General features: G+C 43.9%; 1 protein-coding gene across 1 annotated transcript; it reads right to left on the bottom strand.

The window, feature by feature from the left end:
* Positions 1–23,072: 23,072 nt before the first annotated feature.
* LOC307027486 (uncharacterized protein) lies at positions 23,073–37,662 on the bottom strand. The gene is made up of 4 exons (XM_079695741.1): positions 37,378–37,662; positions 31,349–33,058; positions 25,361–25,426; positions 23,073–25,063 (listed from the first exon to the last, which is right to left on the bottom strand). Exons 1-3 carry the CDS (start codon positions 37,463–37,465, stop codon positions 25,365–25,367), a joined length of 1,860 nt encoding a protein of 619 aa, XP_079551867.1. The 5' UTR covers positions 37,466–37,662; the 3' UTR covers positions 23,073–25,063; positions 25,361–25,364.
* Positions 37,663–72,089: the final 34,427 nt, after the last annotated feature.

Raw genomic sequence — 72,089 nt, forward strand, 5'->3', positions numbered from 1 at the left:
ACAAAAACAAACAAAGACAACACCTTTAAGGTCACCAGGGTCGTGAGGTTCTGGTTCTGGCGGTGTGCATGGAGGGGTTTAGTCCGAGTGAGGAGTGCTCGAGCGTGGGAGGATGTGTAAGGCAGAGGAGGGGAACAAAAAAAAACGAATACAAATAAGTTAAAGTGTGAACCTCCAGCAGGGCAGGTGCTGCTGCTGCTGCTGCTGCTGCTGCTGCTGCTGCTGCTGCTGCTGCTGCTGCTGCTGCTGTGAAGGAGGACGAATATTGATGCTTGTGTTCGGACGGTAAAGCACCGCAAAATCCACCCCCCCTTAAAGGTGACCAGGGGCATGAGATTCTGCAGGGTGTGAACATCTGGGTTTAGTCCGTGGGGGAGTGCTTAAGTCCGGGGGCCCGGGGTCTCACGGTGCACGAGGTTATGGAAGTGCAGCAGGGCAGGTGCTGCTGCTGCTGCTGCTGCTGCTGCTGCTGCTGCTGCTGCTGCTGCTGCTGCTGCTGCTGCTGCTGCTGCCGCTGCTGCTGCTGCTGCTGCTGTGAAGGAGGACGAATATTGATGCTTGTGTTCGGACGGTAAAGCACCGCAAAATCCACCCCCCCTTAAAGGTGACCAGGGGCATGAGATTCTGCAGGGTGTGAACATCTGGGTTTAGTCCGTGGGGGAGTGCTTAAGTCCGGGGGCCCGGGGTCTCACGGTGCACGAGGTTATGGAAGTGCCACTGTTGCCGGAGGTCCTTAGTCCGTCCTTTGGGGCTCTGTCAGGGGCTACAGAGAGGTGGTTTTCCCGGTCCCTCTCCTGGAGGTATGAAATAACCTGAGCTCCATGTGAGGGAGCCGTGCTGGAGCTGCTTAGTCCGTCCTTTGGTGGTCTGTGAGGGGCTAATGAGAGGTGTTTTCCCCGGTCTATTTGATGGAAGTCTGACACGAGCAGAGTGTGCATGCTTTGAAACTAATCCACCCACACTTAGCATGCTATTTTAGGGTATAAATCGTACCTTGTGACCATGCAGGTAGCTGCATTTAAAAAAAGCTTACAGCACCGGGTATTCCCAGGCGGTCTCCCATCCAAGTACTGACACGGCCCGACCCTGCTTAGCTTCCGAGATCGGACGAGATCGGGCGTGATCAGAGTGGTATGGCCGTAAGCAAAGAGTTTGGAGGCATAGTTGCTTCTTGTAGATTGGCTTCAGAGAGGATATGCGGGTGCCAGGGCCGAGTGTGGTTGCTGAAAGGCGGACTGCCCACCTCCAATGTCGATGCCCAGCAGCTGTGGGCTCTGCAGGGGCCCCCAGGCCTGCCTGTGAGCCACATGTCTCCCCCTCTCCAGCCCCTGGGAGCTGCTCCCCGGGGTCCTGGAGAGGCATTTTCAGGCTCCTCTCTGCACTTGCACTTTCCCCCCCTTACACATGGCTTTTAAATGGATCATTTTGGATGCAAATGGTCCATGGTATCCTTACTCTCTGAAACAATCTGGCTCTTACCACACTGTGAGCAGGGTTTAATCCGATTTTCAGCACTCTTTCCCTCGCATAAACTAGTTTAAATCACCGTGGTCACTATGGTGGGGATTTAGGAATGTACCTGTGTGCGGTGCGGAGCTTCCCTGCGCTTTAAATCCATCGATTTGCCCTTTTTTGGGTTGTATTTTTGACTGTGAAAGCACTGTGCTCCCTGGGACGACGCGCCCTCCTGTGGGGACACATGAGAACTGCACTCAAATCACTTTGTGCTTTTTAAACAGTTTAACATATTTTTTTCCACATTTAAAAAACGCTTTCTGCCCTGGAAATCATTTCTAATCATTATTACCGTTATGGAGGGGCTGCAGGAACACTTTCCCTGCCTTGCAAACATTTATTCCTGGTTCAAATAATCAATTTGTTCCGCCTGCTTTGCGTCAGCACCTCTGCGGCTGTCGGATTAACACAGATGAATGCACTTTTAACACTCACGCAGCCAGAATTCCTGCTCTTTTCCTGGGTTACAAAGTGAGGTGACGCAGCCTGTCCTCTGAGTCTCCCCGCCTCTCATAGACTTATTTCTGGGTAAAAAAAGCCATGTGCTCCGCCCCCTGGATCTCTGCATGTGTGTGTGTGCCTGTGAGTCTGTGGCTACTGTCCACATGCCCGCTTTAGGAGGCACTATTTTCGGATACATTTTCTCATTTTCACCACTTTTCATGTTTTTATTATGTATATTGTTATATTATTATTATTATTATTATTGTATATATGTATACTGTGTATACTGTTTTTGTAAAAATCATGTGATTATTAAATAAATAATAAAACATGAATATAACCTTGAAGTTTCCCAGGGGCAAATACAGTGCCAGGTGTCAGACTATTTAAACAATGTTTACCCAGGATTCCGACACCTTCCCTGGCTTGTAAAATGCGGTGATGCGCCCTGGAGGTATCAGACTATTTTAAACAACTTTTCCCCGCCTTTCAAACACTTGTTCCTGGCTTATAGCCTGTCATTTTGCAGGATATAATTTAACATGGAACCTCTCCCAGGGGCAAATACAGTGCCAGGTGTCAGACTATTTAAACAATGTTTACCCAGGATTCCGACACCTTCCCTGGCTTGTAAAATGCGGTGATGCGCCCTGGAGGTATCAGACTATTTTAAACAACTTTTCCCCGCCTTTCAAACACTTGTTCCTGGCTTATAGCCTGTCATTTTGCAGGATATAATTTAACATGGAACCTCTCCCAGGGGCAAATACAGTGCCAGGTGTCAGACTATTTAAACAATGTTTACCCAGGATTCCGACACCTTCCCTGGCTTGTAAAATGCGGTGATGCGCCCTGGAGGTATCAGACTATTTTAAACAACTTTTCCCCGCCTTTCAAACACTTGTTCCTGGCTTATAGCCTGTCATTTTGCAGGATATAATTTAACATGGAACCTCTCCCAGGGGCAAATACAGTGCCAGGTGTCAGACTATTTAAACAATGTTTACCCAGGATTCCGACACCTTCCCTGGCTTGTAAAATGCGGTGATGCGCCCTGGAGGTATCAGACTATTTTAAACAACTTTTCCCCGCCTTTCAAACACTTGTTCCTGGCTTATAGCCTGTCATTTTGCAGGATATAATTTAACATGGAACCTCTCCCAGGGGCAAATACAGTGCCAGGTGTCAGACTATTTAAACAATGTTTACCCAGGATTCCGACACCTTCCCTGGCTTGTAAAATGCGGTGATGCGCCCTGGAGGTATCAGACTATTTTAAACAACTTTTCCCCGCCTTTCAAACACTTGTTCCTGGCTTATAGCCTGTCATTTTGCAGGATATAATTTAACATGGAACCTCTCCCAGGGGCAAATACAGTGCCAGGTGTCAGACTATTTAAACAATGTTTACCCAGGATTCCGACACCTTCCCTGGCTTGTAAAATGCGGTGATGCGCCCTGGAGGTATCAGACTATTTTAAACAACTTTTCCCCGCCTTTCAAACACTTGTTCCTGGCTTATAGCCTGTCATTTTGCAGGATATAATTTAACATGGAACCTCTCCTGGAAATGGACATACTCTGCGCATTTCCAGGAGAGGTTCCATGTTAAATTATATCCTGCAAAATGACAGGCAACAACTCTCTTCCAGACGTTTAAAAACACTTTTCCGACTATTTTAAACAACTTTTCCCCGCCTTTCAAACACTTGTTCCTGGCTTATAGCCTGTCATTTTGCAGGATATAATTTAACATGGAACCTCTCCTGGAAATGGACATATTCTGTGCATTTCCAGGAGAGGTTACATGTTAAATGATATCCTGCAAAATGACAGGCTACAACTCTCTTCCAGACGTTTAAAAACACTTTCCCCGACCATTTAAACATTATTTATGGCTTGTAAAGTGCGGTGATGAGCCCTGACAGTATCAGACTATTTAAAGGGTTACCAGGAGCATGAGAATATCCTCCACAGAAGGGGTGGTGGTGCCGTGAATAAGGCCGAATATGGATACCGATGTGCGGACGGTAAAGCACCGCAAAATCCACCCCCTTTAGGTTAACCAGGGGCATGGAGTTCTGTAGGGTGTGAACATCTGGGTTTAGTCCGTGGGGGAGTGCTTAAGTCCGGGAGTCCGGGGACTCACGGTGTGCAAGGTTATGGAGGTGCCCATGTCAGGGACACATGCTGGAGGTCTGTGGTCCGTCCTTTGGGGGTCTTGGAGGGGCCACAGAGAGGAGATTTCCCCGGTCTCTGTCCTGGATGAGTGAAATAAACAGAGTCTCCATGTCAGGGACACATGCTGGAGGTCTCTCTCCCGAGAGTGGACGTCCATTGCCTGTAAATTGGTCTAACATTAGGTCTGTCACTTTGGCTAACCGCACCACTGTCTGTCGTCTCCCGCAAGTGGACATCCATTGTCACTTTGGCTAACCGCACCACTGTCTGTCGTCTCCCGCAAGTGGACATCCATTGCCCCTAAATAGGGTTAGGTCCGGTCTGACAGCGCTTAGCTCTCTGCTGCAGAGAAGATCACTGCTCTAAACAAAGTCAAAAATGCTACATCCAAACGGAATAAATATAATTAATTGTTATTAATACGTTAAGTCTTGTTAATTGTTTTTCACTTTTATTAAATGTTTGATATTTCCGGCACAGACCCTTTCATACCGGTAATGCGGAACAAGCAACAGAAAGTGCGACCGTTTAAATATGCCAGTGTTAATTTCGTCAACGAAAACTATGACGAAAAATGTTCGTCAACAACCTTTTTCACATGACCAAGACGAGACGATGACGAGCTAAAAATAGATTCTTGATAACGAAAACTATGACGAAATGTATATTTAGTTTTCGTTGACGAGACGGGACTAAGGTGTTAATGGTGGACTATCGGACATTTAAAATGCAGCATATTTTCCCCCAAGTGTCCATCTTGTCTGTCAAAATGCATCTTACATTTCTAAATTGCAATATCATTATTTCCGCTCTCTTCACTCCAGAAGCGCGATCTCCCTGTGTCTCTCTGTGTGCGGAGGGCGGGGCCTAACAGACATGCTGCAGCGGACACAGAGATCTGCCGGGGACGGAGCGTTCAGAGAGTATAGAGACACATTTTGACTAAAGGTTGACTAAAATGTAATTTTTCATAGACTAAAAGTTGACTAAAACGTTTTGAGTTTTTGTCGACTAAAATTAGACTAAAACTACAAAGGATAGGAATGACTCAAATGTGACTAAAACTAATAACCATTTTCGTCTAAAGACTAAGACTAAATCAAAAACAGCTGCCAAAATTAACACTGAAATATGCGAACACAACTGGGGGTTGGGAGATCACAGGAGGGGGGGTGGGGGGGGGAGCTGTGGAATGTGACCATTGAAGTATTATTTGAAATATTTGAAGTATTAAAGTAATGTGTTATGGCAGGAAAGTTCAATCTGGTATATTCATTTTAATTTCACATTATATAGAATGTGTATTAAACTTGTGATTTCTGCATTTAGTGACTTCTGCCTAGCAGATACCAAGAAGAGGCCCCTAGGGTCTCTCTGTTAATTATCAATAGTCCTTGCAATCAACAGGAGAATTCCCGGATACATTTTCAAATATAAGGCACTTAAAGTCTTGTAGAATTAATGTTTATCTCCTACACATCCTGCAGGCCTTGAGACTTGGGTCACCCAGCAGTAAACGAGATAAACGTCCTTTTGAGCTTATCAATAAAATGTATTCATTCCTAGTAAGCTGACTTTGGGGTGAAGGGAAGTTCAGGGAAGCCATTAAGCCACAAGAACAATTAACTTATGTTGGTTGACTGATGCGGTGACTGTCATGGGACGATGGCGATTGGATATTTACAAATATGGCTTTCATAAAGAAAAACAGGTGACTGTTGTGTGATAAGATACATGATATGATGTTTGTGTGTGTTGAAGATGTTTAGGGGGAATGAGTATGTGTCCTGTCAAAGAGTCCTCTGTCATGACTCCGAATCATTGATTCGGGGATCTGCCTAAGGGCAGAGGGACAAACACACACACATACACACACATACACTGTGAAGCAACATATGTAATCAACAAACTGACTTACTACCTGGGGTCCCGCCCAGAAGTGAAACCGACCAATGAAACACTACCAACTCACTGGCTAGCTCGCTCAGAAGTGAACCAGCCAATAAACAAATAGCTAGGAAGGAGCAAGCGACAAAACTCCTCCCCACCTGTGTATAAATGTTGTGATCATTTTGAAGATCGGCGCTCTTGTTTTTGACTTGCCGTTCCTGAGACGTGTCTCACACGGTGGTAGAACCTGAGCCCGGAGTACTCTTCAGAGTGCTTCGTGATTAGGTGATGTATTTGTATGTTTTTGCCATTAAAGCAGATTATTGTTTAACCCTTATCCTGGCTGCTTTGAATTGTTCCTTCTTTTGAGAACCCGCTCAGATAGGAACGGCGCGGAGCAGAGATTCTGCCCCAACACCATCCCCCTTGGGAGACTTACTCCACACATTCCGATGGCCAATTAGTTTTAAACAAAGAGTTTGCAACATGGGGGGTGGGGGCTTCTCAAAAGAGAAAATGCAGATATAATTCACTCTCTCGACTCGCTGATGTCTCGAGCTGAGCGCTCATTGGTGGTTTGTACCCCGTGCTGCTGATGAAGTTTGTTGTTGTTTTGTGTCAGTTTTACGTCGCCAGGATCATCAGCATGTTATGTAACCAGCTCTGTTTTTCTCATCAAATCCTCTGTCTTAGTACAAACTGAGGTCCCTCTTCGTTTCTGTTGGCTGTTGTTTCTACACGGACCACTATTGCGGTAAGCATGTTGTAACTTCCGGTTGTTGTTGTCATCTCCGGGTATCCCGTGTGCCTGTTCTGTTGCTGATAGCTTGTTATCTTAACTTAATCGATCGTTTTAAAACTCTTGATCACGGCAACTGCCTGACGTTGTAATCACACGTTACTACAGCTTAAGCACTCACAAACTCTCCTTCTCTTAGCGACTGTAACTCCACAGTTGCCTACACTCTTTTCGGGTTTGCTAACGGTAGCTACTTTAGCTTGATAGCTAGCCATGGCTCTTTCCCCACCCTCGGGTGCTATTTCCTGCTCTAACTGTCTCATGTTTGGTTACTCCCCTACCTCCTTTACTGGTACCGATACATGTGTTAAATGTAGTATAGTTGTTAGGTTGGAGGCGGGAATCATAGCCATAGAAGCCCGGCTCCGCATCTTAGAAAATAACACAGCTACAGTAAAGCCCATGTTAGCCGGTGCGGACCGGCAAAAGGTAGCTCCTCTTAGCCGTCCCCCGGCAACTCCCGAGCAGCAGGGAGAATGGGTGACTGTTCAGAAGGGGCATAATGCGAAACCCGCAGGTCCCCACCAACCCGTTCACGTATCTAACAGATATTCCCCACTCAGCGAGACACCCGCTGAGAAGCCAACTCTGGTTATTGGTAGCTCTATTATGAGACACGTGAATTTAGAGACCGAAGCGTCCACAGTCACATGCATTCCGGGGGCCAGAGCGGGCGACGTTGAGGCGCATCTTAGACTGCTGGCTAAAAATAAACGTAAATACAGTAGGATTGTTATTCACGTCGGTGGTAATGATGTTCGTTTACGCCAATCAGAATGCACCAAACTTAATGTGGCGTCGGTGTGTAGTTATGCTAAAACAATGTCGGACACCGTAATCTTCTCTGGTCCCCTCCCCAATCTGATCAATGATGACATGTATAGCCGCATGTCATCATTTCAGCGCTGGTTGTCTTGGTGGTGCCCAGCAAACAATGTGGGCTTCGTGAATAATTGGACAGCCTTCTGGGGAAAACCTGGTCTGATTAAGAGAGACGGCATTCATCCTACTTTGGAAGGTGCAAATCTCATTTCGGCAAACATTTCAGGGCTCTGTGGACTTAATCCATGACAAACTGGAGTTGAGACCAGGAGGCAGAGTCGCAGTCTTACACGCTTCTCTGCGCTCTCTCCTAGGCAGTCATCCATAGGAATCCCGACCCCAATAAAATACCCAATATTAACGGTGTGTGTGTCTGCCCAAGGACAATTTAAGGTAAAACCTAATAGAGGTGTCATACATAATAACTTAATAAAAGTAAATGTAACAACTACTACAGTGCAACAAAACAGGAAGATTAAATGTGGTCTCTTAAACATAAGATCTCTAGCATATAAAGCAATACTGGTAAATTATTTAATATCAGATTATAATATTGATATATGCTGTCTCACTGAAACTTGGTTGAGACATGAAGAATATGTCAGCATAAATGAGGCCACTCCACCCAGCCATATCAATACTCATATTGCCCGAGGCACGGGCCGAGGAGGTGGAGTTGCAGCAATCTTTGACTCAAGTTTACTTATCAATACTAAACAAAAATTAAATTATACCTCCTTTGAAAGCCTCATTTTCAGTCTTACGCATCCGACCTGGAAAACTTTGCAGCCAATCTTATTTGTTACAGTGTACCGTGCACCAGGTCCTTATTCAGAATTCTTATCAGAATTATCTGAGTTTTTATCAGCTTTGGTACTTATAACAGATAAAGTAATTATCGTAGGTGACTTTAATATTCATGTTGACGATGATAAAAATAGCCTTACTGTTGCATTTAACTCTATATTAGATTCTGTTGGTTTCTGTCAGAGTGTAAATAAACCAACCCACTGCTATAATCACACTCTTGACCTTGTTCTGACTTATGGTATTGAAATTGAGCAACTATTAGTCGAACCGCATAATCCTGCTTTATCCGACCATTTCTTAGTAACTTTTGAAGTACTGTTACTAGACTACAAAGCATTAGCCAAAAGCTCCTGCAGCAGAAACCTATCTGTTAGTGCTATAGCCAAATTTAAGGAAGAGATTCCACCAATACTTAACTCGATAGCATGTCTGCATGTAGGGGAGGAAACTTATACAAAATGTACACCACCCCAAATTGATCATGTTGTTGATAGTGCTACAGATGCGCTGCGAATAAAATTAGACTCTGTTGCTCCTTTGAAAAAGAAGAAAATAAAACAACATAGATTAGCTCCATGGCATAATGCCGAAACCCGCAAAATAAAGCAAAAGTCGAGACAACTTGAAAGGATATGGCGTTCCACTAAACTTGAAGAATCTCGTTTAATTTGGCATATTACTCTCAATGAATATAAGAAAGCACTGCGTAAAGCGAGAGCAGCATACTACTCTTCATTAATAGATGAGAATAAGAATAATGCAAGATTTCTTTTCAGCACTGTAGCCAGGCTGACAGAGAGCCACAGCTCGACTGAGCCTTCTATTCCCATAGCACTCAGTAGTAATGATTTTATGTGCTTTTTTAACGATAAAATTGTTACTCTTAGAAACAAAATCAATGACCTCTTGCCTTTGACCAGTATAGTGTTATCAACAGCTCCCGGAAACGTAAGTTCTAATAATATTACACTAGATAGTAAACTAGAATGCTTTTCAGCCATAAACCTTGAACAATTAAATTCAATGATTCTCTCTTCTAAACCATCAACGTGTATCTTAGACCCGATTCCAACTAAGCTCTTAAAAGAAGTTTTTCCATTAATTAGCACTTCTTTATTAAATATTATGAATATGTCTTTATTATCAGGCTATGTTCCAAAATCATTCAAAGTAGCAGTGATAAAACCGCTTCTTAAAAAGCACAACCTCGATCCAGAGGTTTTAGCCAACTATAGACCTATTTCTAATCTTCCGTTCCTCTCAAAAATTCTTGAGAAAGCAGTCGCAAAACAGCTGTGTGATTACTTAAAAAACTATGATTTATTTGAAGATTTTCAGTCTGGCTTTAGAACACAACATAGCACAGAGACAGCTCTGGTTAAAGTCACAAATGACATTCTAATAGCCTCTGACAAGGGACTTGTCTCTATTCTTGTCTTGCTCGATCTTAGTGCTGCATTTGATACTATCGACCATGATATCCTATTGCAAAGACTAGAGCACTTAGTTGGCATACAGGGAACTGCTTTAGGCTGGTTTAGGTCTTATCTATCTGAACGCTCTCAGTTTGTACGTGTCAACGATGAATCTTCCATGCAAACCAAAGTTAGCCATGGAGTGCCACAGGGCTCAGTGCTTGGACCTATTTTGTTCACCCTATATATGCTTCCGTTAGGCAATATTATAAGGAATCATTCTGTAAACTTTCATTGTTATGCGGATGATACTCAACTATATTTATCAATCAAGCCTGATGAAATTAATCATCTAAATAAAATTCAAGACTGCCTCAAGGACTTAAAAACGTGGATGACCTTACATTTTTTGATGTTAAACACGACCAAAACTGAAGTTATTGTACTTGGCCCGAAGAATCTACGAAACAAATTATCTAAAGATATATTAACTATGGATGGCATTAATTTGGCCTCCAGTGAGACTGTAAGGAATCTTGGTGTTATATTTGATCAGGATTTATCCTTTAACACCCACATAAAATCCATTTCAAGGACCGCCTACTTCCATCTACGTAACATTGCAAAAATCAGGCATATCTTGCCTCAAAACGATGCAGAGAAACTAGTCCATGCATTTGTTACTTCAAGGCTGGATTATTGTAACTCCTTATTATCAGGGTGTACCAAGAAGTCAGTCAAGTCGCTTCAGCTGATTCAAAATGCTGCAGCTCGTGTACTAACCAGAGTTAGGAAAAGGGACCACATTACTCCTGTTCTGGCTGCCTTACACTGGCTCCCTATAGAACACAGGATAGAATTTAAAATTCTTCTTCTCGCCTACAAAGCCCTTAATGGGCAGGCGCCATCTTACCTTAAAGAACTCATTATACCCTATTGTCCTACTAGGGCATTGCGTTCCAAGAATGCAGGGTTGTTGGTTGTTCCTAGAGTCTCTAAAAGTACAATGGAAGCCAGAGCCTTTTCTTATCAAGCTCCACTTTTGTGGAATCAGCTTCCAGTTTGTGTTCGGACGGCAGACACCTTATCCGTTTTTAAGAGTGCGCTTAAGACCTTCCTTTTTGATAAAGCTTATAGTTAGGGCTGATTAGATTCAGCCCCTAGTTTTGCTGATATAGGCTTAGTTTGTCGGGGGACATCTTACTTCTTCCTTCTCTCTGTCTATACCTGTGTACTCTCATGTTCCGATTAACCCAGCTTCTCCAAATTTCTTTCTTTTTGGTGTCTATATACGCCGGGATCCGGAGTCATGGATGATCCTGCGGTCCTGTGTCATGGATTGCGAGTCCTGGATCTTGAGTCGTGGCTGCGGTCCTGGATCATAAGTCCTGGATGGATATCCTCGTGGATTCATCTTCTTATTATACACACATGCATTTCAAAACATTTGGACTACCTATGTTGCAAATGTATTATCTTTTCAATTTACACACGGCATCTATTGCACGTCTGTCCGTCCTGGGAGAGGGATCCCTCCTCTGTTGCTCTCCCTGAGGTTTCTCCCATTTTTCCCTTTAAACTGTGGGGTTTTCTCTGGAAGTTTTTCCTTGTACGATGTGAGGGTCTAAGGACAGAGGGTGTCGTATTGTCATACTGATATTTCTGTACAAAACTGTGAAGTCCACTGAGGACAAATGTAACATTTGTGATATTGGGCTATATAAAATAAACATTGATTGATTGATTGACTTCCATTCACATTTTTTCATCCTTGTTCCACAATGTTTATCATGAAAATTAATATCCATATATTTTATACTATACTTGCACTGCTTACCGTTTTCATACTTTATACTTAGCATATTCATACACACTGTTAATACTGCTCACAGGCTGCTGTGTATATCTAGTGTATTCATACACCTCACTGTTTATTCATAATTCAATTAATTCTATATTTTATTCTGTAGATTGTGTACATTACTTTTCACTTTACTGCTTGTTGCACCGTTAGAAGCTAAACTGCATTTCGTTGTCTCAGTACCTGTAATCTGTGCAATAACAATAAAGCAGGCATCTTTATTGTAGACTCAAAATCAAGTTCTAAGTAGTGCAATATCAATTAAAAACAACTACACTCTTTTGGCAGTCTTGTGGTGCCGAGAGATGGGAGTCGGAGGCGGGGTATCAAAGGTACAAGCTAGACTTTTATTTGGCATCTGAAAACCATTGTAAACAACTTCATGCCCGGGAAGCGAAGACCGGCGGACACAGGAAGTCCGGTTCACTAAAATGTCCGTGCAGAACAATACCCCAACCCATAGATCCGTGGGTGAAAAATGTCAATCACCACAGTGTACACATTAACAACAACTACACTATTTTGGCAGTGTAACAATTAAACAAGAGCTACACTCTTTTGGCAGTAATAATTAGATAAATAATAAACTGTCAGACTGACACTGAAGACAAACAAACTATTTTCAGCAATCAATCTGTTTAGTTGACTCTGGGTGACATGTGGCGATTTAAAAAAAACGTTTTTTGGCTGTTTAGATGGTGTTGCTCCATCTGGGTCACTGCCGGTGGTCGAGACGGTGGGGTCTTTGGCGACTTCAGGAGATCGGCATTGCTGTTATTCGATGTGGACAATGCTTTCTGTCCTGCACACAGTTTACATTTGTCCGTAATATTTTGTGCGTCCTTTATCCCCACAAATTGAAAATAGAGGTTATATCTCCAAGTTGTAAATGCGCTGCTGCTCTCGCTGATACTTGCATCTGCCATTGTGTATGTGTGTGCTGGTGGTGGGCGTTGCTGTGTATGTGTGTGTGTTAGCCTTAGCAAGTGTTTGTGTGTCTGTGTATTTTCCCCATAAGGCCAAGACCCGCCCAACTCTGTCTCTGATTGGCTTACCCTGAAATGTTACCCCTCGTTAACCAATCATCACTCCTCTCTGGTCACTTTCACTTTTCCATGGTACTGTGAGAGGACATCGCTGTATTCGCCTGTAAATTACATCCGCAGGGAGATTCGGTTCAGTTGGATCACATAATGTAACGCAGTAACGCACCCATTTAAATCACAGTAACTATAACGGCGTTACTGAGTGGGAATAGTTAACTAGTAACGTTATTAGTTACCGCAAAATGTAGTTGTGTTACAGTAACGCGTTAGTTTGTAACGCGTTAGTCCCAACACTGGTAAACACTCACCTGATCACCTGAGAGCTGTTGTTTCATTCAGACTGTTTTAAAAAAAAAAAATGGTCTGATTTTAACAACTCAATGTGTGATTGTTATAGCAGTAATATTAGACACTAATAATACAGTAAACTATTAAAACTGTACATATTATTGTTTGCCCGTGGGATTAGGATTATCGGTAGTGAGAGCCGTGCTGCATTTTCCTCCGGTCGGATGTGATATAAAAACAAAGCGATTATTTTTGTTGTTGTAAACTCACGTGGATTAAACTATATGTATTAGTGCATTCATTTCAATTCGCGAACATATGATACATTAAATGATCGTTTGTTTAAGCCGGGCTGCATTTCCTGATGAAAAAACATAGCGATGGTTTTGTACTTAGGCTACGCCAACGTGAATTAAACAACATTATTTTGTTACATAAAAACATGGAGATGTTTTGTAAATGATTACATGTCTGTTATTTAGCACAGAATATGATCCTATCCGTGACATATGGATCTTAACAAATATCCGCTATATCAGATACCTGTAGATCTATCAGCTGTTTATTTCACATGAGTTTGAGTGTGGCAGCTTTTCACGGCTCCCCCTGGTGGATCCATGATCCATTGCAGCTGGTTTCATTAAAATTACATTTATTTATCATGGGGGCGTATCAAGTCCTGCGGGGGGGGTTTCCTTTTCAGCAGGGGCCCACCCCGTGCAGATCACGGACCCGCACGGGTAGGCGTCTGAAATGAAGCGCTACATCTGTATGTGATGACTTTCAAAGAGAAAAGCAAGAACATTCAGAATGAAGTATTATTTTATTCTTTTTAAATGTTTTTTACGATTTCATATCATATAAACACCAAATTCCAGCATGCATTGCGGCTAAAACATCCAATCAGTGAGCTTAAACCATAGCTGAGGATCTTGGGTAATCGCTCGAAATGCCTACGTCTGTTTCCCGTTATTTTTATTTTGAAATTCAGTTCCTGACGGATGCCAAAAAAGCCAGAGATTATGGAATTAAACAAATAAATAAAAGCAAGGATACTTTTGTGTTATTGGTGAGTAAATAACAGTGTGTTATTTTGAAAAGAATAACAAATTAGAAGGAAAAAAAGATTTTAAAAATACAGATTTCAGCATTCTGAGGCTCTGAGCCCCATTTACTGTATTTTCCTCACAGACAGCAACAAAATTCCGAAATTATACGATTTAAAAGAAAAGCAATAATTGTGGCTTGATATTGAGTGAGAACATGTTTTTATGAACGACACAGCTTCCGGTCTTCCACGACCCGACCGGAGAAAAAGACGCGCTGCAGGCACGAAACACATTACCAGTAGAAATACATTGCTTTTAAAATCGTTCTGTGTGACACGAAAAAAAGGGGATAATCGTGTTGGTGAACACGAATCAATAGATTACATTTCGTGACTATAACACGAAATGCCATGAGACTGCTCGTGTTGTTCCTTGCAAGGAGATTTTGGTGATTCCCCCGGGCCTCCCTCTGCCGCGCAGAGCTTTGTCGATTTCGTCTTCATCATGGTTGAAAAGATCGAATGAATAGTTCCCGAAAGATGATATGATCATTAAATAAATAAATCTGTGGTATAGTATTGAGCTGGTCGGATTTAAGTGTTTTAAGCTGCAGAGCTCGTTCAGAGTGCTACCACTAGTCCCTCATCGCGCGCCGGGCCGGCTAAAATGATTGGTCGTGGTCTTTACAGTACCACGGCTTCCACAGATGACATTTTATGGATTTTTTGTCAAAGCACTTAACCTGTTAAGCCCGAGAGACCCCGGTACCAGGGTGCTGCCGCAAAATCTTGCAGCAAACAGTGTCTGAGTGTATGCTCATTTAATAAACTATGAATGTTTTATATCCATGTAACGGGAAGAAACTCATCTAACTGATCATTTGAATTTTTTTTTCCAAAAAAAACCCACAATGCTAACGCTGAGCCTCTGAATTAGCAACGAGCGAAAAATGCTAACAGATGACTGCACCGAAATTCACTCACAAAACCTTATTATTTATCTTTGGTGCACATCCAACACATTGTTTCACATTGTAAGGTGACACAGAATCAAAGGGTACCCTCATTATCAATCAATTATGAGAACTCGCGGAGGTAATAACAAGAACAGACATCAAAACATATGGCGCTAGGTAGCTAAAAACGCTAACATGGCTCACCTGTGTCGTAGTCTGGTCAAAAGTGGTCTTCAATGGCATTAAAACGATAAAAGTGAATGAAGTTAATCCATAGGTTAATCCAATGTGTCTGTGTCCCTTTGAAATGATTTCTGATAATCCATGAGCAATAAACCTGCTTTTCAGTTTCCAGATGTCAGAGCTAGAGCTATAGGTCGAAAGCTTCACTCTCATGCAAAACTGCGTCCGCGAAGCCCCCACCTTTTTGTTTTACCATGTGTGTGAGTGGGGAAATACCCCTTCGATTATATTGGCTCTAACGGTCAGAAAGAGATGTCAATCACCAAAATCGACCAATGGGTTCCAGAGAAACGGTAAAACCCCCATTTCCACCCAAATAACCTCAGAGATGGATTTTGTTTTTGCTAAACCTCTTTAAAAAGGTCAAATTTCACTTGTTTTGCATCAATCTTGATACAGGGTACTTTTCATATTTTGTACTTTGGATTCCTAAAGCTTTTAGTCTACCTTACCATCATCCAAGGGTAGTTTTCACTATAAGTAAAAAAGTGTTTTGGACGGACACTATAATTAACACTTTTTTACTATGTTCAAACTTAATTTTCTTTAAAATAAAAAAAACATCTATATTGATTCTGACTCTTCTACATCCAACTCACAGGTTTATCATTACTTTGAGAATTTTTTTTTATTAATTTAACCCTTTTAGAAGGGAAGATATGGTTATTTGTTCTGGGAATGTCATTTTCGAGCCTGAGACCTGAAAAACAGGCTTAGGTCTAAACTGGTTAAGATATTCAATGCTATTGGGATGTTAAGAGCATTCCATGAAATATAACAAAAAGTGTATCTTGAGCCGGTTTCTCAAACTTACCTTCCCCACCTTTAAAGATGAATGCAATTACATTTGTAAATGTTTTAAACAGAGCTGTTACAGATGCAGATGCTTGGTCCAAATTCCATAAAACATACCAACCAGTAGCGCCACACTCAGGCGAAAATGTACAAAGCCTATTCTTCCACTATTTGCATTCCCACATTATTGACCAAGCCAGCCAATGCTTTAATATAGATATTATGGATATTGTTATAATTCCTGCTGTCTTTTGTGAACTTCTAATTATTTGTAATTGTTCTGTTCCACAGATGCTGTAGTAAACCACCATTCAGGGACCAAGACATCAGATATAAAAAAAATCCATTAACATAAGCATTTTTGAGTTAAGGCACCAGGTGAAGCGAAAAAACAAGATGGACGATGAAATAGGGTACAAGACTGTTTTTTTGGCCCTGTTCTGGACCTTGTTTTAATGAGTGATCAGCTCATGTTTAAAGTTGTCACCAGGTGAAACAAAAAACAAGATTGCTAAATAGGATAACAGACTGCTCTTTTTGGCCCTGTATGAAATAACAATGCATCATTTATTAATATACCTATACAAAATGGAATACATTGTCCCTTCATTATGTAATAACAACTCCTTTTGTTATAATTTGCCCATTATGTAGTAAACAAGTTCAATGCAAATATGTAATACATGTCGCCAAATTTTGAAATATATTATTACATATTGCAGTGGTTATTACAAAATGAGTTGCAAACAATAACATTACAACTGTTTATGTATTTATTCAACCATGAATCATCCTTACTCATAATTAATTTAAAGATATTTAAGTAGAATATCTTTCATTGGCCAAAACTAGATCAAGTGTTATCATATTCATTAGCCAACATGTACATCAACATCAGTTTTGGGATATATTTACAGTTTGGTTTTGGTTACATTCATTTTAAAAAACTATAATATTCATTATATTACAATATTTTAAAAGGGCAACTCACGCATTTTGTAATAACCATTGCAAAATGTAATAAGTTATTACAAAATGCAGGGGAATGTATTTTTTTATTGCGTTCAGGCTGTTGATTACAGAATGCAGCAGATGACAAAATGTGGGTTTTATTACATAATTACGTGAAAATTGTCTTGAGTCATTACATAATGTGTTGTTTATAGGCCTTTTCTTTTATTCTTTCCTTGTCCTTCTTTTAATGAGTATTTTGATAACATTTACACATTGATAGAACAAAACGAATTAAAGACTTTTTTAACAGAACATGCATTTCTCCTCATTGTGAAGATATATTGCACTCATGTTCGGAATATATGGTACGTAAAAGGTCTTTTATACATTTGAATATATAGTGCATACATGTCCCCATATAATTGTGAATATATAGTACATGCATGTCCCCATATAATTGTGAATATATAGTACATACATGTCCCCATGTAATTGTGAATTTATAGTACATGCATGTCCCCATATAATTGTGAATATATAATACATACATGTCCCCATATAAATGTTAATATATAGTAAATGTATGTTCACATACAGATGTAGCGATTCATTTCAGACAGTTTGAAACGCGAGGGCCGTGATTGGTACGTGATCTGCCCTCGCTCAAGGGAAAACCTCAAGCTTGACTTGAGACCGCCCCCGTGATAGATAAATGTAATTATAATGAAGCCAGCTGCAATGGATCATTGATCCACCAGGGGGTGCAGTGGGGTTCCACACTGGAGCTCATGTGAAATAAAGTCAGATACAGTACGCTGGATGTACAGCGGAACTTTGTTAAGATCCATATGTCACGGATATCATACTCTGTGCTAAATAAGAGACATGTAATCATCTACAAAACATCACCATGTTGTTATTTAACAAAATAATGTTGTTTAGTCGAAAAAAACGAACAGGAGGAAATGCAGCCCGGCTCTCGATTTTTAATCCTAATTTAATCATCATCTTCACCACGATAATTTATTTTTATGTTCAGCGAATTGACATGAAAATAGTCCGTTGTTACCGTTTTTTAAACAGTCTGAATGAAACGGCAGCTCTCAGCTGTGTATTTACACAACTAATGGACCATCAACCACAGCTCTCCCACCCCCCCCTGATCTTTCTTCTCCAGCAGCTAAATTAACTGTAGGTTACTCTGAGTAACAAGCTTACAGTTAGACACAACACTGTCATTGCAAGTGACCCTCAGTTAGTTGACTTTTATGTTCAACTGCTAAATCCGTTACTGATCAAAAATGGCTTCTACTGTACCTAATTACCTTAACACTAGAACCACCAGAGGTTTTTGTATAGGCCTACCTAAAACCGTCAAATCCCGCTATTAGAATGCAATTTTTTAACAACATAGGGTGCTACATAACACACTTTCAGGAAAAGTTACGGACTGGGAGACTTTAATATTTTATTGAAAAAAAGTTACATTGCACACACACAACACACATCACACAAATTGACCCAATTGGCGGTTCTAGTGTTAAATAAACTCACTAATTAATAAACCAGTTCAATACGCATTATCCTTATTCTTATCATTCTTTATGAGCGCAGAAATAGTCTTAAAATTAGATCTGTTTTTTAAATGAAATCTGACGGCAGGCAGTTAGCTCTGATCACCTATGATAAATGCGCCACACCTAATCGCTGGCCATTCAGCCACAGAGTGGTTCCCTCTATACAAATCAAACTGTAGACGGTGTGAAAGCACCTATTGTTTTAAATAATGGTCGGAATGTGACCTGTGAGCCTTCTGAATTACCGTGGGACAGCACATTCTAAACTAAAATGTTCAATCTATAAAGTAACATCTTATCTTAATAATATCTTCATATTAATAATAATAATAAATCATACAGTATGTGTCCGAAAGGGAGCAGGAGGAAGCAAACACAAACATATACAACAAATATACTGCATATTAAAGCAAACGATTGTAAAGGTAAAAGTATGAGCATAACAAATAAAGAAGTGTAATGTAAACAGCGAGCCGTTATTAAAGCTCCGGGACCACTATAGTTATGTGGCTGAAGGTGTATCTCTGCTCTGCAGCAACCCGCACTTGGACCACGCCGCTCCGGAGAGGGAACTGTAAACAGTGGGGAGGGGGAAACAACCCGAATCTCCTTGTAACACGCTGCCCGTCTTGTTGACCATGCTTTGAGGGTGAGGGTGTGTGATTTATGCTGGGTTAAAATCGTTTAAATACACCTTGTTTATTTATTTATTTCCTTTGTGTTTACAGGTTTGCTGTTTCCACTGAAGGTCATAATTTATGCTGGTTCGGTAAGTTCCAAAATTAACTGCAAGTAGTTTTCATGTACGTCTAAAAAGGATTGAAAAACCCAAAATGGAGACTTACGGCCCGACCACACGGGTGCGTGCGTTGAAGCCAGGGGTTCTGAGCTCCCACGGATGCAGTGAAATCATACATCTGTGTGGGTCGCTAATACATTACCAACAACCATTATTTTAATAAAAAATTATGCATGTGTTAATGTAATGAGTATTATTTACGCTAACGAGGTAAATGGGCTAATAGAAAAACATGTTTTCCAAAAGAACTACGCATCTCTTGAATGACAATATACCTGCACTGCACTTCCAAGGTTGCACAATCTATGCCTGTGAGCATGGCCGTATCTACCATTGAGGTCACCGAGGTCCGGACCTCGGTAATATTTTCGAGCTGTGTATACAAAACTTGTGAAATAATTGCACTGTTGAAATTGAATGGGGTTCTTTGTAGTACTGCCGATGGGGGCGCTGCATAACTGCGTAGTCTCAATTAAAGCAAACAGAAGAAGACGACATGTATCAAAAACAAACCACCGCAGCCGAGCAGCCCAGACTTGTACCGGAGCAGCGAAGGAGTGATGAAGTATCTAGAGATCTGAGTCCAGCGGGCTGCTTGTGTTTCTGTTCATCAGGACATCATATGACCAGCAGATCCTGTGTGAACGCTCTACGTTAGTCAGTGGACGTCCGACAACATAAACACTAACTTATATTGCAATTTGCAGCTATACTTTGATTTAAATTGCGTGAATAAACTAGCTAGAGAGCTAAAGTGAATTACATTCATCCAATGTCAGAAGGATTACCTTTTAACAAACGTTTTAATGTTTTTCTTTCATTTCAATTTGAGTAAAACAATGTATTGTTTGCTTTTCACACTGACTCAGATATAATGAGTAGACTACGTCAGTCGAAGCTCAGCTTTGGTAAGGAAGAGACAGGACAGGCAGAGAGAAAGAGAGAGAGAGAGAGAGAGAGAGAGAAAGTGATGGAAGTCAGGGAGGAACTGCAGGTATAGTCACACAAAAATAATGTAGGCTTAATAGCCCCATCTATCTATATATATATATATACAGTATATATATATAACAATAGTCTTAATTTGCAATAGGCATAATTGTAAAACAACATAGGCCTACATCTATTGTATTTATGATGTCATAATAACATACAATTGTATAAAACACAATTTGCTTACATCTTTGTTCTCTTTTGATAATCAAACAAAACAGATTTAAATGACAAAAAGAATGCAAACAAACAAGTGAAATGAACTAAATTGCTGAATTGCTTTTGATTCACTGGCAGGAGCGACAAGTGAGGAGGAGCAAAAAGTGAACAACAAGGGAGAGATTGAACAAAGAGAAAGAGTAGAGGACAGAGAGAGTAATGAACAGGAGGAAGACAGAGAGACTCAAGAAGATGGAAGAGAGGGTGCAGGTTATGGAAAAGAGAGAGACGTGGAAAATGAATGTTGACAATGTGTTGTGATCATTTTAGCCTCTTCTGCATGTGCTAATCATTAATAGTAACAATCAACTGATTCTTATGCATTACACTTTCAAAGATAATTGATGCTGCAGCCCACTGACATGGTTTGAAATCAATATACTATGCAATTTTTGAACCCCCACAGGACTTAAAAAGCACCTAACTAGATCATGAAAATCCGAAAAAATCTCGGGGGGTGTCCCCCGAACCCCCCTAACATATTTGAACCTCAGTATTTAGGAAATCCTGGATACGGCCCTGCCTCTGAGCGTGCTGCACGAGCAGAGATGATGTGTGTGCGTAGTTGAACCTTTTCATATTTAAATTTCTAGCAAGTGCTGCTGGTGTGTGTGTGTGTGTATGTGTGTGTGTGTGTGTGTGTGTGTGTGTGTGTGTGTGCGTGCGTGCGTGCGTGCGTGCGTGCGTGCGTGCGTGCGTGCGTGCGTGCGTGCGTGCGCGCGTGTGTGTGCGCAACGCAGCTTCCATTCACTTTGAATGGGGTGACGTCACACTTTGCCGAACTGCATTGTGCTTCCGTCGCTTCACTTTGCCTCCGTTGCTCGCTTCAAAAGTTGAGAAAAGTTCAACTTTTCAAGCTTCGACGGAAGCGTCAGCCAATCAAATCATATGCCAGTACAAGCTCTAGCCAATCAAACCGCGTGCTTGTGTGTCCGGGCGGGGGATTGATGTGATTTAATTTTGGTCGAGCTTCAGACACGCCCGCCGGCAATCTTCAATGCACGCTGCCGTGTGAACGCTGCGTTACTCTACTCTAATCTCAAGTGATAATATATCTAGTTAGGTACCCAAATGTTAAGTAAGGTAATTTAAAATATTAAAGTTAAATGAGAAAAAGTATGTATTGTACAAGTAAATTATCTATCAATAGATTAAATGTTCTGACTATAACGGCCCGTCCACACTACAGCTTCAAAAAAAGCTTGCCGGCGGGCGTGTCTGAAGCTCGACCAACAACCAATCACATGAATCTCCCACCCCTGACACACAAGCAGCGGTTTGATTGGCTAGAGCTTGTACTGGCATATGATTTGATTGGCTGACGCTTCCACCGAAAGCTTCAGAAGCTTCAAAAGTTGAACATTGCTCAACTTTTGCAGCCTGAAACGCCAGGAAAGCTCCGCTCTGCTACCCACAATTGAGTTTGGCGAAAAGCGAAGCAACGTGATGTCACCCCATTCAAAGTGAATGGGCAGACGCGTTGGAAACCGTTTTTGAAGCTGTCGAAGCTGTAGTGTGGACGGGCCATAACACGAAAGCCATGAGACTGGGTTGCATATTAAGACCTAAACTCATGTACAACAAATTCCTTACTTGCAATAAATAAGCACTAATTAGAGGGTTATTGAGGAAACACTCTCAACTAATGGCTTACTTGTAGAATATGATCATGTAGAATAAGGCATTAATAAGTGTTTTATAATGACCAATAAAGAGCCAATACACTCCTAATATGCATGTTAATTAACAACCAGATGATGGTTAATTTGTGTACCTTAAGTGTTAACCAAAGTAATAAATGTTGTGCGGTCTTCAGAATTAAACATCTTATTACTTTGTGTAAATGTAAATATATATCTTAAACGGTAGCAATATGTTTTACTTGACTCAAATACATTTTTTTAGGTAAATTTGGAATAAACTAAAAAAATTAGCTGTAAAAAATTAGCTGTAAAAAATTAGCGATTTTTTTTTTAAGTTGATCCAAAGTATCAATTGTTTCAGTGCATCACTCCTGGACCCCTACAACACCCACCTCACCCGCAAAGCACTCAGCATTGTGGGTGACATATTATATAGTGACCCAACCCCCACAATATAATATGTCACCCACAATGCTGAGTGCTTTGCGGGTGAGGTGGGTGTTGTTAGAGGGATTGAATTAATCCCAAATGTTGTGCAACCTGGATTGTCTTCTGTACTGTGTTGTACATTGAAGATGTTGCAATAAAAAATGTATGATAAAAAAAGTTATACAGAAAAAAAGAAAATAAACTCTTATAAATAGGTCAGTCCCATACCTGTGAATAACATTGCCTTCTGTCATTACTGTATTTATTATTATTTTTTAAAACCTGTATTGTATGAAAAACATGGTGGTTGCTATACACAAAAATGGTCCCATTTCATTGCACATGTTTTAGTGAGTAAAACTTTATTCTGTACTATAGGTTAGCAGAATCATAGACAAAGCTCAGAAAAAAAAATATATGTTACAGAGGAAAAAACTGATTAAAAAGGTTATCAGACACAGAAACATATTTTGTTCCCAATACACCCATCACATCTTTCACAACTAAAATAATTTTCTTGAAACTGTACACTTTTGTATAAAACAGCATGTATAACTAATGATGCAAAAATCATATCCACTAGTCGATCAATACGGAAGCCAAAAACTGCTAGTTTTTAATATTTGTTATTCTTAAGATCACAAAGTAATTATTTCATATCGACCAGAAAACAGGCTTTGATATGTAAGAGGTGTTCTTTTTTTCAATAATATCCACCTCGCTGGACATATACCACTTTTTACCCGGCCACATACTCAATAAACTCAAACCTTGACATTAATTGAAATTATTTTATTGACTTTTATTGAATTATCGTATTGCTGCCGCCAAGAGAGCAAATCTCCGTTCCACAGCGGACCAATGGCTGAACTGTGACAACAACAATGTGGCTTAAAATTAACGGCGGAACTGATCGAGGTTCACTGTAACTGTCAAAGTCTGTTCACAGTTTCTGATCCGATAATGACGTCTTTAGACAATGCAGACCCCATAGCGTGTCCCTGCTAGTATTGACTTCCTGTTTGTCTTCTTCTGTTGATTTATCTGACTTCCAACGCTGTCTTTTAACCTATTTGCTTCTTTCCCTTGATCCTCCTTAGCAACAGTGATGTTATGCTTAGCAACGGGTTAATGAGTATTAATAACCTCTGGAATTTCTTAACTGACCAATCAGAATCGAGTATTCAACTAAGCCGTGTAATAACTTGAGATAATCAAGATCAGGAGTGCCATAGATGGCGTCTTGACAACCATAGCAACTGATTTAACTGAACATGTCCAGTCAAGGAGAATAGTACATTATTTTTACATCAAGGTCTAACATAGGCAGATCGTCTTTTGTTTTCCGGTGTTATATCAATAAAACAAGCTTTGTTTTCTTAAAACGTCAATAATTAACTTGTTATCTCAATATGGCATTTACATAAGGATTGCAAGCAGCTTCAAAATAAATCTTACTTAGCCAAATATGTAATTAATGCACTTAAATCAAAACCAATGCGCGTTTTACATCATCGTGAGAGGCCTTATGAGGCCTTTGAATTTATAGTTTGAAATGCCTTTACTTTTAGGGGGGAATTTTATGAATATCTGCCCACTACAGTGCAGCTGCACTAAATGGCTTCATGGAACAGCAAGGTGATATCTCAGCACTGGGGCCCTAAGCATCCTCAACCTGGCAGTGATTCATTATATACTTACTAATATTTTGTGCATCTAATAATGTGCATTTCCTTTTCCAAGAAAAACACGATAAATGTTAGAAAGGAAGTTTAAGGAAAAAATTATAGGTTCACAGTAATGTCAACATCTGGATTAATAATAACATATATGAAAATCAGTTTTATTTTGGTGCTACAATTAAGCTTTTGTTTTGTGTTTCTGTCACTTCAAACTCTTTGCATAATCTAATTTACAGTTGTGTTTGGCTTGTATTCCTCTGAAGCAGCTATTTTAAATAGTGAAGGCTTTACATAGAAAGATTCCTTCCCAAATTCATCACACAAGAGTTCACAGATTTCACAGATTATTGCACCCTCTAGTCTCATCTCGCCTGTCCTGTAAGGGCTTGTTTGACCTGCATATCAAGTATGTGGCTTAAGGGCACATATGGTGTCAGTAAAATACCTTTCAAAAAGTTTATATATACACATTAAGGAAATATCCTGATATTTCATAATGACATGTTATTAGGGCACCATACACCATAGCATCTGATGTACAGTTTGGCAAGCGCTGATGACAATACGGAAAATGTAGCATTTAATGCTTTGTCTCCTTCCAGTTTTCTTCCAATGGTAGCTTTGGGTTTACGTTTTTTGGTGCACCTCTTATCTCTAAAAACAAAAGATAAAGAAAATAATGAGATATTCCTTATACAAGTGATGTACACTTCCACTATTCAGTGTTTTGATTACATTACCTTTGTCAGGGAAAGCAAACATCACGTCACCAATATTTAACTATCAATATCAAAAACCCCTTCTCTACTACATTTATCCCGTTTTCACCCAGTTTAAAGGTTGTTTATGTGCACCCTTCACTGAACATATATATAATAATACTCAGTATAATGGATACAGAGTTGATCCTAATGTGTTTGTATTGAGTTTGGTTTGTGGTTGTGCTCTTACCAACTCAATCCTCCTTTTTGGCTTTCATGCTCTCTTTATCCTGAGAGGCTTCAGTTGCAGAAGTCACTGCGCACACATTGAGAGGAAATCAATACATGATACAATACAATCAACATTGCAGACTTCATACAGAGGAAACTTTCACTCATTTAACATATCGCTTCACCATCACCAAAACTAAAGAGACAACTAGTGCAATAATGCACAACAGGAGAGCATCCCTTCTTTGTCACATCCAGGTCTGCTGAACTGGTTACTAGTTATTCACCTGGTTTCTAAGCTTACACTCACAATACTGTATGGTGAATGGTCTGGTATGCACACTGCATAGATTCCAGAGAAAAGGTTTTGTAGATGTTATGCAATTTGTCTTCACCAGACCAGTTTTCTACACATTCTGCCTGGAGAGGCATCTCTGCCCTAAAAGTACAGCATGTTCTCGGACAGTCAAGGGTGGAGTGCAGGAGGAAATGAAATCACTGCTTCTTGAAGGAAAACGTCACCACCAAAAGTATTGTCTGTAAACTTTGTTTATATTGCTTTCACACTGCATAAAACAACAAAATAAAAAAACAGAATTGTTTTTGATTCATTTGACTGGGGAAGGGGCCCCTTTTGACCCTATTAAGCTTTTTTAGGTTTTTGTGCATGTAAATAGGCGCTTTTACACCGAATACTTTTCCCAGGAATAGTTCCCGGAACTTAGTTCCCCGGAAATCTTTAGTTCCGGAACAATCTAGTAAATCGCGTTCACACCAGCATAAGTCCCTGAGGGAGCCGCTAACATCTCTTCTTCTTCTTCTTCTTCTTCTTCTTCTTCTTCTTCTTCTTCTTCTGACTGGCTTCAGTAGGAGCTGATGGCTTCCCAGCAGCTTCCGAGTAAATCGCCTGAAGCGCCGACACCTCCTCATCACTCCACCGCTCCCATGTTTTCTTTTGTGTTGCCATAAGTTAGTCTCTCTCCGTTGGTGCGCTGGGCTAATGCTAATGCTAATAATGCTAATGCGAACAAATAAAATGGTGGCTTCACAAAACTTTTCAGAGTTTTACGGGGCGTTGTTTGCAATTCGCCCAGCCAATCAGAAATTGGAACCTTTTCTCCCGACTAAAAAGGGGTGAAAAGTTTTGCAACAAAAAGTTCTAGTTCGAGATATTTTTGGTGTGAACGCAAAATCCCAGGAAATATCGGAACTATTCCTGGGAAAAGTACTTGGTGTGAAAGCGCCTAATGGCCTCAAAGGCTTAAAGGTCCCCTATTATGCATAAATGCATTTTTTCACGTGTTTTATACATAAATATGTGCCACCTGTGTGATAAGACATTCGGAAACTTTCAGGGAAAAGGATACTCTCCCTTTTTCTTCTGATCCACCTATTCAAAAACCTGTCTGGAAATTAGCTAATCAGATTTGGCCACTTTGCGACGTCACAACTGTTTTTTTGGGTTGGGCAACGATTAGCCACAAACCTACCAAGGTAACCCCCCTTATTACATTACATCTAATTTGTTAGACGCTTTTATACATACATTGAGTACTGTGGACAATCCCCACAGGAGCAATTTGGGGTTAACCCCCTGATCCCACCGGGAGCGTCTGTGCTGCGGCTGCTGCGTTTTTAGCGATCGCGGCCACTCTAGTCAACGGGTGCTATTCCACCAGACCCGCTGCGCAGCGCTGCGCCGCGGCTCGAAGCGTCCCAGAAGCTCCTCGCAGCAAGGAATTTCTAAAATATAGGATGAATTCTATTTTTGACGCAGCGCAGCGCAGGCAGGCAGGAAGTGGAACGTTCATCCGAAAATATTGGTGATGTCGTTGGCTGCCCAGCCACGAGGTGATGAAAATCACCTTGTTGTCTCCTTTGCTGGTTGAGGGGGTGCACCCAAAACCGGCTCATTCTCCTCCCCCCACCCCCCCATAGTCTTTCAAGTAGGAGAATACATGCCAACGTTCTCCTCCGGTTTAAAGGCACTGTAATTATATATATATAGAATAATTATGATGATGAATGCATATTTTTTTACCACTAAAATACAGCAACACATCTTTGATTCATTTCGTTTATAACTGGAATATTACAATTATTATTAACTGTGTCTGTAGTCAACAACACAACAAAATAGGAAATAACAACAATAAACACGATTTAAACAGACACAAACATAAACCATTTAACTACGTAGCCTAGAAGTACAAATGTCCAGGAAATACTCCAAAATCAACAACAACTGCGAGGCTGCACACACGACAATCCGCTTCCGCAACGTTTTGAAACGCGCCTGGTGGGTTATGACGCAGGAGGAGGTCGCGGCGCGGCACAGCCGTAGCACAGCGCAGACGCTACCGGTGGGATCAGGGGGTTAAGTGTCTCCTCGAGCACCTTGGCACAACAATTTCCTTCAGGATAAATAAAGTCTTATATTAGCTTATCTTATTATGTTTTTGAAACCAAGCATGTTGCAGGTGGGCGTGGCCAGCAGCAGCTCATTTGCATTTAAAGCTACAGACACAGAATCAGCACTTTTGAAACCGCCTGAAACATACCTCATTCACACCAACGCAACTCCGGTTCAAGCTCCGTGCTAGAGCTTTTCAGGTTCAGAACCAGTTCTTCGGTTTATCTCTGGCTCTTTTCACACTGCTCAGAGTCCGACTAGTGCTGCGTCATTGCGTCATCGTTTGCGTCATGAAGTAACCGTTTGCGTGCCTGCTTCATAAAGCCAAACCGCGCGGAAACCCCTCACAGCTGACACCGAACAACAACAACAATGGCCGATTGTGCTCCAGCTTCCTCTATACCTCTTCGGAAGACCAGATTCCCAGTAGGTAGCTGGTCTCTTCAGTGGACCACTGCTGCTTGTTAAGTTTCTCAATCGTTGTGGCTTTTTGTTGTTGTTCAGGAGTTGATCTTGCCCCTGCCCCTGCCCCCGCCTCAACGTAAGCGTGACGTATGTGGTGCTTTTGCTCTGGCCGGACAATCTTTTGGTGCTCGAAATGAACCGGATTCCGGTGCTAAGAGGCTGCTCCGCTGCGCTGTGAACAGGAAAACCCGGTGATTTTCAAGCTCCAGCTCCGAACCGGCCCTGGAACACCGTTGGTGTGAATGAGGTAACAGAGGGGTTTGTGGGATGCTACAATTATCTGTTTGGTATTAGGAGACAAACTCTTCAGAGACGTTTTGTGTATATATCTGATACCTGTAATATATTTTTTAAATAAATCCCTGTGTTCCCTCCAGAGGGAGTTTCTCAGCCTGGAAAACACATAAGAGAAACGTTGTAATCAATAATTCAAGGTTACATGGGGAGTGAGATATTTATAAATAAATTGTCATTTTGTGGGGAAAGTATTCCTTTATAAATTACCACCAGATGTCCTGTGCATTTACTTAGTGCTAACTTACATTCCAATTAAGTCAAATATTGTTTATGTTACATTTATATTGACTTGTATGTAATTTGAAGCCACACGGTATGATAGAAGACAGTTCACAATAGAGTACAATGAGTGACAGTTGCGTGACTGAATCTATTGTACTGTTAGCATGCTCTTGGTAAAATGGACACACTCAAGAAAAGCGTTAATTTCTCACTCCCGGAGTGTGTGACTGCTTTTTATTTGTTCACACTCTGTTATCTGTTCAGCACCACGGCCCAACAATATCCTGTTCACCTTGTCAGCTCAGACCAATCACAGGACAGGCAGGGACGGGCCCGGCGCCATGAGGGGGCAAAAGGGGGCATTGCCCCCTCAGTTGTATTGTATTTTAGTGGCTGTACCCGTAGAATAGAAAAGGGGGGAAGTGACGTGTCAGAGGTCGCGCGGCTGTGGAGAAGAATGTGTTGCCCACATTCTGTTACTGAGTTTAGGCTAGTTAGCTAGCAGGTTTATTGTTTTGGGTGCAGTCACTTTTTCCTCCACTTGCTGTTCAAATAAATGTTGAATGAAAAAAGTAAATCTGTTTACAGTTCTGTTTCATATGGGTGTTGAGAGATGTATCCATATATTTAGTCCCTAATTTTGCTCTCAAAGTGCACCAGATTGATGCATTTAACTTCAACATTTAAAAAAAAAAATCTTCCCGGGGGAGCATGTCCCCGGACCCCCCTAGAGGAGGTGAGGTCCACCACCTGCCCACACCCCCTGTTAAATTGTCTCACCCACATTGAGGATGCTTCCTACGCCATGTTTTATTCCATGCGTCAAGTCAGGCAAATTGGGTCCAAATGTTATTGCATCAATGTCAATAACATTAAAATCAATAAATATATGCTGTAACTATTTTGCTCTAGGCAACAAAAGGGCTCAGGTAATGTGATTACTATATGAATAATGGTCCAAAATAGCATTACATGAATAGGGTTTTTTGTTAAGTAACATACTTTCGTCGCCGGCCGGCCGATACATGCCGCGCATTAAGTGGGCCTATCTGTCAATTAATCCCCGGGCCATTTTTTCCTCCCAGTCCGCCCCTGGCAGGCAGTGAAGCAACGTGTAAAAACGTCTCAACCCCAAGTGAGCTTGTAGTCTTAATTCATGTTAGCGTGTGTGCTTAGCTGTAGACACAGTCGGATGGGTGACCAAAACGTCCCTGTTTTCCCGGCAAAGTCCCCGTTTTCGGTGGCCGGTACCCCGTTGAAACACTGCGGTCAAGCCAGCATCCAAAGCCAGCCTCCACTCGGGAAAACCTAGTCAAGCCAGCCCGCACGTGATATTGCGGTGCGCGAACATCCTATGCATTACGGTAGAGTCCTGGAAAAACTGCCTTAAAAATAAAAGTACTTACTCTGTCAATAACTTATACACCAAAATAGCATACCAAACATGTTAAATTAAGAAATATGTACGATATAATGTGATCAATAATTATTTAAAACAAATGACGTATAACTACCACATTATAAATGAGTGAATGTAAAACTTAAGGAGTTTCAAAATAAAAGACCATCTAGTCACTTAGAAAAAATCAGAACATTCTGATGTAGGGTTTCAAAATAAAATACCTTTGAATTGTCATATATATGAGCTATCATCCCTCTGTGTTTAGATGAGAATAAAACAAAGACTGTCCAGTATCAAAGACTCATCTCACTCCAGGGTGATAGCAGGACACCCCATCTAGCCACTCAGAAGAAATCAGGACATTCTGATGTACAGTTTCAAAATAAAAGACCTCAACACGCTCACTATTTGGCAAGATATCTTAGCCTTATATTGGCTTCTAGCTTAATGTGTCTTCTTCATCAGCCAGCATCCTTGGTATCTGTTGTTCACTGAGTTGATTTCCCCCCTTCCATCTTGATGTTTCTTGGCATATCTTTATGACCATTTATTTATGAGTTACTAACATTTATAACTGCCAAAGGGAGCCTTATTGTAAAGTGTAAAACACATTCCCATTTATTAATCAGTTACTACCATTTATAATAGAAAATAATAATTAAAACACTGACATATTTCTTCATTTTCTATCCCCTTTCTGCATGTTTACACATCTAATTGGCAAGCATGTTTGCATAGATTTACCAGCTATTTTAGCTAGTTGCAATGCTGTACTGTTTGACCTCCACCCAAAAACTCAGCCATCCGACCAGTAAGTGGACGGTGACTATCAAGCAGTTTAAAACATGGTTTTACGCTAATGTCACTTTTTTATGTCAATATAGAAAACTGAATCGGAATATGCTTTGAATAGTTTCTTTTGTTTCTGCATTACAGGTTTGTCAGGAAACACTTCAGGTTTTAATCATGTAGAATCACTGAGCAGTAAACTCCCTCAAGAAATGCAGAACGGTGTTAAAAAAAAAGGCATATACTGTATCTCCCACTAGGATTGTCACATAAAGAAAAATAAATCTGCTTTGTTAAATTCTCTGTTGTTGGAACAGATTACTAAAAACAATGATGAAGGATTTTATTTATTTTTATAATTGACTATTAAAGAAAACAGGGTAAACTTACTTACAATGATCTGTGTTAGAGTGTCATACCTTTAGGTGAGGGATCTGCCTTGGTTTGAGCAACTGCAGTGAATGGTGATAATGGATGCAACAGTGGAATAGTTGCTGCAGCAATCTTTATATCTATAAGAGTGTGTACTGCCTTGTCCGATGCTGATACTTCACTTGGTTCTGAAGCCTTGTCTGTTACTACTGCTGGTGATGGGGCTTTAGCTTCAGTTGGTGCTGTGGCTGTTGCTTCAGTTGGGGCTGTGGCTGTTGTTTCAGTTAGTGCTGCGGCTTCAGTTTGTGCTGCGACTTCAGTTGGTGCTGCGACTTCAGTTGGTGCTGCAACTTCAGTTGGTGCTGCAACTTCAGTTGGTGCTGTGGCTCTGACTTCAGTTGGTGCTGTGGCTTCAGTTGGTGCTGCGACTTCAGTTGATGCCGTGGCTGTTGCTTCGGTTGGTGTTGCGGCTTCAGTTGGTGCTGCGGCTGTTGCTTCAGGTGCTGCGGCTTCAGTGTATGCTGGGGCTGGTGCTGGGATTGCAGCTACAGCTGGAGCTGGGGCTTCAGATGGTGCTGCAGCTGGTTCTGGGGCTTCATTTGTTGGTGCAGCTGGTTCTGGGACTTCAGTTGGTGCTGGGGCTGGTGCTGGGACTGCAGCTACAGCTGGTGCTGGGGCTTCAGATGGTGCTGCAGCTGGTTCTGGGGCTTCAGGTGTTGGTGCAGCTGTTTCTGGGGCTTCAGTTGGTGCTGGTGCTGGGACTGCCGCTACAGCTGGTGCTGGGGCTTCAGATGGTCCTGCAGCTGGTTCTGGGGCTTCAGTTGGGGCTGGTGCTGGGACTGCAACTACAGCTGGTGCTGGGTCTTCAGATAGTCCTGCAGCTGGTTCTGGGACTTCAGTTGTTGGTGCAGCTGGTTCTGGGGCTTCATTTGGAGCTGGGGCTGGTGCTGGGACTGCAGCTACAGCTGGTGCTGGGGCTTCAGTTGTTGGTGCAGCTGGTTCTGGGGCTTCAGATGGTCCTGCAGCTGGTTCTAGGTCTTCAGTTGTTGGTGCATTTGGTGCTGTGGCTGGTGCTAGGACTGCAGCTGCAGCTGCAGCTACAGCTGGTGCTGGGGCAGCAGATTCAAATGGTTCTGGGTATACACATTTTTCTGTTGAGGTAGCAGCAGATGCATAATTGTCAGTTGTAGCCTCTCCCTCCACATGAGCAGCCACTACAGCAGGGGCCTCAACAGCTAGAGCTGCTGCCTCTTCTACAACAACAGGGGCCTCTGTCTGCACAGCTACAACAGCAGGGTCCTCTGCCTGCACAGCTACATCAGCAGCGTCCTCTGCCTGCACAGCTACATCAGCAGGGGCCTCTGCCTTTACAGCTAGATCAGCAGTTGCCTCCTCAACCAGGGCTTCGACCACAGGAGTGGCCTCAGACAGTAAAGTTTCTACAGGGACGGCTTTCTCTAAATGGGGTAGTGCCTCCAACACCTCTACAGCCGCCGCAGGCTCAGTGTAGGCTTCAGTTGGAGCAGCAGTTTCTGGAACTGGCTCTGAAGGGCTGATATATTCTAGCTGTGGCTCAGGAGCAGACAGGAGGTCCTCCCCAGACCCAAGATCCTCATGGGCCTCCAGGGCTACCAACACAACATCAGCTTCTTCATCGGCTCCTGGTTGAAAATTGTCCGGTAAGGCAGTCTGCACAGGCAACTGTATCTGGTCCTCGATGGTTTGTGCATCTTCTGCAATGAAGCCATTTCTGAGTGCTGTAAAAACAGGGTGGACAACACACATTTTTTTATATTTAGATATACGACTTGCAAGCATATTATCAATCTACATCGCCTCTTTGTGATGCCATGTTAATCTGTAACAGTAACTACCTGACAATGCTAAGCAACACAAATAATAAAGAGAACATTCCTAATTTAATTAAATTGAACATTATTTGGGGGTTGGTGAGCCAATAGGCTTCAATAACAACATTTATAATGGCCAAATTCAAATGCATCCTAAGGGGACATTCAACAAAGTATAGACTTCGATATTGCAGGGTGTTGAATTATTCCTGTATTTGATTGTCTTAATCTGCATATCAGCATGTTTTTGCATATCATTTTGCTGTTCTTGTAAGAGGCCAAAGACAAATGTCTGAATATGAATAATACAAATCCAAACAACAGCTTAACTCATGGAATGTAGGAGATGGAAAATAAAGGCAACAAGGTACATACTTTGCAACTGCATTGCTCGAGAAAACATTATTTATTTTCCCTGGTTAAACATTTGATTTATTGAAGCCAGTCTTTGTCTAAAGCCCGGAGGGCAAGTCACTCTCTGAGGAAATGAAATACACATGACAATGCATTTGCTGCATTTTGAGAGAGACCCTTCCTTCATTCTCCTTCTTAATGCTGCTGTTATATTATATGGGAGGCTGTGGGTCAGTGGCAAGTGTGCTGGACTTCGAATCAGGGGATAGCAAGTTCGAGTCCCACTCCATTCAGCATGTCGTTGTGTCCTTGGGCAAGACACTTCACCCCAAGTTGCTCCTGTGGGGATTGTCCACAGTACTGAATGTATGTAACTCACTTTGGATAAAAGCGTCTAACAAATGACATGTAATGTAATATTTGAACAAGTAACAAGCCCTCAGGGGAAAAACATTAATTTAGTATCAATGGCAGACTAGGACATTTTAACTGACAGTCTCTCTCTAGATAAGTTTTGCAGCTAATTTATTTACAAAAACACCAGCTAAGACAGAGCAGAATGGTTCAGAAAGCTGAATGGGTGGATGGTTCAGAAGCCACATCTTCCGGAATGTATTTGTCTGTCAGAAGTGCTAAAAAGAGCTGAGAGTGATGGGTGGAAAGGAATGTGACAGGCTGGCAACTCAAACAAAAATAAATCATTGGAAGAAAAGCAAAAGAGAAAAAAAGTGGGTAAGCTATGCAAGTGAAATATTTCTAATAATATCAAGTTTCAACTAAGAGTTCAGAACTGCAGACTTATAAGTGTTTTTAAAAATGTGTAATTGTTATTATGGTATTACTCCCCTTAATTGAATTTAAACATGTTTCCATTAGTGTCCAATTTATGGCTCACATACCATCTAACAGAGTATTCCACACTGTTGTGCAGCTTGAACTGGTGTTAAAAACTGTTTTGGTGGATGACCAGAATTTCAACATAATTTAGCAGCCAAAGATGATCCCAGTCAAAAGAAGCGCCATGGTTGGCTTAGAACACAGAGTAGAGGGAGGTATGGGATGTAAAGTATAGGAGGCCCGGTCAGGGGATGCGACCAGTGGTGGATCATACAGTGACTGTGTGATTTAAAACTCCACCCATTCATTTGGAGAAGCCTTCCTGAAAAGTGGTTTTCTTGTGGGAATGATGTAAGAGTCTGGAAAGCTTTTTTTTTTGTAGCTGGCAGGCTGAAGAGACAATGCTATGGTACAAACATCATACACCGATGACACGCATGAATAAACAATCACGGCACCAAACGACAAACACAACAAGAACTACAGAGTATGACTGCAAGTTCAGATGTAACATGTATATTCAGAAATTCCAGGATAGCCTGAAAAGCATTTGAGCTTTTTGGAAAAGCCATCAATCTCCTAGACCCTCTCCTTTGAAATCCAGCATCCATTGTTTTGTGCGAGCGCTAAATTCCTGGAGCAGTGTCAAACACTCCTTATCATACATAAACACAGGGCCGGCTCGTAACACTGGCGTTATAGATGTTCGCCGAGGGCGCCAGATCTGGGGAGGGGCTGCTCTGGTAGAAAAAATGTTTTGACCGTTGGTGCTCATCCTAATTTTTGGCCTTGATGTAACAATATTCATAATTAAGTCAATGTAACACCCTTTTCACCCCGGTTAGACTTTTCATTTGCCCTGTATGATGGGCGCTGTAACGGTACGTTCACACAGCTGCTTTGAAAAAATCTTGAAAATCTTGGAGCAGTCTGAGAGCTAGAGGATTTTTTGCTAGCAACGCGACCAACAACCAATGACATGAATCTCCCGCCCCCGACATACAAAGCAAAAAACCCCAGGGATTTTATGCGAGCAATATATATATATATATATAAACTCCCCAAACAGGCGAAAACCTACCAGTTTCACCCACTGTCTCTGCCACCTCCCTCCATGCCTGGTTCCTCCGGTTTGTATCCCGGTAAATAGTTCTGGTCGTAAAGAACCGGGTGATTTGCTACCGTAATTTCTCGTTTGGAATATGAGGAAATGAGCTGTGGTCTGGCTCTCCCAGCTTGCACGCGGTTTGATTGGCTAGCGCTTGTACTGTCAGATTTGCATAAACGGGATTTGATTGGCTGACGCTTCCAGCTCAGCTTCAAAAGTTGAACATTGCTCAACTTTTGAATCCTGAAAATCCTGGAAATTTTCGCTTCGCTTCCCCACAATGCAGTTTGGCGAAAAGCGAGGCAAAGTGACGTCACCCCCATTCAAAGTCAATGGGCAGAGTAGCGTTGGAAGCGTTGGAAGTTTTTTTTAAAGCTGCTGTGTGGACGTACCGTTAGTGATGAAAATGGGGGATGTTGGCTTATCTGGCGCCCGCAGCTCACAGCCAAAGTGCGAATGAGCGTGGGAGCGTGCGAGGGAGAGAGAGAAGGGTGCACCGGTATCGGCGCTGTTGTTATTAGAATCTGGTGTTAGCTGCTCTAACGGATATAAGAAGAACATGTTTCTACAATAATGTGGAGGGAGAGTCCTCTCCAGTCAGACTGAGAGGCTGATAACTACAGCTCAGTGAGGTAAAGGAGTGTTTAGATAGTTCACTTTAGTCTAAGTTACCTCAGTGGGTCTCAAACGGTTTGATCCCAATTTATGTAAACAAATATTTCCAAGGCACTCCTTTATAATCATTGGGATGAACAGGTTTGAAATCATTCCAATGTATACTATAGGACAGTAAACCAAAAATATCGTTTTAAACTGGAGAGATTAAAAAAAATGCGAAAATAAATAAATGTTAACTAGTAAAATAAGATATGAAAGAACAACCCAAATAAAATAAGTTACATTTATTTGTTATTGGCTATGGTAGGTTATTGGTTATGTTCACATACTTATTTGATTATTACAATGTGAACCGATCTTTTTCATATGGGTGTTTAGAGTTTTACCCCTATATCTAGTAGTAATTATTTTCAAAGTGCACCAGATTGAAGCATTTTACTTTAAAATGTTCAAAGAATTCTTCCCGGACCCCCCTAGAGCATGTGACGTCCACCCCCCATTCTATTGTGTTTTCCTTGGATACTCTATTGATCTTTATCTTTTCTATTCTACGATTCTCTGACTGGGGCGCCAGCTAAAATCTCGCCTAGGGCTGCAAATTGTCTAGAGCCAGCCCTGCATAAACAGATGGTAATCTAAGCAACTCACTTTTGAGGAAAACTTTGTATTCAGACTTTGGAGACACAAAAAGCATGCACACCAAGTAGGGAAATATAATTTAATTCACAAATCAGACTACTGTAGATTGGCAGAAAAACGGTGTGGTCACAACTCTTTCCTCAGGCTGCAGATGCACTGCTGAACAATCCCAGCTGGCTTTCACACTGTCAGAGTTTTATGAAGTACTCACTATATTTTACAAAGCTAGCTTCATGTACATGTAAATACCCAATTGGCTTTGGTAAGGAGAGGAGTCGAGAATTAAACACAAACACACAATATAGCTCTCATTTGATAAAAAGCCAGACATTCAGTTTCTGGCAGCATATTTTGAATGGATAGCAAGCTAGAAATGGCTTATTAAAAATAAATGCTGACCACTTCTGGGGAGCAATGAGAAAATGGTTAAACATGAATAATTCTCTACATGGGCTGCTGTAGAATGCTTCAAAGCAGAAGAGAGTGAGAAAGCACACGGTGTTCCAGAGCAGAGTCACACACCCCTCAGCAAGCCTTGACTGAATAAGAGTGACTTACTCTACATATGTACATGTAGAGTAAGTGTATAAATCATATGGTATGCTTATTCATTAAACATACACTAATCTAGACATGTTTAGACATGTAAACATAGATTGTCCAAACTTACCCACTGTATCTCCATTGGCCTCCTCTGGCTTCGTACCTGGTCTTTTCTCCTGATCAACAGTCTGTGCACTGGATGAGGAGCACCCCATGTTTGTCAAAAATAGTTGAAATTGTTTAAAAAATAATCAATTTTGTTAACAAACCCAAGTTACACTGCTCTATATTAGCAAAGACAGAAACTGCACCATTTTCTCCACCAGTCTCTGATTCAATGCATGACCCGCTGTCTTCTTGCCCCAGATCTGTTGTAAGAATGCAGCCAGGCAGGGAAGGCACTACTACTGCTGAATGTTCCTGACTGCCTCATGCACAGGCACACTTTTCATGCAAGAGGGGGAGGCAACCATGTGTGAATGGAGTGTGTGTCCTCCCCTCTATAGGCGTGTCCCCTATGGAAGAGATCCACCACCTGGTGGTTATGGGTAATACATGTTCAAAAAATGCATTTCTTTAAAAGGGTTTAGTCGATAAAGTTATGCATTTACTGTCTTTGACTTGCATAATAGCTTTTATTATTATTGTGAGAAAAATTAAGTACTCTAGAATAGATAACTTATCTTCTGAATTGATTATAAACCTGATGACAAAACATACAATGAAATGTGAAGTCTAAAATGTGTATTTATCTGCATAAGAGTTTTTGGCATACAATTATAAAGATGTACAGAGAAAAATACATTGTGTGAGTAGAAAGCATTGCATTTGCATATGTTTCAGTGTAACTTGTAGAGCAGGGTGATTAGAGGGATCCTGTGATACCACCCCAGATAGCAAAAAGTCATTGAATCTACATTGAGATATGTTCACGCTGAAGATTGCAATCAACATTGATGTCAGACATTGAAAATAACAGTGAAAGTGCTCGCTATGATCAGCATTGAAAGAACATTGCATTTTCAATCAATCCCAACAATTAATCAACTTTGCATTGCATTCAATTACGATATGATCAACATTGAAATAATGTAGAATTGCAACAACATTGATTCAACTAAATTATCCGTTGCATTACACATTTAAACAATGTTATTATTAGATAGTAAAAAGTCGTTGAATTAACATTGAGATATTGTCACACTGAAGATTTCAATCAACATTGATGTCAGACATTGAAAATGAACTAAAATGAACAAACAAAAAAAGAGACATTATTTATTCAGTTAATTATTACGATTGAATTCAATTATATTACATTACATTAAATTGCATTTAGCTGACGCTTTTATCCAAAGCGACTTACAATAACTGCGTTCAACCAACAAAATACAAACTTGAAGAAAACAGAATCATATAAGTACATCAGGTTTCATAGAGCTAAAATATTTCAACTGCTACTCAACTGGCTTTAGATAAGCCAGTCCTTTCTTAGTATATAAGTGCTTTGTTAATAATTCTATCGCTCGAAGTGGATTCGAAAGAGATGAGTTTTCAGTCTGCGCCGGAAGATGTGTAAGCTTTCTGCTGTCCTGATGTCAATTGGGAGCTCATTTCACCATTTTGTAGCCAGGATAGCAAACCGATGTGTTTTTGCTGATGGGAACTTGGGTCCCCCTCGCAGTGCGGGTGCAACGAGCTGTTTGGCTGATGCAGAGCGGATTGCACGTGCCGGGGTGTACGGTTTAACCATGTCCTGGATGTAGGAAGGGCCAGATCCATATGCAGCATGGTACGCAAGTACCATTGTCTGGAAGTGGATTCTAGCAGTTACCGGAAGCCAGTGAAGGGAGCGGAGGAGCAGCGTGGTGTGGGAGAATTTAGTAAGGTTGAAGACCAGACGAGCAGCTGCATTCTGGATGAGCTGCAGAGTTCGGATGGCACATGCAGGTAGACCAGCCAGGAGGGAGTTGCAGTAGTCTGCAAATATGAACATGTTGTACATCTTTTGTCCACTTTAGCACACAAAACTCTCTTTTAAAGGTCTCATCGTATGCTTTTCTGGTTATTACCTGTCCCCTTGTGTGTTATGTAGTTTTTTATGCATGTAAACGGTCTGTAAAGTCACAAACCCTCCAAGTAGACCCTGTAGCTGTCATGGTTTTGGATTTTTGTTTTCATTTTCCACCTTTTTGTTTTGAAATGTTTTCCTACTTGTGTCTTGTCTGATCCTACTCCCTGTGTTTGATTTCCTGTCGTTAGTTTCCCTCCTGTGTCTGATTGTGCTTCATTGTGTTCACCTGTTGCCCTTGTGTTTCTGCCTGCCCTGCCAGCTGTGTTTTGTCCTTTGATTACCCTTCTGTGTATTTAGTCTTGCCTTCCCCTGTGCTCCATGTCTGTTCGTCATAATTTCATGTCCCTGTGATATACCTATGCTTGTTGGTATCTCCTGCCTGTTCCCTTCGTAAGTTTGTTCCTGTCTGTCGTGCTCCCTGGTTGTGTTTCTGTTAATTAGTTTCTTGTTTTTTCCTGCCTTCGCCTTTTGTTAATAAAGCTCGCTTTTTGTTACCTTACCTTTTTTAGTCCTTTTTTAAACTGCACTTGGGTCCCATTTTCCACACAACCTGACAGTACGAACAGACCAGTATGGACCCGGCAGTTTTTTCATTTAGTCAAGAGCTTTATGGGCTTAAATGCAATCTGGAGTGTATTTTCAATGACTGGAGGAGGGCCTCATCCAGAGAGGCCAAAGAGGCTGCCCTTAACGGGGCACGCAGGGAGGTTGACAGCAGGCCATGGCTTAGGAGCTTGTTGCCTGAGAAGCTAAGCATTTTTACTAGCAGCCCTGAGTGCCAGTCTCAAGCCTCAAACCCCTTCTTGGGATCCCGCCTTGCCTTAGGAGGTCCACGGAGCCTCCAAAAGGTCTCTAGGAGACGCAAGGCCAGGATTTCAGCCGTGGCCCCAGCAGCCATGGTTCCAGCCCCATTTCTGGCCCCAGCAGCCATGGTTCCGGCCCCAGTTCTGGCCCCAGCAGCCATGGTTTCAGCCTCAGTCCTGGCCCTAGCAGCCATGGTTCCGGCTCCAGTGCCGGCCCCAGCAGCCATGGTCCCAGCTCCAGAACCGGCCCATACAGCCATGGTTCCGGCTCAAGTACCGGGCCCAGCAGCCATGGTCCCGACTCCGGCTCCTCGTCACCTTTGGACTCTTCGGCCGAAGCCAGCTCCCCGTGTCCTGTCGGCATACCGGCCGACTCCAGCACCGCGTCTCCTGTTGGCTCTCCGGCCGACGCCAGCTCCCTGTGTCCTGTCGGCGTACCGACCGACTCAAGTCTCCTCTTGAGTCCCCTCTCAAGTCTCCTCTCGAGTTCCCTCTCAAGTCTCCTCTCTAGTCCCCTCTCAAGTCTCTTCTCAAGTCACCTCTCAAGTCACCTCTCGAGTTCCCTCTCAAGTCCCCTCTCGAGTCCCCTTTCGAGTGACTTCTCAAGTCCCCTCTCAAATCATCGCTCAAGTCCCCTCTCAAGTCACCTCTCGAGTCTCCTGTCGAGTTCCCTCTCGAGTTCCCTCTCAAGTCTCCTCTCGAGTTCCCTCTCAAGCCTCCTTTCAAGTCACCTCTCGAGTCCCCTCTCAAGTCACCTCTCGAGTTTGCCCTTAAGCCTCCTTTCAAGTCACCTCTCGAGTCCCCTCTCAAGTCACCTCTCGAGTTTCCTCTCAAGCCTCCTCTCGTGTTCCCTCTCGAGTTCCCTCTCCAGTCTCCTTTCGAGTGACCTCTCGAGTTCCCTCTCTAGTCCCCTCTTGAGTCACCTCTCGAGTTCCCTCTCAAGTCCCCGCTCAAGTCCCCACTCAAGTCACCTCTCGAGTTGCCTCTCAAGTCACCTCTCGAGTCCCCTCTCCAGTCCCCTCTTGAGTTCCCTCTCTAGTCCCTACTCAAGTCTCTACTCAAGTGCCATTAGAGGTTCCGCCGGGGGTCCTGCCAACCCTATGTCCTCTGCCGTTGGAGGCCCTGCCGACCACTCTTCTGCCGGGGTTCCTGCCGACCCTATGTCCTGTGCCGTTGGAGGCCCCGCCGACTACTCTTCTGCCGGGGGTCCTGCTAACCCTATGTTCTGTCCCGTTGGGGGTCCCGCCAACTACTCTTCTGCCGGGGGTCCTGCCAAACCTATGTCCTGTGCCGTTGGAGGTCCCGCCGACTACTCTTCTGCCGGGGGTCCTGCCAACCCTATGTCCTGTCCCGTTGGGGGTACCGCCGACTACTCTCCTGCCGGGGGTCCTGCCAACCCTATGTCCTGTGCCGTTGGAGGTCCCGCCGACTACTCTCCTGCCGGGGGTCCTGCCAACCCTTTGTCCTGTCCCGTTGGGGGTCCCGCCGACTACTCTTCTGCTGGGAGTCCTGCCAACCCCATGTCCTGTTCCGTTGGAGGCCCCGCCGTCACCTGTCTTGCCGGGGGTCCTGCCAACTCCTTGTCCTCTTCCGCCGGGGGTCCTGCCTACCCCTTTCCCTGTTGCGTCGGTGGTCCAATCGACACCAGCCCTTGCTCCATCCGGGATCCCATTGACACCAGCCCAGGTCATGTCCAGGATCCCTTCTACGCCTGTCCCACCGGCTCCGGTTCCTGTCCGGCTGACACCGGGTCCTGCCCGGCCTCCAGAGCTGTGCTGTCTTCGCCCTCGAGCCCGGCCCCCTGAGTGCCGCGGCCTTCGCCCTCAGGCCTCCTGAGTTCCCCAGCCTTGGTCTTCGCTCTCGAGCCCGGCCCCCTAACTTCTTGTACTCTGCCTTGCCCCCGGGCCGTCCGCCCGAGACCTCCTCCTCAAACTCTGCCTTGCCCCCGGGCCGTCCGCCCGAGACTCCCTCCATGGACTCTGCCTTGCCCCCGGGCCGTCCGCCCGAGACCCCCTCCTCGAACTCTGCCTTGCCCCCGGGCCGTCCGCCCGATATCCCTTCCATGGATTCTGCTTTGCCCCGGGATGTCCGCCACAGAAAAGACCTGTCTATGCTGCCCCAGAACGTCTCGTTGGACATTGTTCTTTGTAACGAATTTACACACACACACACACACACACACACACACACACACACACACACACACACACACACACACACACACACACACACACACACACACACACACACACACACACACACACACACACACACACACACACACACACACACACACACACACAGGTCTTTCGGTGGCGTTGGGATATATATATTTTTTAAATCCTCTGGAGCAGAGAGAGGAGCTGTGGATTATTGTTATTGATTATTGCATCAGTGTTTCTTAGGGTCAAAAACACTAAAATAAACTATAATACTAAACTCACAACTTAAAATGAAAATGTTTAGTTTATTTAATAAAAAAGAACATGTTCAATGTGGAAAGTGACAGTAGATATAGATTAGTTGCAATTTGGTGCTATATTTATATTAAAAATATATAAAAATGTGTTTAAACACCTTGAATTTCAGGGGGGGCGCGGGGCTCCGTTGGCGGGGCTCCGTTGGCGGGGCTCCGTTGGCGGGGCGCAGCGCCCCTCCAAGACAATGGTAGGGGAAAAACTGGTAAGGATGGCCACAGACACACCTCTGAGCAATCCTTATTCATGGTCAGTGTCCTGAGGAAAAGTGAAATATGCATGAATGAGTGCAATGGAAAACTAAACAACAAAATACATATCCACTGATTCTAACTTTATCACCAAGCTACTGAGTCTTACCATTCAGCTTGTGGAAGTTATAATTGCAACTCAACAGCATGGCTGCTATCACCCACCGACCTTGTTGTGCCGAGTTCTATAAAGAAGTATTTTCTGACAAAGAACACCAGACAACAATGGCCAGCAGTATCGGGTTGGCTGTTGCTCCAACAGCGCTGATATTTATTTGTATGCGCTCATGAGGTGAAAACATCTCTGGGCTCAAAATTAAATCTTACACAAAGTGTATTATGCATAAAATATTTAAGTTACATTAAGCAATATTAGTTGTATTGTGTACGTTTATTTCCTACATACTAACTGTGTGTAAATGGGCAGGCCTCTCAGTGCTGCTGTCTTTCGTTGAGACAGAAGAAACTTGGTTGTGTCATTTCAGACAAAAATGGGCAGGCCTCTCAGTGCTGCTGTTTTTCGTTGAGACACAATGTCGGTTGTCTAAGGAGTTCCCAGTGGAAACAATCAAACATATCAATTAGTTTAGTGCCGTAGTGAATTTATGCAAAATCTGACTTTCTGTATAGTAATGAGGAGGATAAAGAACAATACAGATCCCAGTAACATGCTTCAATAAAAGACTGGCAAAAGAAAAAAAAGAAAAGCGCTGCAATCCTGCGGACAATTGTAATTTCTACTTTTACAAATTATAAATACTGTTATAGTTCTCAAATTACACCAACTAAGAACACCAAGCAATGACTTTTAACATCCATTTTTACAGAAGCCTTTCCATCAAAGCTTTTCCACTCCTAGAAATGTTAGGCGAAGGAGCATTTTATATTTTCAAACAGGGGAAAAGGGCTTTGGTGGACCCGGCTCTGCCATTTTCCCCTCAACTTTTGCATGCTCTTAGACTGAGGCACTTCACTCACTTGTTCATCAAGTTTTTCCAAGAGGTCTTCCATCTTCTGTCTAAAAGCTCTCTTCCTAGCCCGGTACAGTTTCAGCAGGCAAGGCACATGTTTGTCAAAGGCTGCACCGAACGTCCCCAGGAGGTCTTTGCTGGTGATCCGATGAAATTCTTCAGATATCTGAAAAATGTCATTTGATTGTAACCACAATGTCATGTTTTTTCTGTACAGCAAATTTCTGGGTAGCTGTCTTGTTCAAAGTCTGTACCATCTTAAGGGAATAGTTTGGATGTTTTGAATAAAAAAAAAAAAAATGGTATTACAATTTTGGTGACTGATGGGAAAGTGGGGCGTAGTGTGTTGGAGGGGCCTGCAGGGCAGGGTATAGTATCGTGTTCCAATTGACTGACATACACAGTCAGTGTGAATACAGGGCCAGTTCGCACCTTTTTGTGTGACAAAGGCGACAATGTTTTAGAAGAGTCTCTTGATTGGGGCTTGAAAATCTGCAAAATCTGCACTGCATGTGATTCTCCCCTGAAACACAAGACAAAACATAATAGGACATTCAGTTCAGTCAGCACTTGCAGAGATATCATTTTTGAAACTTTTAATTTGTTAGTTTTCATCCTTATATACTTAGTAGGACTTAAAAAAAAAACTCAGTTAATGGGGTTAATTTTTAAATTGCTTCAGTTTATCATCATAACAGATCAAAACGTTCGAGTTCATTTTACAATAAATCAATAAATGGTATTCTTCTACAAACAAAAAACAAAACAATTAATACATTTAAATAAACCACTTATAGTATAATAACTACTTAATTCAAAATTAACATTCACTTTAGATAATAACATTGGCATAATAAACGGAGCGCTCTCTTTTCCTCTCTCTCCCTCTCCTGACAGCCCGTCAGTATCTCATGCAGCTCGCTAATCCAGTAATGAGTGACCCGACAGTGAAGAATAAACATGTATAACTAGTTTATCTAGTTCCAGAGGTAGATAAAATAGCTAAGTGTGTTTGGTCTAACTTGAAACATGTGTTTTGCTCCGCTCACCGGTTTGTTACAGCGGCTGAGTTTCAGGTGATCAAGGAGCTGCATGACCTAAACAATAAGTGTTGCTTGGCAACGGTGTCACGATCTTAGTGTTATGTCACGGTTTTAGTGTTGTCTGTCTGGTAATGGGTTTTGTTTTGCTGTTCTGTTCTCCCTGTCTCTTGTTTTCCTCCTGTCTGATTGTCTCATTGTGTTCACCAGTTGCCCTTGTGGTTCTGGTGATGTATATTCCTTATTCCTTCACGGGCAGCAAATAACACTAAAGGAACACCGTCATCCCAATCTTTATGAGATTCGTGGCAATGTTTTCTTAACATGCATTTCATAGTCTGGTGAAACCTCTCTAATGCCCCCTGACTTTCAGGATGATATGGGCTGGATGTCACATGCTTGATATCTAAGGTGTCAAGTACCCGGGCAAACACTTTAGACATGAAGTTAGTACCTTGGTCTGTTTGAACTACCTTTGGTAGACCAAACATGGAGAAAAACTTCAGAAGTGCCTTGGTGAAGAGCGGGGCATTACTTTTCCGCAGTGGGATGGCTTCTGGGAACCTAGTGGAAGCACACATGACAGTCAAGAGAAACTGGTTTCCAGTTTTAGTTTTTGGCAAAGGTCCCACACAATCTACTATCACCCTTTCAAATGGCTCTCCCATTACTGGAATGGGGATGAGAGGAGCAGGGTGAATCACCTGATTCGGTTTACCGGCAACTTGGCACACATGACATGTTCGACAATAAAGAACTACGTCAGACTTGATTCCTGGCCAAAATAAGTGTTTTAAAACTCTTTCATACGTTTTTGTTACCCCCATGTGACCTGACCACGGATGATCATGAGCCAAGGACATCACCTGAGGACGATAGGCTGTTGGCACGACAACCTGATAAATTGCAAAGGAGTCTGACTTCTCACAGGCATCACTAATCCAGCGACGCATCAATAGTCCATCTTCCATAATGTAGGCAATCTTCTTTGACTTGGCCTCTTCCTGACTGATAACAGAAGAGAGACATTTAGAAAGTGTTTAATCACTTAACTGGGCTGCCATGAATTCTTCCCGAGTGGCAGGCAGTTGTACAAGCTCTGAGCTGTTACTGGGTGATCCAACACCAGCAGACCGGACCTCCTCTGGCAGTCGGTCCGACGCAGTCATGTCTTCAAGAAACTGCCCTGTAGCAAGAACATAATCAGACAAGTTCTCTCCATATTATTTTGTCTGGGCCCTTGTAACCACACAAGCAGGAAAGATTTTGGGAGGTACTTCAGCTGATTTCCCTGCTTCTAAACTTAGATCCGGAAAATCAATGACCTCAGGTACTGGCTTAACTTTGCCCCCAGCCAAGTCATTACTGAGGATGAAATAAAACCTTTGATGGGCAAAGCAGGGAGGACAGCTACTTTAAAGAATCCTTTGACAAGGGATGACTGAATATAAACATTGTGCAAAGGAGCCGCAACTAGTGTCATGCCTACCCCTTGAACAACAGCACTTGATCCACATGATGACCTGGAGGTTAAAGGTAAGATGCCTTCTCTAATAATAGACTGAGAACCTCCTGTGTCCCTAAGTACCTGAACTAGCAGCTGGTCTTAAGGATCCCCTGTTAAAGAAACAAAGCCCTTTGGAATAAAGGGTTTGAAGCAGGGATCAGGTACATCATCTTCCTGGGACATTTATATGTCTGATAGGCAAACTCCTTTAATGAGTCCCATGCCTTTTGGCGTTTGAAAGCGTTGCGAAAATTGTTGTTTACGCTTTAAGAAATGACACCCTGAAATAAGGTGTCCTGTTTTATGGCAGTAGTTACACTCACGGGGCCCCCGTGGAGGTGATGGTGGTCCTCTAGACCTTTCAAAAGTTGTTGGGCCAAGATCAGGTCTTCCGGTTTGCAACTCTGTAGCTTTATCTGGGCGCAATGGTGAAGAAAACACAGTCTTGTGAGTGAGCATAAATTCATCCGCTAAAACAGCTGCCTTAGCCAGTGAAGTGACCTTCTGTTCATTTAAGAATATCGCCATCCTTTCAGGAAAATAATTCTTAAAATCTTCCAAGAGAAGTAACTGACGAAGACTCTCAAAATGATCCTTCACTTCATTAGCCGCACACCATTTATCAAAGAGAATGCCCTTCTCTCGCGCAAACTCAACAAATGTCTGAGTAGCAGACTTTTTATGGTGTCTGAACTTTTGTCTGTAGGCCTCCGGCACAAGCTCATAAGCATGCAAGATCGACTCTTTAGATACCACTTCCTGAGCCTTACCTACTTACCTTTAGGCCAGACTAGTGCGGTAGCAATTCTCTCGAAAGCACAAAAATATGAGTCAACCTCTGACTCTCTAAAAGTTGGCACCAAAGCAATATTTTTACTAACATCAAAACGTTTTGTATGAGGGACTGTATGCGAAGGTATTGACCTCTCAAATGTCTGCTCTGAAGAGATTCTCAGGGCATCAACTTCAAGCCGCTTTAACGTGATTTTTTTCTCAGCTTCTATCTCTAACTTGCAAATCTGCAGTTTCTAATCATATTCCGCTCTACGCACCATTTCCTTCTCCTGGACCTCCAGCTGAAGACGGGCATCACTTCACTTCAGTTTGGCATCACTACTTGCAACAACGCTACCCGGAGAGAAAGCCTCAAACCTAGGAAGCGTTGCAGGAGGAGTCTCATGATTAATATTGTCAATTCTAAGTGTATCTAATACACTTTCCCTATCATCTTCAATCGACACATCAGCCCTAGGCTGAGTTGACATGCTCGGGATTTCAAGAATCTTTAACTCCTCTAGTTTTTGCAGGATTTTCTCTCTTATCTCTTTTTTTTACTTTATACTTGTCTACTGAAATGTTAAAGTGAGCTGCAATACATAACATCTCATCTTTGTGACAGGAATACAACTTATCAACACTTGGATTTTCAATAAAGTCCTGTAAGTTAAAACCCATTTTTCAGCCAATGTACAACACCGACAATGACTTCTCAATTATTGGTTGTTTTTTTAGCTCAGGAAAATAGATATCCCGGACGAGTCCCCATTTGTTACGTCCCCACTAAGGTCTAGGGGACCTGGAGACAATAACATACAACCAATAAAAACGAGGGAGTCAGCCTAACAGTTGACAAAAGGTTTATTATGTGTAAACCCAGATCCAAACAGACATATAATTGAAACACTCTGTTGGTGAGGAGGAGTCAAAGGATTGTGCCAAACAAAAGAAACAAGCATAACAAAACCAGGCCTATATCTACGTCTACCCTTTGAAACAAAAACTCAAACAAAGCAACCCTCACTAACTAAACTACAAAAAATTTAACAAAACAATATACAGGGGTGGCAACAATCCGCTAACCTAGTGTGTCTAAACATTAGTTAGCTAGGTGGTGAGAAATGTACAGGGTACCCCAGACTTACCTAACTCCTCCACCTCTCAACACACACTTTCAAAAAGGTCAGACAATACAAAGAGAATGAGTTGATAAACACTGCAGGCTCCTTCATCAGCAACAGGCCCAGAGTGAGAGAGAGAGAGAAGACTTCCTGGGTGCCTCCTTTATGGTCGGCCCTGGCTGCTGATAGGCCAGCTGAGGGTGAGAGGATCCAATCAGCCATCAGACTCAGGTGCACAGGCAGATACCGATCAGCTGCTGATTAGCTGTGCAGAAGACAGGGAGAAGAGAGAAACACAGGAGGGAAAGAAAAAACACACAAGTACAGCCTGCCTGGCACGTAACACTACCAACACCAGATCCTGTCCTGTTGGGGGTCCAACCGACACCTGCTCCGCCGGGTTTCCTGCCAACACCATGTCCTGTCCTGTTGGGGGTCCCACCGACACCTGCTCCGCAGGATTTCCTGCCAACACCAAATCCTGTCCTGTTGGGGGTCCAACCGACACCTGCTCCGCCGGGTTTCCATATCCTGTCCTGATGGGGGTCCCGCCGACACGTGCTCCGCCGGCTTTCCTGCCAACACCTTATCCTGTCCTGTTGGGGGCTCCGCCGACACGTGCTACGCCAAGGGTCCTGCCGACACCAGCCCTTGTTTCTTCAGGAACACCTGTCCCGGCAACACCAGTGACTATCCCGTCCACACCTGTCCGGCCAGGGGTTCAACCTGCTCCTGCTCTCCATCCCAGTGTTCCGGCGATCCAGCTGACACTGGAGGGGTCCCATTGCGGTGTACGTCGTCCTCCGTCCTGCCAGTCCTCCTTCCTGCCAGTCCTCCGGAGCTATCCCGTCGTCGCCTTCATGCCCGGCCTCCTGAGTTCGCCCGCTGTGGTCTTCGCCCCTCCATGAACTCTGCTTCTCCCCCGGGCTGTCCGCCTGAGACCCCCACCATGAACTCTGCCATGCCCCTGGGTCGTCCGCCCGACAACCCAACCATAAACTCTGCCTTGCCCCCGGGCCGTCCGCCCGAGACCCCAACCATGAACTCTGCCTTGCCCCTAGGCCATCCGCCCGAGACCACCTCCTGTTCCTCTGTCTTGCCTCTAGGCTGTCAACCCAGACACTCCGGACCCCCTCCACCCACCCTTTTGGAAATGTTGGACTTTGTTTTGGACGTCTGGAATCCGTCCCTTGAGGGGGGGTTCTGTCACGATCTTGTGGTTATGTCACGGTTTTAGTGTTGTCCTTCTGGTAATGGGTAATTTGCTGTTCTGTTCTCCCTGTCTCTTGTTTTCCTCCTGTGTCTGATTGTCTCATTGTGTTCACCTGTTGCCCTTGTGTTTCTGCCTCCCTTACCCAGCTGACTCTCGTCCCGTGACTACCCCTCTCTGTATTTAGTCTTGTCTTTCCCTGTGTTCCCCTGTCGGTTCATTGTTCGTTTTTCCTGTCTCCCTCCATGTCAGTCACGGTCAGTTTTTTGGTGATGTATATTCCTTGTGGTATGATATCCATGCCATGTTTTTTGATCATCAGCTTTAAAAATAAAGCTTGGCTTTTGTTTATAGACCTCTTACATGCATTAGGAGCTGCGTGTAGTAATATGTACACATTGTACACATGCCATGACAATTGGGGTCCCTAGACCATTCCCTCACAGAGAAAAAAAACTTTACATTTTTGGGATTGTAGCGCAATTCACAAAGATTCCTCCAGATGGAGGCATAGTAAAATAAAATGACTTTATAAGGCGGGAAAAGTGTTCAAAACATGGGTAATGTTACTGTTTAAAGTCGGGGGAACTGTTTGAATTCAGTACAAAGACAACCAGGGTACACACACAAATGTTTTACCTGACAATAGTGTTCAAAACATGGGTAACTTAATGTTTAAAGTCGGGAGGAGCTGTTTTAATTCAGGAAAAATACAACCAGGGTGCAAAAACACCATTGTTATCCGGAGAAAGTGTTCTAAACATGGGTAAATTAATGTTTAAAGTGGGGGGGAGCTGTTTTAATTCAGGGAAAATACAATAAGGGTGCAAACACAGTATTGTTACCCGGAGAATGTGTTCTAAACATGGGTATATTATGGTTTAAAGGTTGAGGGGGGGACTGTTAAGGAGGCAGAGTGCAACCAGAGAGCATCATGCAGAACCTGGTTCTTACACCCAGGAATCAGTGTTTGAAACGTGGGGAAAGTGTTGTAAATAGAGGCAGAGTGTACCCAGAGAGCACACACTGTTTTAATTCAGGACACAGACATCCATGGTGAGAATATAACATTTCTACCCGGAAATAGGGTGCTAAACATGGGTATATTAGTGTCAAAGGAAGGGGGGAATGTTTTAATTCAGTTTTCAATGAAAACTGGTAATTCAGAATGTGCTATTTCAGAAGAAATAGCAGAATCTGAACATGTGCGAAACAGACTTTCTGTAGTGTCCCGTCAATTATGTTAAGTTGTGTCATGTTTGTGATTGTCATGTTCATGTTAGTTTAGTTTATGTTGCACTTCCTGTTTTATTTTGTACTCACCTTGTCTCATTACAGATCCCTTTACTTCCTGCCTTGGTTCTTTTTCCCGCCATCGTCAGTGTCTGCCCCGCCCCTGATTGTTTCTACCTATGCCCACTTACCTCATGTATATATTATCCTGTCTCCCCTTGTTAGTTGTCGGTTCGTCTTGTTCGTTGTCCCAAGAAGCCAGATCCAAGCCATCGCTTAAGAGATTCAGTGTTTTGCCTTTTTCCCTCGATGTGAGCACTTTACGTTTGTCATTTTGTTATTTCCTCTAAAAGAGTGATTTTGTTTTTGGAAGTAAAGATTATTTTATATCATCCTACATCATCCATCAGCACCAGGAGCAGCTAAAAATCGTTAGTCATGGAATAAAAGACCTTTCAGAACGCCAGGAGGATTTCCAAACCTCTGTCACGTCACAGGTGAACTATCTGGCAAAACAGCTCCACAGAGTCCTCACTCATCTAGAGGCAACTTCTACAGCTTTGATTCCTGCTACGCCACCTGATGCCAATCCTGCTGCTAATCAGGCCGAGGTCAGTTTCTGTCCTGTCCCACTGCGGTTGGCATCGCCAGATAAATATTCAGGTGAATCTGGCAACAGCCACGTTTGTGTCAGATGAGGCTAAAATAGCATTTATGGTCTCCCATTTCCCAACCGTCAGAGCTGCAGCATGGGCCACTGCGGAGTGATCAAGAGACTCCAGTATATGTAGATCTTTCACAGCATTCAAAGACACTATGAGCATGATTTTTTATCTTACCTCACCTGCCGATGACGCCACCCGTGTACTCGTGCAGCTCAAACAGCACCCGCTGCCAGTATTAGATTATGCCAGAGTTCCATACCATAGCCATAGACAGTGGCTGGAACACCCCGGCATTAATAGACGCGTTCCGGAATGGACTCTCTGAAACCATCAAAGACCACCTGGCTCCACTAGAACTACCACAAGACCTTGAATCTCTGATTTCCATGTCTATCTGAGTTGATAACCGCCTCAGAGAAAGAGAGAGAGGACAGCGCCAAACTGCAACAAGACATCCCAGCCACCAGGGGCGCTCTCTGGGTAGGCAGCCTTCATGGGATCCCTTGTTTCAATCTTCATCAGGCCCAGCAGGAACAGCGCCATCACAGGCACCGGAGGAGCCAATGCAGCTCGGGGGAACAAGAATTTCTCCAGAGGAAAGACGGCGCCGCCTGCAGGAGGGATGCTGCTTTTACTGTGGCCAATCGGGTCACCAGCAGGCGACATGCCCGGGAAAAGGGCATGCTCACCAACCATGAGGAGGGCGCTGGTGAGCAAGATTTCCTCTGACTATCCTCCCACAGACACTCAGAGACCCACACACCCAGACACCCATAGACCCAAGGCACATCACCCCCCCCCCTCTATTACCCAGGGAATAGGGCTCTGATGTGGGCTAAAGTATTGTTAGAAACAGTTCCAGTTAGAACGTGGCTTTTTTACCCAGGAATAAGTGTTTGAAACGTGGGGAAAAGTGGTGTGAATAGAGACAGAGTGTACACAGAGAGCACCATGCAGCACATGGATTTTTTACCCAGGAATAAGTGTTTGAAACGTGGGGAAAGGTGGTGTGAATAGACACATAGTGTACCCAGAGAGCAGGAGGCAGAACATAGCTTTTCTACCCAGGAATAATTGTTTGAAACGTGAGGAAATTGTTCATGTAGCCCCTTATAACTGTAATCATGATTAAAAATAATTTCTAGGGCAGAAAGTGTTTTAAAAGTGTTGGGAAAAGTGATGTGAATAGAGGTAGAGTGGACCCGGGGAGCAGGAGGCAGAACATGGCTTTTCTAATCAGGAATAAGTGGTTGAAACGCGGGGAGAACTGCTTGAAACGTCGGCAAAAGGGGAGGAGATAGCGCACCCAGAGAGCAGGAGGCAGAACATGGCTTTTCTACCCAGGAATAAGTGGTTGAAACGTGAGGAAAACTGCTTGAAACGTCGGCAAAAGGGGAGGAGATTGCGCACCCAGAGAGCAGGAGGCAGAACATGGCTTTTATACCCTGGAATAACTGTTTGAAACGCGGGGAAAAGTGGTGTGAATAGAGGGAGAGTTCACCCAGAGAGCAGGAGGCAGAACATGGCTTTTCTACCCAGGAACAAGTGGTTGAAACGCGGGGAGAACTGCTTGAAACGTCGGCAAAAGGGGAGGAGATAGCGCACCCAGAGAGCAGGAGGCAGAACATGGCTTTTCTACCCAGGAATAAGTGGTTGAAACGTGAGGAAAACTGCTTGAAACGTCGGCAAAAGGGGAGGAGATTGCGCACCCAGAGAGCAGGAGGCAGAACATGGCTTTTATACCCTGGAATAACTGTTTGAAACGCGGGGAAAAGTGGTGTGAATAGAGGGAGAGTTCACCCAGAGAGCAGGAGGCAGAACATGGCTTTTCTACCCAGGAACAAGTGGTTGAAACGCAGGGAAAACTGCTTGAAATGTCGGCATGAATAGAGGGAGAGTGCACCCAGAGAGCAGGAGGCAGAACACGGCTTTTATACCCGGAAATAACAGTTTCAAACGTGAGCAGAAGTGGTGTGAATAGAGGGAGAGACACCCAGGGTGCACACACACCAATGTTACCCGGAGAAAGTGTTCTAAACATGGGTGCATTAATGTTAAAATTCAGGGAAACTGTTTTAATTCAGGACAGACACATCCAGGGGGAGAAGATACATTGTTTACCCCCAAATAGTGTTGGAAACATGGGTAAATTAATGTCAAAAGTCGGGCAAAATGTTTAATTAAAATATTTACAGACATCACAGGTCCATCAAACTTGGTATGCAGTATGTGCACTATGTATCCTTTGGAACACACCCAAAAGGTTTGGGGGTCGTGCGCCCTTGTTTAACATATTAACCTATTTATCAGCCATAATAACATTGTTTCAGACTTAAAAACAGTTTTATACATTTTCAAAAATGAGGTCGGAGCTCCATCTATTGGAATTTGAAAGTATTACACTTGTGTCCATACAACATTATTTGTTTGCCGCAATGGGTGCACTAAACTGATAGGCAAATGGAGTATCATTCCGATTCAGATGCATTAAGCCATTCCGTCATCAGTTTCATGTTAATTTTGTACAGTTAATGCACTTTTCCCTTAGTGCCTCTTGATGACACGTCCAGTGTGTATGAGCTCTCAGGTCTAGGACTCCGTAGTTGCTGTGTGGAGATCCGTAAATCTCCAGATACACACTCTCCCTCCATCTAATTCAAATCATAAACGTCCCTTCTCCATGCTGAAACCTAAAATGGACGCTCAGATGCTTATCCTCATCTCTGCTGAAAAGCCAAACATCACGCACACTTAAAGGTAAACGTGTATTGTTAATAAAATAAGTACATTACACAACAATTTGGAGCAAATATTTATTGGGATTAAAGGTTAAACAACTGGATTAGAAAATAGATGGATACTCACCTACCTACGGGACATACGGAAACACGGTGGCTTTACGCACAAGCTGCGCCCACACCTCTATAAAAGAGACTGCAGATGACCCCTTCTGGCTCACTCTGGCCTGCTAGCTTGTCCTCCTGCATGCTGAAGCTTACTAGCACCGCTGCATATTTTTACGAAACACACTGCTTGAAAGGATCCCTTGAGCAGGGTTAGGGAATGTTCCGGTATTTGGACAAAATTAACATGGGATCACTCCGGTCAATGTACGTACTTCGTCTCACTGGAATATTAATGGCCAGATTGAATACAACATCTACCCAAATTCTCCGGTCAATGACAGGAGAGTTTTGAAAGTGACAAAACACTGTTCCACACATTTAAAAACACTTAATCAATGTTTACCCAGGATCCATGCACCTTTCCTGGCTTGTAAAATGTGGTGATGCGCCCTGGAGGTAGCGGGCATGCTCTGTGCGTGGTGCTGAACCCCAGCCTGTCTATGTGGAATACAAAAACAAACAAAGACAAACACCTTTAAGGTCACCAGGGTCGTGAGGTTCTTGTTCTGGCGGTGTGCATGGAGGGGTTTGACCTGGCTCCCTGGCACAATGTACATAGTCTGGAGCTCGCTGGGGTCCCGCATATGCTTTAATCACACTTTGGTCCATTTGCCTATCAGTTTGTTAATGAAGTGGACAGAGGCTGTTTTTTCCCCCTAAAAGTGACTTTTAATGGGGGTTTTTGCATTTAAATGATGGGTCTTATCATTCACGGGGGTCCCCGACACAATGCACATAGTCTGGAGCTCGCGGGGGTCCCGCATATGCTTTAATCACACTTTTGTCCATTTGCCTATCAGTTTGTTAACGAAGTGGACAGAGGCTGTTTTTTGCCCCTAAAAGTGACTTTTAACGGTGGTTTTTGCATTTAAATGATGGGTCTTATCATTGTGGAGGGTCCCCCACACAATGCACATAGTCTGGAGCTCGCTGGGGTCCCGCATATGCTTTAATTAGGCGTTTTAACACTTTTCCCCACGAAAATGATTTTTAATCATTTTTTGGGGGCTATCTAAATCAAATTCCGGTTAATGCAGAGCACAATCGTACCTTTTACTATTTTAATGTATTTGCATTATATATCTTTGGGCTATAAAAGCGACATATTTGGATGACTTTGTCAGTTTATGGAGCTTATCCCACAAATCCCGGAGGATCCGGGCCAAATTTGGGGGCTCATAGGCAGCCTGCCATAGGCCCCCACCCGTGGAAAGAAAACGAAATGAAAGAAAACGGTCAATTATATGTTAAAATAATCAAAAAATGAACTTTTAAAATTACAACAGAGAAGGGGCTCAGAGAAGGGGAGAAGGGGCTCAAGTGTTCGGCGCTTTGGGACGAAGCCCCGAATACTTTTCCCCTCCCCCGTTGCAAGGTACAACGGAGAGGGGAATCCAGACTTCCCCTCCTCCGTTGTAAAAAAACGTTCATGTTTTACAAGCTACCATCTGCACGAAATCGGAAACCCGGTTTTTGAGAGGACTCAGAAAAAAAACGGCTGTCCAACTTCATGGAGGAATTCATCCGCTGTATGTGCACTCTGGCTCGGATACATTTTGTTGCCCGGAGACCCCCCAGCATGGTTCTTCCCAAACTTTAAGTTTTTGAACTGAGCTCCGGAGGAAGGCAAGGGGAGTTGACAGGGGACTCAATCCGCCTCATGAGGCACTATTTTCGGATACATTTCAACACTTTTAGCCCTTTTTGATGGTTCTCCAAAAAATAACTCTGACTTTTTCAGAGTGTGGAGGAATGCAAGGGGAGTTGACAGGGGACTCAATCAGCCTCATGAGGCACTATTCTCGGATACATTTCAACACTTTTAGCCATTTTTGATGGTTCTCCAAAAGATAACTCTGACTTTTTCAGAGTGTGGAGCAATGCAAGGGGAGTTGACAGGGGACTCAATCCGCCTCATGAGGCACTATTATCGGATACATTTCAACACTTTTAGCCATTTTTGATGGTTCTCCAAAAAATAACTCTGACTTTTTCAGAGTGTGGAGGAATGCAAGGGGAGTTGACAGGGGACTCAATCCGCCTCATGAGGCACTATTCTCGTATACATTTCAACACTTTTAGCCAGTTTTGATGGTTCTCCAAAAAATAACTCTGACTTTTTCAGAGTGTGGAGGAATGCGAGGGGAGTTGACAGGGGACTTTACCCGCCTTATGGGGCACTATTCTCGGATACATTTCAACACTTTTAGCCATTTTTGATGGTTCTCCAAAAAATAACTCTGACTTTTTCAGAGTGTGGAGGAATGCAAGGGGAGTTGACAGGGGACTCAATCCGCCTCATGAGGCACTATTCGCGGATACATTTCAACACTTTTAGCCATTTTTGATGGTTCTCCAAAAAATAACTCTGACTTTTTCAGAGTGTGGAGGAATGCGAGGGGAGTTGACAGGGGACTCAATCCGCCTTATGGGGCACTATTCTCGTATACATTTTTTCATTTTCACCCATTTTTTATGGAACTCCAAAAAGACAAGTTATTCTTTTTTTTCCCTTCCTCTTCTGATTTCTCACTGATTGAATGGCAAACGCGACCCGCCATCGGAGGGCCTCCGCCGGCCCGGCCTCGTGCCGGTGCTCTGGCGGTCGGTTCCTCCGAACCGTGGGTTTGACTCTGATGGCCGGGAGGGACGAGGGAAACGTTGGGGGGGTCTGCTGGAGGCTCCTGCTGGAGTCTTGCGTTCACTGGGACCTGGCTCGAAAAACTCGAAACCCTGACTCCAGTGCGGTGTTGCGGCCATGCGCCTCCGGGTACCAGACTCCCCTGCCTCCTCCGTGTTGCGTGGGCTGCGTGGGGGTAACCCTGCGTGTCCGTTACCTTGCGTGTCTCTTACCTCCCAGGCCGACCGATATGAAGCGTTTCCAAGACGAACGGTCTGACTCAGGGGTCCCACCACAGGTTCCGTAGCGGGGTGGAAGTTCCACCTCCCCACTTCGCCGCGGAATGCAAGAGAAACACCTGTTTCTCTCATCCTCCACTGTGGCATAGCGGCCTTAGTCGGCTGCGGCATTCAGCAATTGGCCTTGCTCCGGGCACAGGACCCTACTTCATCAAACTACCTGTTTGATCCTGCGTAACAACCACATATATGCTTGTCTGCAAAGACATTGATCGAATGGCAAACGTGACCCGCCATCGGAAGGACTCCGCCGGCCCGGCTTCGTGCCGGTGCTCTGGCGGACGGTTCATCCAAACTGTGGGTTTGACTCTGCTCCTGGGAGCGCATATACGCTTGTCTGCAAAGAGGGACATGCTTGGTCCCGCCCAGGTGTTCTTCTACGGCTAGTGTCCAGCCAGCTGCGGTATCATCAAATTTGACCCGCCATCGGAGGGCCTCCTCCCCGGGTCCAGCTTCCAGTGCTTGGCGGTCGGTTCATCCAAACTGCGGGTTTGACTCTGCTCCTGGGAGCGCATATATGCTTGTCTGCAAAGAGGGACATGCCTGGTCCCGCCCAGGTGTTCTTCTAAGGCTAGTGTCCAGCCAGCTGCGGTATCATCAAATTTGACCCGCCATCGGAGGGCCTCCTCCCCGGGTCCAGCTTCCGGTGCTTGGCGGTCGGTTCATCCAAACTACGGGTAATCCTGGAGCGGACAAAGATATATGTATTTGCCTGAAGGATGGAAATAAACAAAGAATGATATTTTACAGGACATGATGGATATGTGTTTTTTCCAGGCTTTTTGGAAATAAACCAAATGTGATTTTGCAGTGCATTATATAGCTCATTTTACCCATGTGATGTTGTGCAGTACATTACTGAGCTCATTTAACGATATGGTCTACCAGGCGAAGTGGGATGCTGCCATTTCCCAACTGGTCTCCGGAGGAATATAAGGAGAGTTGACAGGGGACTCTGCCCAGTGCTCATGAACCAAATGAGGGGTGTGTTAGAGGGGAAGGCTCTGGCTGTTTCTGCAGCCTCTGCATCTACCTTCTCTCCCCACCCCGATACCAGCGCGTGCCTGCTGTAAAAGGCAGGTGCACGGGCTCTCACTGCCACTAACTCTGAGCCTGGCTCCCGAGAAGCACGTTCTCCCCGGCTGTCCGCCAGCAGATGAAAAACACCCACCTCTCCGCCTCTTCCGAGGGACGAGGGAACCGCGCTGGGGGGTCTGCTGGAGGTTCCTGCCGGGTGCTCCGTACTGCGTTTCACCGGGACCTGGCTCAAAAAACTCGGAACTCTGACTCCAGTGCGGTGTGGCGGTCTCGCCCTGGCCGTCCACCGTGCGCCTCCGGGTACCTGACTCTCCTGCCTCCTCTGGGGGCAGGTGCGAGGGGTTCAATGCCTCCTCCCCCCGCTGCGGCGAAAGCCGGAGCGGGACGGAGCGCCCGGAGGTACTGTTATCCCCACGTTTTTGTACCCAAAACTTACTTGTGAGCTCGTGGCAGAACCATGAAACAAAAAACAATCAATGTATCGGACCCATCACCAGCCCCGCGTTGGTGCGGAGGTGGGACCATTTTAACCAGGTGGTAACCCAAGTCCTCCCCTTGGTCCGTGTTCCCTGCATTGAAGCATCGGACCCATGGTTGCAATCACCAGTTGGCTAACGCATATAAACGGAGAAACAGAAAACCATTTAAATATAATTCATTGTGTGTGTTTTTGGAAGGATGTTGACCGAATGCCCGGTGTGCAGTCTCTGCTATCTGGCTTTGAATAAGCACCTTAAGCACAAACATGCAGTGCGGAACCTGGAGGAAAGAGGCATCATTCTTAAAATGGCCAGTGGTAGAATAAATGTTCGGACCAAACCCTGTCCCATCACAGGGTGTTCGTATGCTGGGAAGAAACTACACCGTCATGTAACTCGTGACCACCCTGAGTTCTCCCGAGATGAGGCACATCAGGTCATGGCAAGGCTGAAGCATAGTGTGGCCATGCAGTTGCTCCATGACCTCCGAGAGACTAATCCCATCATTGGAATGGCTGCATTATTGGATATAGACAATGAGGAGGAATACCCGGTGCACCCTCCACCCTTCTCCCCACATACCGAGTGTGACGAAGAGGACTGTATGCAGGTGAGGCTGGACAATGTGGCATTGAGTGCTCAGAAGGATGCCCTCATTGATGAGGTGAAGACCCTGCGCTCCAGGCTAAAACAGGGTCTAAAACCCAGGAAGCAGAATGCCACTGCTGCTCTGCTTGAGGAAGACGAAGAATGTATACGATTTAAGGGCGTAGCAATCCCAAGTACCCCCGACATGAACTCAGTAGCCTCCGGCAGCAATACCCCTCTCAAGAACCCGGTGAAGACTGTCATGCGGTCCATAGAAGCCTCTGCGAGTGAGACCCCTCTCAAGTCTGTGATGCGGTCCCCAGAAGCCTCCGGAAGCAAGACCCCGGTGAAGACTGTCATGCGGTCCGACAAAGCCTCCGGTAGTGAGACCCCGGTGAAGACTGTCATGCGGTCCCCAGAAGCCTCCGGAAGCAAGACCCCGGTGAAGACTGTCATGCGGTCCGACAAAGCCTCCGGAAGCAAGACCCCGGTGAAGACTGTCATGCGGTCCCCAGAAGCCTCCAGAAGCAAGACCCCGGTGAAGACTGTCATGCGGTCCCCAGAAGCCTCCGGAAGCAAGACCCCGGTGAAGACTGTCATGCGGTCCCCAGAAGCCTCCGGAAGCAAGACCCCGGTGAAGACTGTCATGCAGTCCATAGAAGCCTCTGCGAGTGAGACCCCTCTCAAGTTGGTGATGCGGTCCCCAGAAGCCTCCGGAAGCAAGACCCCGATGAAGACTGTCATGCGGTCCGTAGAAGCCTCCTGTAGTGAGACCCCTGTATGCCAGAAGACCCGTGCGTCTGTCTCCAATAAGCTGAAAGCTAATCTGGCTAAGGACTGGCCCTCTCCCCAAAATCAATGGTCCACTGGGAAGGGACGGGGGAATACCATGCGTGAAATCACGTTGCCTAAAAGCATGGAGACGTACATTCAGACATACAGAGGTCATTGTGAGGGTCTCGCACCGACAGTAAAACGGAAAGAGAATTGTATGTCCAATGTCAGCCGGATAAAGAACTGCATAGTATTCATGGCCCATGGTGTTGACCGGCTGTCAGACTGGCTGTTTCTAAAAGACACAAAGAGGGTCCGTGGCTGGAGCAAGTATATTTCAGAGTCGGGCCGGACAGTCACAACATTGCTGTTGTTCCTGAAGACTGTGAACCATTTCCTGAGGTACTTGTCTGCATCAAAGCTCCGGTGGTGCAGGCTCACCCAGTCTGTTATGACCCACATCATCAGAGAGGTGAAAGCCAACATTAACGATTTGAAAAAGTCTGTCACTCTCCACCAGTTTAAGGTGAAGAGGGACAAGCTGGATCATCTGCCGAGCCAGGCGGAGCTTCTCGCCGCCATGGCGGCCGCTGAGAAGCGCATCCCTGATCTCCTTGACCTGATGGCTAGCAATCCGACCTCAATCACCCAGTACCTGCTATATGGCTATCTAACCCTCCATTGGAGCCTCCTGTATGGCCACCGTCCGGGTGTGTATGCAAACATGACCAACACGGAGGTCTTTGAGGCGGACAGAAGGGGCACTGCTGAGGGCTACATCATCCACGTGCAGGATCACAAGACTGCCAAGACATTTGGTGAAGCACAGCTGGTGCTTACAATAAAGGAGTTTCGCTGGGTCATGCGGTGGATGGGGATAAAAGAGGGCTTGTCGGGTCCTCAGAGTGAATTCTTCCTTTTCACATCGGGGAAGCAGGCTTCCAAGAACCTGAACGCTCACTTGAAGAGGGCTTGGGCTGATGCTGGGCTAGAAACAGCCGTCACCTTCACCATCTTGCGCACTGCCCTGGCTGACAATATCAAGCATCACCAAGATCCAGAAAGCAGGTCGATTCTGGCTAGGTTTATGTTTCACGACGTAAGCACTGCTGACCGGTTCTACGCGAATACGCCTGGAATAAAGGAGGCATTGAAGATCCGCTCCATGTTCAGGGCGGCGGCAGCAGCTGCAGCAGCATCATCATCATCATCAGAAGGAGGTCTACCACCGTCAGCTACCTCCGAAGAGGACTCATGGGCGGAGAGCAGCGATACCTCTTCTTCAGGACCGATTGATACTCCTGATGAGGGGAAAGGGGCCGTGGACTCAACCTTTTTTCCCCGGTGCACTGTACAAGTTAGACGGCTAATATGGCCCCCAGGCCCCTGTTAATCATGTTGTAATCATGTTGTAATCATGTTTATTTTGTATACTGTTTTTGTAAAAATGGTGTGATAATTAAATAAAAAAAATAAAAAAACATTTGTATAACCTTGAAGGTTCCCAGGGGCAAATACATTGCCAGGTATCAGACTATTTAAACAATGTGTACCAATGATTAAGACACCTTCCCTGGCTTGTAAAATGCGGTGATGCGCCCTGGACGTATCAGACTATTTTAAACAACTTTCCCCTGCCTTTCAAACACTTGTTCCTGGGTTATAGCCTGTCATTTTGCAGGATATCATTTAACATGTAACCTCTCCTGGAAATGGACATATTCTGTGCATTTCCAGGAGAGGTTCCATGTTAAATTATATCCTGCAAAATGACAGGCTACAACTCTCTTCCATACGTTTAAAAACACTTTTCCGACTATTTTAAACAACTTTTCCCCGCCTTTCAAACACTTGTTCCTGGGTTATAGCCTGTCATTTTGCAGGATATCATTTAACATGGAATCTCTCCTGGAAATGGACATATTCTGTGCATTTCCAGGAGATGTTCAATGTTAAATGATATCGTGCAAAATGACAGGCTACAACTCTCTTCCATGTGTTTAAAAACACTTTTCCCGACCATTTAAACATTATTTCTGGCTTGTAAAGTGCGGTGATGAGCCCTGACAGTATCAGACTATTTAAAGGGTTACCAGGAGCATGAGAATATCCTCCAAAGAAGGGGTGGTAGTGTCATGAATAAGGCCGAATATGGATGCCGATGTGCGGACGGTAAAGCACCGCAAAATCCACCCCCTTTAGGGTAACCAGGGGCATGAAGTTCTGTAGGGTGTGGACATCTGGGTTTAGTTTGTGGGGGAGTGCTTAAGTCCGGGGGCCCGGGGTCTCACGGTGCACGAGGTTATGGAAGTACCACTGTTGCCGTAGGTCCTCAGTCCGTCCTTTGGGGCTCTGTCAGGGGCTACAGAGAGGTGGTTTTCCCGGTCCCTCTCCTGGAGGTATGAAATAACCTGAGCTCCATGTGAGGGAGAGAGGCTTGAGGTCATTAGGCCGTCCTTTGGGGCTCTGTGAGGTGCCCAAAAGAGGTGCTTTTCCCGGTCAATTTTAATTGAAGTCTGACATGAGCAGAGTGTGCATGTGAGGGAGCCGTGCTGGAGCTGCTTAGTCCGTCCTTTGGGGCTCTGTGAGGTGCTTTTCCCGGTATATTTTAATGGAAGTCTGACATGAGCAGACTGTGCATGTGAGGGAGCCGTGCTGGAGCTGCTTAGTCCGTCCTTTGGGGCTCTGTGAGGTGCTTTTCTTGGTCTATTTTAATGTAAGTCTGACATGAGCAGAGTGTGCATGTGAGGGAGCCGTGCTGGAGCTGCTTAGTCCGTCCTTTGGGGCTCTGTGAGGTGCTTTTCCCGGTCTATTTTAATGTAAGTCTGACATGAGCAGAGTGTGCATGTGAGGGAGCCGTGCTGGAGCTGCTTAGTCCGTCCTTTGGGGCTCTGTGAGGGGCTAAATAGAGGTGTTTTTCCCGGTCTATTTTAATGTAAGTCTGACATGAGCAGAGTGTGCATGTGAGGGAGCCGTGCTGGAGCTGCTTAGTCCGTCCTTTGGGGCTCTGTGAGGGGCTAAATAGAGGTGTTTTTCCCGGTCTATTTTAATGTAAGTCTGACATGAGCAGAGTGTGCATGCTTTGAAACTAATCCACCCACGCTTAGCATACTATTTTAGGGTATAAATCGTACCTTGTCACCATGCACTGTGCTCCCTGGGACGACGCGCCCTCCTGTGGGGACACATGAGAACTGCACTCAAATCACTTTGTGCTTTTTAAACAGTTTAACATATTTTTTTCCACATTTAAAAACCGCTTTCTGCCCTGGAAATCATTTCTAATCATTATTACCGTTATGGAGGGGCTGCAGGAACACTTTCCCCGCCTTGCAAACATGTATTCCTGGTTAAAATAATCAATTTGTTCCACCTGCTTTCCGTCAGCACCCCTGCGGCTGTCGGATTAACACAGATGAATGCACTTTTAACACTCACGCAGCCAGAATTCCTGCTCTTTTCCTGGGTTACAAAGTGAGGTGACGCAGCCTGTCCTCTGAGTCTCCCCGCCTCTCAGAGACTTATTTCTGGGTAAAAAAAGCCATGTGCTCCGCCCCCTGGATCTCTGCATGTGTGTGTGCCTGTGAGTCTCTGGCTACTGTCCACATGCCCACATTATGAGGCACTATTTTCGGATACATTTTCTCATTTTCACCACTTTTCATGTTTTTATTATGTATATTGTTATATTATTATTATTATTATTATTATTATTATTGTATATATGTATACTGTGTATACTGTTTTTGTAAAAATCATGTGATTATTAAATAAATAATAAAACATGAATATAACCTTGAAGGTTCCCAGGGGCAAATACAGTGCCAGGTGTCAGACTATTTAAAATATGTTTACCCAGGATTCAGACACCTTCCCTGGCTTGTAAAATGCGGTGATGCGCCCTGGAGGTATCAGACTATTTTAAACAACTTTTCCCCGCCTTTCAAACACTTGTTCCTGGGTTATAGCCTGTCATTTTGCACGATATCATTTAACATGGAATCTCTTCTGGAAATGGACATATTCTGTGCATTTCCAGTAGAGGTTACATGTTAAATTATATCCTGCAAAATGACAGGCTAAAACTCTCTTCCATACGTTTAAAAACACTTTTCCGATTATTTTAAACAACTTTTCCCCGCCTTTCAAACACTTGTTCCTGGGTAATAGCCTGTCATTTTGCAGGATATAATTTAACATGGAATCTCTCCTGGAAATGGACATATTCTGTGCATTTCCAGGAGAGGTTACATGTTAAATGATATCCTGCAAAATGACAGGCTACAACTCTCTTCCATACGTTTAAAAACACTTTTCCGACTATTTTAAACAACTTTTCCCCGCCTTTCAAACACTTGTTCCTGGGTTATAGCCTGTCATTTTGCAGGATATAATTTAACATGGAATCTCTCCTGGAAATGGACATATTCTGTGCATTTCCAGGAGAGGTTACATGTTAAATGATATCCTGCAAAATGACAGGCTACAACTCTCTTCCATATGTTTAAAAACACTTTCCCCGACCATTTAAACATTATTTCTGGCTTGTAAAGTGCGGTGATGAGCCCTGACAGTATCAGACTATTTAAAGGGTTACCAGGAGCATGAGAATATCCTCCAAAGAAGGGGTGGTAGTGTCATGAATAAGGCCGAATATGGATGCCGATGTGCGGACGGTAAAGCACCGCAAAATCCACCCCCTTTAGGGTAACCAGGGGCATGAAGTTCTGTAGGGTGTGGACATCTGGGTTTAGTTTGTGGGGGAGTGCTTAAGTCCGGGGGCCCGGGGTCTCACGGTGCACGAGGTTATGGAAGTACCACTGTTGCCGTAGGTCCTCAGTCCGTCCTTTGGGGCTCTGTCAGGGGCTACAGAGAGGTGGTTTTCCCGGTCCCTCTCCTGGAGGTATGAAATAACCTGAGCTCCATGTGAGGGAGAGAGGCTTGAGGTCATTAGGCCGTCCTTTGGGGCTCTGTGAGGTGCCCAAAAGAGATGCTTTTCCCGGTCAATTTTAATTGAAGTCTGACATGAGCAGAGTGTGCATGTGAGGGAGCCGTGCTGGAGCTGCTTAGTCCGTCCTTTGGGGCTCTGTGAGGTGCTTTTCCCGGTATATTTTAATGGAAGTCTGACATGAGCAGAGTGTGCATGTGAGGGAGCCGTGCTGGAGCTGCTTAGTCCGTCCTTTGGGGCTCTGTGAGGTGCTTTTCTTGGTCTATTTTAATGTAAGTCTGACATGAGCAGAGTGTGCATGTGAGGGAGCCGTGCTGGAGCTGCTTAGTCCATCCTTTGGGGCTCTGTGAGGTGCTTTTCCCGGTCTATTTTAATGTAAGTCTGACATGAGCAGAGTGTGCATGTGAGGGAGCCGTGCTGGAGCTGCTTAGTCCGTCCTTTGGGGCTCTGTGAGGGGCTAAATAGAGGTGTTTTTCCCGGTCTATTTTAATGTAAGTCTGACATGAGCAGAGTGTGCATGTGAGGGAGCCGTGCTGGAGCTGCTTAGTCCGTCCTTTGGGGCTCTGTGAGGGGCTAAATAGAGGTGTTTTTCCCGGTCAATTTTAATTGAAGTCTGACATGAGCAGAGTGTGCATGTGAGGGAGCCGTGCTGGAGCTGCTTAGTCCGTCCTTTGGGGCTCTGTGAGGTGCTTTTCCCGGTATATTTTAATGGAAGTCTGACATGAGCAGAGTGTGCATGTGAGGGAGCCGTGCTGGAGCTGCTTAGTCCGTCCTTTGGGGCTCTGTGAGGTGCTTTTCTTGGTCTATTTTAATGTAAGTCTGACATGAGCAGAGTGTGCATGTGAGGGAGCCGTGCTGGAGCTGCTTAGTCCATCCTTTGGGGCTCTGTGAGGTGCTTTTCCCGGTCTATTTTAATGTAAGTCTGACATGAGCAGAGTGTGCATGTGAGGGAGCCGTGCTGGAGCTGCTTAGTCCGTCCTTTGGGGCTCTGTGAGGGGCTAAATAGAGGTGTTTTTCCCGGTCTATTTTAATGTAAGTCTGACATGAGCAGAGTGTGCATGTGAGGGAGCCGTGCTGGAGCTGCTTAGTCCGTCCTTTGGGGCTCTGTGAGGGGCTAAATAGAGGTGTTTTTCCCGGTCTATTTTAATGTAAGTCTGACATGAGCAGAGTGTGCATGCTTTGAAACTAATCCACCCACGCTTAGCATACTATTTTAGGGTATAAATCGTACCTTGTCACCATGCACTGTGCTCCCTGGGACGACGCGCCCTCCTGTGGGGACACATGAGAACTGCACTCAAATCACTTTGTGCTTTTTAAACAGTTTAACATATTTTTTTCCACATTTAAAAACCGCTTTCTGCCCTGGAAATCATTTCTAATCATTATTACCGTTATGGAGGGGCTGCAGGAACACTTTCCCCGCCTTGCAAACATGTATTCCTGGTTAAAATAATCAATTTGTTCCGCCTGCTTTCCGTCAGCACCTCTGCGGCTGTCGGATTAACACAGATGAATGCACTTTTAACACTCACGCAGCCAGAATTCCTGCTCTTTTCCTGGGTTACAAAGTGAGGTGACGCAGCCTGTCCTCTGAGTCTCCCCGCCTCTCAGAGACTTATTTCTGGGTAAAAAAAGCCATGTGCTCCGCCCCCTGGATCTCTGCATGTGTGTGTGCCTGTGAGTCTCTGGCTACTGTCCACATGCCCACATTATGAGGCACTATTTTCAGATACATTTTCTCATTTTCACCACTTTTCATGTTTTTATTATGTATATTGTTATATTATTATTATTATTATTATTATTATTATTATTGTATATATGTATACTGTGTATACTGTTTTTGTAAAAATCATGTGATTATTAAATAAATAATAAAACATGAATATAACCTTGAAGGTTCCCAGGGGCAAATACAGTGCCAGGTGTCAGACTATTTAAAATATGTTTACCCAGGATTCAGACACCTTCCCTGGCTTGTAAAATGCGGTGATGCGCCCTGGAGGTATCAGACTATTTTAAACAACTTTTCCCCGCCTTTCAAACACTTGTTCCTGGGTAATAGCCTGTCATTTTGCAGGATATAATTTAACATGGAATCTATCCTGGAAATGGACATATTCTGTGCATTTCCAGGAGAGGTTACATGTTAAATTATATCCTGCAAAATGACAGGCTACAACTCTCTTCCATACGTTTAAAAACACTTTTCCGACTATTTTAAACAACTTTTCCCCGCCTTTCAAACACTTGTTCCTGGGTTATAGCCTGTCATTTTGCACGATATCATTTAACATGGAATCTCTTCTGGAAATGGACATATTCTGTGCATTTCCAGTAGAGGTTACATGTTAAATTATATCCTGCAAAATGACAGGCTACAACTCTCTTCCATACGTTTAAAAACACTTTTCCGATTATTTTAAACAACTTTTCCCCGCCTTTCAAACACTTGTTCCTGGGTAATAGCCTGTCATTTTGCAGGATATAATTTAACATGGTATCTCTCCTGGAAATGGACATATTCTGTGCATTTCCAGGAGAGGTTACATGTTAAATTATATCCTGCAAAATGACAGGCTACAACTCTCTTCCATACGTTTAAAAACACTTTTCCGACTATTTTAAACAACTTTTCCCCGCCTTTCAAACACTTGTTCCTGGGTTATAGCCTGTCATTTTGCAGGATATAATTTAACATGGAATCTCTCCTGGAAATGGACATATTCTGTGCATTTCCAGGAGAGGTTACATGTTAAATGATATCCTGCAAAATGACAGGCTACAACTCTCTTCCATACGTTTAAAAACACTTTCCCCGACCATTTAAACATTATTTCTGGCTTGTAAAGTGCGGTGATGAGCCCTGACAGTATCAGACTATTTAAAGGGTTACCAGGAGCATGAGAATATCCTCCAAAGAAGGGGTGGTAGTGTCATGAATAAGGCCGAATATGGATGCCGATGTGCGGACGGTAAAGCACCGCAAAATCCACCCCCTTTAGGGTAACCAGGGGCATGAAGTTCTGTAGGGTGTGGACATCTGGGTTTAGTTTGTGGGGGAGTGCTTAAGTCCGGGGGCCCGGGGTCTCACGGTGCACGAGGTTATGGAAGTACCACTGTTGCCGTAGGTCCTCAGTCCGTCCTTTGGGGCTCTGTCAGGGGCTACAGAGAGGTGGTTTTCCCGGTCCCTCTCCTGGAGGTATGAAATAACCTGAGCTCCATGTGAGGGAGAGAGGCTTGAGGTCATTAGGCCGTCCTTTGGGGCTCTGTGAGGTGCCCAAGAGAGGTGCTTTTCCCGGTCAATTTTAATTGAAGTCTGACATGAGCAGAGTGTGCATGTGAGGGAGCCGTGCTGGAGCTGCTTAGTCCGTCCTTTGGGGCTCTGTGAGGTGCTTTTCCCGGTATATTTTAATGGAAGTCTGACATGAGCAGACTGTGCATGTGAGGGAGCCGTGCTGGAGCTGCTTAGTCCGTCCTTTGGGGCTCTGTGAGGTGCTTTTCTTGGTCTATTTTAATGTAAGTCTGACATGAGCAGAGTGTGCATGTGAGGGAGCCGTGCTGGAGCTGCTTAGTCCGTCTTTTGGGGCTCTGTGAGGTGCTTTTCCCGGTCTATTTTAATGTAAGTCTGACATGAGCAGAGTGTGCATGTGAGGGAGCCGTGCTGGAGCTGCTTAGTCCGTCCTTTGGGGCTCTGTGAGGGGCTAAATAGAGGTGTTTTTCCCGGTCTATTTTAATGTAAGTCTGACATGAGCAGAGTGTGCATGTGAGGGAGCCGTGCTGGAGCTGCTTAGTCCGTCCTTTGGGGCTCTGTGAGGGGCTAAATAGAGGTGTTTTTCCCGGTCTATTTTAATGTAAGTCTGACATGAGCAGAGTGTGCATGCTTTGAAACTAATCCACCCACGCTTAGCATACTATTTTAGGGTATAAATCGTACCTTGTCACCATGCACTGTGCTCCCTGGGACGACGCGCCCTCCTGTGGGGACACATGAGAACTGCACTCAAATCACTTTGTGCTTTTTAAACAGTTTAACATATTTTTTTCCACATTTAAAAACCGCTTTCTGCCCTGGAAATCATTTCTAATCATTATTACCGTTATGGAGGGGCTGCAGGAACACTTTCCCCGCCTTGCAAACATGTATTCCTGGTTAAAATAATCAATTTGTTCCACCTGCTTTCCGTCAGCACCTCTGCGGCTGTCGGATTAACACAGATGAATGCACTTTTAACACTCACGCAGCCAGAATTCCTGCTCTTTTCCTGGGTTACAAAGTGAGGTGACGCAGCCTGTCCTCTGAGTCTCCCCGCCTCTCAGAGACTTATTTCTGGGTAAAAAAAGCCATGTGCTCCGCCCCCTGGATCTCTGCATGTGTGTGTGCCTGTGAGTCTCTGGCTACTGTCCACATGCCCACATTATGAGGCACTATTTTCGGATACATTTTCTCATTTTCACCACTTTTCATGTTTTTATTATGTATATTGTTATATTATTATTATTATTATTATTATTATTATTATTATTGTATATATGTATACTGTGTATACTGTTTTTGTAAAAATCATGTGATTATTAAATAAATAATAAAACATGAATATAACCTTGAAGGTTCCCAGGGGCAAATACAGTGCCAGGTGTCAGACTATTTAAAATATGTTTACCCAGGATTCAGACACCTTCCCTGGCTTGTAAAATGCGGTGATGCGCCCTGGAGGTATCAGACTATTTTAAACAACTTTTCCCCGCCTTTCAAACACTTGTTCCTGGGTTATAGCCTGTCATTTTGCACGATATCATTTAACATGGAATCTCTTCTGGAAATGGACATATTCTGTGCATTTCCAGTAGAGGTTACATGTTAAATTATATCCTGCAAAATGACAGGCTACAACTCTCTTCCATACGTTTAAAAACACTTTTCCGATTATTTTAAACAACTTTTCCCCGCCTTTCAAACACTTGTTCCTGGGTAATAGCCTGTCATTTTGCAGGATATAATTTAACATGGAATCTCTCCTGGAAATGGACATATTCTGTGCATTTCCAGGAGAGGTTACATGTTAAATGATATCCTGCAAAATGACAGGCTACAACTCTCTTCCATACGTTTAAAAACACTTTTCCGACTATTTTAAACAACTTTTCCCCGCCTTTCAAACACTTGTTCCTGGGTTATAGCCTGTCATTTTGCAGGATATAATTTAACATGGAATCTCTCCTGGAAATGGACATATTCTGTGCATTTCCAGGAGAGGTTACATGTTAAATGATATCCTGCAAAATGACAGGCTACAACTCTCTTCCATACGTTTAAAAACACTTTCCCCGACCATTTAAACATTATTTCTGGCTTGTAAAGTGCGGTGATGAGCCCTGACAGTATCAGACTATTTAAAGGGTTACCAGGAGCATGAGAATATCCTCCAAAGAAGGGGTGGTAGTGTCATGAATAAGGCCGAATATGGATGCCGATGTGCGGACGGTAAAGCACCGCAAAATCCACCCCCTTTAGGGTAACCAGGGGCATGAAGTTCTGTAGGGTGTGGACATCTGGGTTTAGTTTGTGGGGGAGTGCTTAAGTCCGGGGGCCCGGGGTCTCACGGTGCACGAGGTTATGGAAGTACCACTGTTGCCGTAGGTCCTCAGTCCGTCCTTTGGGGCTCTGTCAGGGGCTACAGAGAGGTGGTTTTCCCGGTCCCTCTCCTGGAGGTATGAAATAACCTGAGCTCCATGTGAGGGAGAGAGGCTTGAGGTCATTAGGCCGTCCTTTGGGGCTCTGTGAGGTGCCCAAAAGAGGTGCTTTTCCCGGTCAATTTGAATTGAAGTCTGACATGAGCAGAGTGTGCATGTGAGGGAGCCGTGCTGGAGCTGCTTAGTCCGTCCTTTGGGGCTCTGTGAGGTGCTTTTCCCGGTATATTTTAATGGAAGTCTGACATGAGCAGAGTGTGCATGTGAGGGAGCCGTGCTGGAGCTGCTTAGTCCGTCCTTTGGGGCTCTGTGAGGGGCTAAATAGAGGTGTTTTTCCCGGTCTATTTTAATGTAAGTCTGACATGAGCAGAGTGTGCATGTGAGGGAGCCGTGCTGGAGCTGCTTAGTCCGTCCTTTGGGGCTCTGTGAGGGGCTAAATAGAGGTGTTTTTCCCGGTCTATTTTAATGTAAGTCTGACATGAGCAGAGTGTGCATGCTTTGAAACTAATCCACCCACGCTTAGCATACTATTTTAGGGTATAAATCGTACCTTGTCACCATGCACTGTGCTCCCTGGGACGACGCGCCCTCCTGTTGGGACACATGAGAACTGCACTCAAATCACTTTGTGCTTTTTAAACAGTTTAACATATTTTTTTCCACATTTAAAAACCGCTTTCTGCCCTGGAAATCATTTCTAATCATTATTACCGTTATGGAGGGGCTGCAGGAACACTTTCCCCGCCTTGCAAACATGTATTCCTGGTTAAAATAATCAATTTGTTCCGCCTGCTTTCCGTCAGCACCTCTGCGGCTGTCGGATTAACACAGATGAATGCACTTTTAACACTCACGCAGCCAGAATTCCTGCTCTTTTCCTGGGTTACAAAGTGAGGTGACGCAGCCTGTCCTCTGAGTCTCCCCGCCTCTCAGAGACTTATTTCTGGGTAAAAAAAGCCATGTGCTCCGCCCCCTGGATCTCTGCATGTGTGTGTGCCTGTGAGTCTCTGGCTACTGTCCACATGCCCACATTATGAGGCACTATTTTCGGATACATTTTCTCATTTTCACCACTTTTCATGTTTTTATTATGTATATTGTTATATTATTATTATTATTATTATTATTATTATTATTATTATTGTATATATGTATACTGTGTATACTGTTTTTGTAAAAATCATGTGATTATTAAATAAATAATAAAACATGAATATAACCTTGAAGGTTCCCAGGGGCAAATACAGTGCCAGGTGTCAGACTATTTAAAATATGTTTACCCAGGATTCAGACACCTTCCCTGGCTTGTAAAATGCGGTGATGCGCCCTGGAGGTATCAGACTATTTTAAACAACTTTTCCCCG

This window comes from Notothenia rossii (assembly GCF_949606895.1).
Source record: "Notothenia rossii genome assembly, contig: scaffold_29, whole genome shotgun sequence".
Lineage (NCBI taxonomy): Eukaryota > Metazoa > Chordata > Actinopteri > Perciformes > Nototheniidae > Notothenia > Notothenia rossii.

Bases quoted from the DNA above. Each gene is read 5' to 3' on its own strand.
- LOC307027486 (XM_079695741.1), bottom strand. From the start codon at position 37,465: ATGGGGTGCTCCTCATCCAGTGCACAGACTGTTGATCAGGAGAAAAGA. The intron at 33,059-37,377 runs GTAAGTTTGGAC...CTGTTTTTACAG, and splicing joins GGCCAATGGAGATACAGTGG to CACTCAGAAATGGCTTCATT. The intron at 25,427-31,348 runs GTATGACACTCT...ATGTGTGCGCAG, and splicing joins GGCAGATCCCTCACCTAAAG to TGACTTCTGCAACTGAAGCC.